This window comes from Thunnus albacares, chromosome 2, assembly GCF_914725855.1.
Source record: "Thunnus albacares chromosome 2, fThuAlb1.1, whole genome shotgun sequence".
NCBI classification, from domain to species: domain Eukaryota; kingdom Metazoa; phylum Chordata; class Actinopteri; order Scombriformes; family Scombridae; genus Thunnus; species Thunnus albacares.
The window spans coordinates 726,764-791,523 of NC_058107.1; the positions used below are offsets into that span (position 1 = coordinate 726,764).

Genomic DNA, 64,760 nt, shown 5'->3' on the forward strand with positions numbered 1-64,760 from the left:
CTAAGCCTCAAACCCACCACCTGGTGTATGTTTTCCAACATAAACACAGGAAAGTATCTGTGAACACACTTTGGACTGCTGAGAATCAGACTCCTGAAGGTCTAAATACGCTGGAACGGAACTAGACATGCTACGTTTGTCCGACCACATCTGAGGCTGCTTTCAGACTGAAAACAGCCCTGCATTAAAACATTGGTGGTACCCATGAGACAATGAAATACAATCAAGGAAATCCAGTTGGAGCTACGGTTTAATGCGTTTAAGGCTTATCAGGCACTAAAATACTGCACAGCAGTTTGTAATACTCAAAGACAGGATTTTAGATCTCTGGAAAGTTATCATGGTGGCAACAATTAGGGTAAAGGGTCAGTAACCCTAACCCTGGCTGAACGCTGCCTAAAGACAAAATGTTAATACCTGTTCTGAGAGGCCACACTTGAAGGTGGAGCACACTTTTGACACTCTGTCCTCAAATGTGTTCATAGTGTTTGATTTGGTTGTATAGTGAAAAAGTGATGGAATTAGTTATGTGAAGAGCTTGAGAGAGAAGTTGTGTGAAGTAGGCAGGATTGTTGGTTTGACAAGTACTTCATTTAAACCATACTGAAGCTGTAAGGCCCTCAACTGAGGCTCATTTTTAATTGTCCCTCTCTCAGAACAGAAACTCTTTAATTTGTTGTCGTCTGTCTGCAGCATTTCTGTACATGCTGGTAATACAGCTCTAAAACATCTCTCAACATTTCTTTGTGTTTTCTGTGAACATGGTAGATTCTCAATACAAAGGCTTGTCATTCATAGACGTTATGTATCTGCAGGACAGCGTCTGAGGGCGGTCGAGGGAAATAAAGCGAGGCAGGTAGAGAGAGAGATATAACTGAAACTGCAAATGCACAGCCTGAATATAATGTGAATGAACAGTCATGTAGGTCTGTAACATTCACATACATGCTGCAGTAAAGATTGGGTACATACAGCAATAGATCAGATTATGTTTGCTATTGATACAGTTTCATTTGTTAAAAATATTAAAATTTACCTTTACGACTAATGTATCATCTTTTATCAACGTTCTGCATCAAATTTTCCCTCTTGTCCTTTGATTTTATGATGATGGAAATGAGATGTTTTGAAGACCAAGCGATCGTCCAAATATGAGAGCGTCATTGATTTGAAATGAGACATTTTCTGGGAAATGTTGAAAATATTATCTGCCTCATTTACCCGTATCATTAGGAGCATTCCAGAGCACTTGTTTACTATCCCACAACGCAGTTTTCATTTAAATGGTAAAACCTTAAGAGACAGCACAGTTTGATCGTCAGCCACAGATGGCTTTTATATGTCTGCAGATCTTTTACCGTGGCAGGCGCCTCATGTTTTTTGCCTCAAGAGCACATCTCATCCCATAAATTGTTTCACTCTCTGCTACAGTAAATCCCTTCTTTTCCTCTTGTGTGCAGAATAAGACGGGAAGGTCATTTTCATGGTGTCATCCTAGGATGTGCTAGGCCATATCATACTGAAAACTACTTTGCTTAGGCTCTGGACAGGATCCAGTCTGCACTGTAGCGTAGACACTACCATCAGGCCGAGTAAGACATACCCCATTAATATTTTACCTATGAGGAATGTTGTGTTTGGCAGCATTATTGAGACCATAGATCCCTGTGGATGGATAAACCATTGCCCTCCTACTGAACAGACACATACAGGGATTAATCTTCTGGTTTGAAACTCCTGCTGAGCGCCTCGGCACATATACATGTCCTGATGAGGAATGTAAACCTGGAGCTTTTATAAGTAGCTGTTGAGAGAGAAGTGCGTTGGAGTTTCGCCATAGTCAAAAACAGGGTAAACCACCGCCAGCGAGCAGACGGAGCACACATACAGTCCATCCATCCTTCACAGTGTTTAAGCAGCTTCATCCTGCCAGTGCCTTCTCCTCTGCCTCCTCCAGGCTTAGATTGATACCTCAGTGTATCAGAACAACATCAGCCGTTTACTGATGTTTGCCTCCCTTGTGACGGAGTTTTCTCTTTTCTCACTTCAACATCTTCATGGGTGGCATATTGCAAATGCAATGAAACCTGTCTTTATAGCCACACTAGCTGTGAGCTCTAAGGATTGCAACGTTGCTCGGTCGGTCGGTCAAGACTGAAATATCCGTGGAATGCCCTGGAATATGTTACACACATTTATGTCCCCTTCATGATTAATTGAATGACTTTGGTGGAACCTTAAATCTTCTATAGCCTACCTGCAAAAATTCCCATCAGCCACAGCTGTACTTATATATATATTAGCATGCTATAATGCTAATAGCTAATTAGCTCAAAGTGCCTATTTACAGCCTCATGACATGGCTGTTGACTCGTGGTGTTTATTAGCATTATTAGCATTAATTTGGAGTTTCTGTCACTTGATAGATGTAAGTAAAATATTAACTTACATCTATTAGACTAGAAAACTCCATAGAGCTGATGGGAACTGCAGAGATGGGTGATCATTTTTTAAGTAAAAATAAAAAATATTGATTGGTGCACCATGGAGATATTTCTGCTCTAAGAATAAAAATGGACTAAATACTTCAATCTTAGAATTACAGACATTTTTTTTATCTTGAAAATGAAAAAACAAAAATATTGCTGCTCAGTATTGGCCCCCTGCAATACAAAAAAAATTCAGTCTCATCATGGATCTCTTACCTCCCTCCACAGTATGGCTGAGGGCCTGGCTGGCTTAAAGCAGGATTTTTTAGTTTGGCAGAGAGTCTCGTAGGTGCAGGGCTGCACAGTGTGATGGATCAGCCTGAAGTGGGATTACTCCAGACTGCACTGTATGAGAACCAGACTTGGCCCGCACCGCTCCTGACTGCTGAGCATTCATTCAGAGGCAGATGGCGCCAAGTCGGTGTCCTGGCATTTTGTCCAAAAAACATTCTGCTCCTGATAAGGTGTCGTTTGGCTCCACGTACAAACCCGCTGCCCGGCCACGGCACGCCAACAAACCTGTAAATTAGACTGCACTCATGAGAATATCTAGTGTCAGTGGGGAGAATGTATAATCCTTTCATTGTTTGAAATTAGTTTTTCCTCACCTGCCAAGAATATATTTTAATGGCAAAAACAATACACTTACTACCAGGTAGAGTACAAAATGATATACTGTGTAAACTGAATGACAGATGACAAAAGTTCCTGGTTAGCGTGCCAGTGAATGTTGATTGATGTGCTGTATCTGCCAAAGACAAACATTCCCTGTATTTGATGCGTGTTTCAACACAACACACATCAAATACAGTGTTTTTCAGGGTATTTGTGATTGAGATGGTGTAGTTTAAATAGTTGTTCTCTCCCTGTAGTGAGCCAGCAAACAATCCTCAATAACTATCACTGTCAGTTAATGGTCAATGCAAACACTAAGTACACCAAATAAAAAGGTTCCTAGAGATGAAGATGGAGATAAGGTAGTATATTACATTCATGTTATGGAGTGTCTACTCCTATTACTGCTTGTCCTTGTCTTGTCCTGCTCCTAGTTCCTGAATTTGGCAGCACATTCATACACATAAAGTTCTTTATTACAGCAAATGTTTCAACTTATAACTAGGAAAGACAAACACTTTCTGAAGAAAATATAGTTGTGCTTGCTTCCAAGGAAAAAGTGCACTGGAAATATTTGAAACTTAAAAAAAGTGTCAGTTCAGAAACCCTGTAAATCTTTGAAGTGTGAAGAGTTTTCTCCAAAAGAACGAGTTCATACGGAGCAATGAGCAATAATCAGTGCCTTCACATGCACTTAAGTAACCAGGTAACTTAGAGAAGCCAGGTTATGTGGGTAATCTAGAACACATTTACATGTTCTGCAGATCAGTTACCAGATTTCTCTCCTACCGCCAACCTTATCTTGAAAGTGTGGCTCACTGATTTTAACTGTATCTATGATAGAAGATGCTGCTTCCTGACTCTTCAGAGCTGGAAACTGCTTTCTCTAATCCCCTACCCCGATTACAGACACCAGGTTTCTTGTTTACATTACAGTTAAGACATCAGGTTTCTAGAGAAAGTGGACAGGTAACAGCGAGAATAGACCGGGCACAGATGCAGCGCAACACGTCCGTCGCAGCACGTCAGTTATAATCAACTGAAGCTGCTGCACTGACCACAGAAGCTGCACGGCTCATCTCTATGTTTGCGTTGCTCCACAGCCCTCCAACAAGTAAAAACTACATAGAACTGTGTAAAAAAACATGATTAAAATAAAAACCTTATTGTGCTAGAGGCAATGTGATGCAGCAGTCCAACCTTGTGGGTTGTTTTTTTTTACATTGTACATTAAAATAAATCAATCAAATCAATGTTTCTTCATGATGCTGTAGTTAAAACGATCTAGTTAATGAATTCAGTACCAGTTAATATAGCCTGCGCTTCCAGACTCTGCAGAACCAAGTGCATTACAACTGCAAAACTCAATATGCATGCAGAGACAGAGCTGGTGTAGCAGGTAGAAAACCCCGCTCCGCCCTGCCTGGTGTATTTCAGACAGTCTCTCCTGGAAGACAATCATAATGTCGCAGTTGGTCGTTCATATCAGAAGTGATAGAAAGAGCACACTTCCGTTTGCCTGGGCTGTTGATCTGACTGTCTGGATTGTCTGTTTTGGAAAGTTACAGAAATTGTTGGATGCGGTCCTGACAATTGTGGAGTTGAAAAGGTGTGGAGGGAGGGAGGGAGGGAGGAGGTGTCATACTGACACCTAAAGTACAGAAAGGGCTTTAAGTGTCAGTTGAAGTGCTTAACAGTTTGATGATTAATCAGCGCAACGAGCTGAAGCTTAAGCTAACTGTCAGCTGAATTGTCATCACTAAAACCAGTCAAATGACAGAATAAACAGCTGTCAACTGAACAGCAGTTGATGCTTCAGTTGACATGTAAGCACTGAAAACACCTGAACTGTCAGATCATGTGTAAGTCTGTTTGTTTAATTTTACAGTACAAACATCAGACTTTCTGACATGTCATAGAAGTTACCAGTAATCGTTATCCTCCGACAGTGATGAGTCAAAGGACTGTTTATCTCTGATGTAACTGATGTGTGTTTCTGTAGGAGCTGCTTTGCTGAGCGGAGCTTCAGGGTCTTCAGCAGCCCAGCACCAGTGCCCACCTCCCTGAGGACCACCCAGACCTGCACCCTTAATACTGCGTCTCTACAATCTATTGCTTCCCACTAGCGTACGCACGTCCCCTTCAGAGTAACTCTTACCACCGAGTTTCTTCCTCGACATTCAGATATGATTTTACTAGTGACACCCTTGTCCCTGCTCACCAGTTGGGGGGTTAAGTTTGTTTTAGTTTAGCGATGAATTTGAAGAGAGTAGAGAGCTGGAGTTGCAGTGCTCCTTCAGACAAGAAGAGAAAACTAACTCAGTCACACAAATTATTGACACTCACAAATCTCTTCAAGCCACCAGTAAGTTGTTCTTTGTTTGTCTTGGACTAGAAAAGCTTTTTGATTAATAGTATTTGTGGAATTAAGAACTTTTGTATATTTCTTTCTCTCTCTCTTGGGACACTCCTTTTTGAATAATGAAGTCAAGACACAGGGTATCTTATTTTTATGAATGATTATGGAGCTCACCCACCCAAGTGATTGTCTTGGATGAACTGAGAATATAATTTCATCCAGAAACAAGAGAACTCTGATTATCAGTCTGATTAAGTGCATGTGTTGAACCACAGTTTCTTCTTATTGATGTTTTTTTTGTTGTTTTTTTTTGCAAGGGTGCTCTGTAGTTTATCACTTCCCCCGCATGTTTCCTTTGTAGGGTTTGACCTTCTAATGAAATGACGACACTGAACTTTGTCAGACTCCAAACATTCCAGTCAAACCGTCACAGATTCTAATCTTAATCTACATATTTCCTTTGTATGCATTGATTTAAGATTATATTCCTTCTGAAAACCCAGATCTTGTGCTTGCTCTGTATTGTGCATGTAATATTGTTAATGCTATTCCTCAAGTCATGGTTACTTTTCTTTGTAAACTGTGCTATGCATAGTGTTTGGTGACTACTGTTGATTTTTTGACTCATGTCTAATAAGCATAATATACATATATTGTGAGAATGCCTTTGACCGAAGTATTAAAAGTGCTCTTGTTAGTTGACAGTGCCTGTAATGGCTTTGAATGTTGCCTTTCTGTGAGTCTAACAGTGAGATCACTCAGATCTTATTGCTAACAAGCTTCTAAAACCCAAGATTATGATCCTGGACTGACTGTAAGTGTAGCAGCAGAACCTCAGTTTATGTTAATGACCCTTAACGAAGGTTGAAGATACTGTAGTATGTGTGGCTGATAATGTTTAAAGCGTCTCAGACATCTTGTGAATGTGGTCTGACAGAAACTCATTTGAAGCATCTTTAATATGAATTAACACTAGAAATATGTACAAGTGTAATTTTTTGGAATGCCATAATAGCTAAAAGATCAACAACTGTCTTGATTTTTTTAAAAATTATGTAAATACATTTTCATGAATAATTTTGGATTGAACTCATCCTTTATTTATCAGGAGTTTGGTTAATTGAACTTTTGTATGTTCATTTTTTTTTCAGTTGAAATCCAAATGTTTTACCAATCAAACAGTTGTATGCTAATAAATAAAATGTGTACATATTTTACACCCTGCTGGCTTCTGGTGTTTTGTTAATGTACATTTCAGACTTTACAAACACGTCTGCACAGCTGAGAAGACGCAAAGTTCCTGCTGCTTCTTATGATTTACAGAGAAAAAGTGTAGAACCAAGAGCTGAAAGAGCTGCTGGGCTTCTTTTCAACTTGGTTTGCTTTCAAGGGCAGTATTTCGTGTTGTCTCAGAGAGTTTTATAATAGCAGGACATCTCGCCTGAGTCCACCGGAGCAGAACTATTTCCCACGGCGGAGGTGAACCCAGACCAGATGACGATGCAGTGAGAAGGTTGTTTGAACCTGAAACTGAGCTGCTGGATCTGCAGAAGACATTTCATCTCCACCGCTCCTCAGTGGCTTCTCCTTCTGACCTCTGACCTCTGCAGAGGGAAAGTCAGATACAAAATAATTTAAATAAAACATGGTTCAGTAAAGTTTCATGACATAATATAGTTTATACATTATGTCCATATAAGAGATGAACTTGTTTGAAAAAGTGAAAGCCTCATGAACAAGTGAGATGTCAAATAATAATAATAATAATCATTTAATAATAATGAAATGATTAAAGGGGACATTATGCACATTTCCAGGTCTATATTTTTAATCTGGTGCTCTACTAAAAATATATTTGCATGGTTTACAGTTCAAAAAACACTTGACCTCTACCTGTGATCTTTACCTGTACTTCACCTTTATGCAGCCCCTCAGCCTCTGTCTGAAACCCCCCCCTCTCCTGATGAGCCCACTCTGTTCTGATTGGTCAGCTCTTAGAAGCTGGCCTCAGGGAGACTTCCACCGGCTCCGGAGACAATATAAATAAATCATGAAACAAACTATAGTAGCAGGATTTCACTACTTTTCACTACTAGTTTTTTGTGCTTTCTCATCTCACAGAAAAACCTGACTCCCGGGCCGAACCTTCGCGGTCCTTCACAGTCCTGATGGCATCCTTCCCTGTCTGTTGATGCTTGTGCTTGTTGTTGTTTGTTGTTGTCATTGTTTTTCTTCTGTCCCCCCTCCCCCTTCCCCTCTCTCTTTCTCTCTCTCAACCCAACCGGTCAAAGCAGATGGCCGCCCACCAAGAGCCGGGGTCTGCTTGAGGTTTCTACCCGTTAAAGGGGAGTTTTTCCTTACCGCTGTCGCCAAGTGCTTGCTCATGGGGGAACTGTTGGGTCTCTGTAAATTAAAGAGTACGGTCTTGACCTGCTCTATGTGAAAAGTGCCTTGAGATGGCTTCTGTTGTGATATGGCGCTATATAAATAAAGATTGATTGATTGATTGATTGATTCTCAGATACACCCGATCTGAAATATGAGAGTGGACAACGAGAGCAACAAGTGAAAACACCTTAGCAACAACCTTAGCAACAAAGGCTACGGAGCAGATGGCCATTCATGGGCATGCTGACGTCAGCTTATTGGCAATGTAGAAAAAAACGTTGCAAACAAAGTGTTCAGAGCAGGTCGATGTCCTGGCTTTTGACTTGCAAAGATATCCATCATCATAGCAGTACATAAATAACAGAAAACCTCAAAAAGCAGAATATTTCACCCTTTAAGTGCCATAACTTTGACACTGATTATAGTTATGTGAAATTAAAACAAGATTCCTTTGTTTAATACTGTTATTATCTGTGACAGTTCTGTAGAACTACATTTTAATATCTGTTGCAAAATAGAGAAGAAAAAAAAAACAGGTTGGAGTATCATTCACCTTTCATTCCTCCCACAATGAGTCACTTTGCCTGAAACTGGTCGTTTATTATATCAACATCCTCTCTTCACTGAACTCTTGTGTTAAAGGTTACTGACGGCAGAAAAAAGGCTGAATTTCCAACCGAGAACAGAAAACCACAGCATTTTTTCTTGCTTCTTTCTGTGCACGGTGAAGAAATACAGACACTGAAAAAAACATTACTTTTCCATTTTTCAAACCCACAAAATCCTGAAAAATTAAATACTTTTGTATTCCAGATAGAATGAAATGATTGAATGAAACGTGCACCCTCCTCAAAATCCAGTCTTAATACCTGTAATAACATGACATGATGCATATCCTTTAAGAAACTGCAGTATAATTATTACAAACCAAGTGAAAAACAGCAAACCTGCTGTCGGTTAGTATTGCGGTTTAGTAATACCAGTTGTTGTGCAGGGTACATCCTCCTGCTTGCCCAATGCATGCTGGGATACGCTCCAGCCTTCACAGCCCTGTAGAGACCAGTAGATGCTACCAGTCTTTTTTTTACCAAGAACATGGGATTTATTTATCAAAATCTCACAGGCAGCTACTTCATAATTACTACATTCTTCTTGATCTTGGCATTAGTGCGTTCTCTTTCATGGGACTTTTTATTGTCATATATTGATTTGTGAGTGTGTTTCACATCATTACTGCCTTTGCTTTTTATTTGACTTACCAACTCATAAAATCTCCTTCCAACCTAAACCTGGAACTGAGGATCACACTGTTTCTCTGCAGAAGTTACATTAGGCGTTAATGTCCCGCTGAAGGATAAAAAAACAAGTATTCATGTATAAATGCAATAATAATACTCAATGCAACTAGTATAAAAATATATAGAAGAGAGAAAAAAGTGCCTCTTATTGATTTTCAGGAATGTCATGGAATTCTGGGAATATGATAAATGATTCCCATTATATGGTTATACTGTATCTCAAAGTTATTGCCTCACATTCACTGCAATAAATTGTGGTTTTCAGCTGTTTATCTCCACATAAAGCTGCAGCCTGAAATGAGTGGTCCTTTGTTACTTCTCTGAGATGAAAAATCGAACCAGGAAGCAACAGGACTTTTAGGATATGGAAAAGCACACTATACTATACTATAAAAAGTCATAAAAAGCCAGAGAAGGTTTACATCAGGGCTGCGGTGGGACCCCCTGCCCTCTGTTTTCTGCCAACCACACACACATATAAAACATGATCACAGCTCTCAGTGGCCTTACAGAACATATGACATTTCTCAAAACATGTCTGTCAACCCGACGTCTGTTATTGGAAGCAGCCGACAGGTCTGAAGAGGAACACTTTGTAGTCCTCTGGTTCACTTTATAATCTCACTGTTATTCCATCACACAGAAAAAAAAGACTGAAAACTAGAAGAGGCTCTATCAAAAAAAACTAGACCAAGTTGTTTTACTAATTATCTGTACATTTTATAATTATCATAAAAATCTATTTCATATTTTGCTCCAAACTGGTGACCAGTTCCTCCCATGACTCTCCTCACCAGACTACCAAAATGTTTTTCTATGTTTGTCTTTGTTGAAACCAACAGATCCTGAAAAACCAACAAGGAAAAAATAGATCAAATCTGTTCATGTGCAGAATTCCAAAAACATAAGAAAGCAAGATGGATATTTACAAATGGAAGCTTTTACTAAATGTAGGCAACACACAAACATCAGCTTCACTGGTATTTGTTGGGCGGGCGTCTTGCTCCATCTTACAGCAGCTGAGTGTGTCCAGAAGGTCTGCGTATAATTAACTTTATTTATATAACCCTTTTCTTAATAAAGTGCTTCACGGAAAAAGAAGAAAAAATAAAATAAAAAGAGCAAATAAAACAAACACAGAAATCATAAAACACCATGGACAAAATTAAAGTGAATTAAAAATATAAAATGGAAAGAATGGGATAATAAAAACCCAGAAATATATTATATATTCATAAACACTTTCCTACAAAATAATGTTTTAAGAAGAGATTTGAAGCTAAATGTGTCTGATCCTCCACAGTCTGGAGGCTCTAAAAGCAAAGGCCGGTTCCCCTGAGACCCGGGAATAACACGCAGAGCCCCGTCCACCGATCGAAGGGAACGCCCAGCCACACAGGGAATCAATAAGTCCTTGATATAACTTAGCGAGGCCGGCTAATGCTTTAAAAGCGATCAGTAGAATCTTAAACTCAACACAGATCTTAACAGGCAGCCTGTGTAAGTCGGCCAGTAAAGAAGTGATGTGTTCATTCTCTTGGTGCCAGGCGAAATCTGGGCAGCAGCGATGTGCACCAGCTGGAGTCAGTGAACAGAGCTCTGACTGATACCAGGCAGGAAATATACATGTATGACTTTATGTAAATCAGTAGGAGACGAGAACGACCTGCAGTGGAGCTCAGTGATGAACAGATACTTTACCTCCTGATTGATAGCAGACACAGTCATGATGTGATAATTCTGTAGCTGCTGAGCCATTAACCTTATAAACAGTGCTTGTATAGACCTAGTTTTGTACTGAATGTAACAGACTGATCTTACTACTAAACTGAAGACAGCTGTGTTATGAGCAGTTCTGAATGATGTGCAAATTTAAATGCATGTGAGTGGTAATGTGATTGATTAGCTTTGAAAGTAAACACAGTAATGATTATACACTTTTTAAAGCGAGTAAGTTAACTGCTGTTAAGTTGCTCTTGAAGACCGTGTGCGTACGTAACGTTCTCACATAGAAAGCGGTTTGGAAACTGCTGGACGGCACAAAATGAGACAATCAGCCTCATGAAAATGTCTCGCAGCAGATGACGTCATATCGTCTCTGCATATGTTGCTTTAAGGTTTTAAAACACTTGTCTTTACAGGTCTGCTCTTCTTGCCAATATGCTGTAGCCAACATGGACACAAGGGAAGGTCTCAGCAGATGAACATGTAAGGTTTTGTCTGATGCCACCAGGCTATGTAATTACTTACTACATAATTATCATTCAAGCAGCCCTCTAGGTTTGTGCTGCATGCATGATTGGGCCTAAATACTGCACGCATTTAGTTTCTCCATATTTAAGAGCCATGAAGAAATTATGTATGACACACTGTTAGTTAAACATCAGATCTTCCCCTCCTGAGTCAATTCTGATATAGAAGGAGACACTGTGCATTTGTCTAAACCTGACAGGCTCCACAGCTCCCCCCTACTGTGTGATTCATCTCAGTTTACACTGCAGCACAACAGATTGCCCAAACAGAGAATGCCTGGCTCCGCTCCAACATCCACAGCTAGTGTTCTCCTACAGAGAAAGCAGCCATAATTTAAAGACCACATAAAGATTTGGGGCAGCTTACTGCCTCAACTCTAAATGACTGTACTTATGACAACTGTAATTCATCAGCTTCATGGTTTATTGGATGTACTCTGGCATAAAGAGTATAATTGGACTTTACTGTAAACATCCCTCCCTTCTGCCGATGGGCTTTGAAATGAGATCTGTCTGTGGCAGATGGGGAAACAGAAGATTGTTTGGTATGCAGATGTACCACAGCTATTGTTTTGGTGAAGCAGCTTTGACTCACAATATTTTCTCTCTGTGTTTGAGTGGGTTTTACTCCTACAGTGCAGATACATGCAGGTTAGGTGAGTCAGAAACTCAGGAGGAGTGATTGTGAGTGTGGATTTTAGCCTTGATATTCTGGTGACCCGTACAAGGCCTTAACCACCTCTCAATCAATGCATGCACCCAACTACCCTGCACACAATGAGCACTCCAGAGAACGGATGGATTCCTGTTGAATCACTTCTGCAGCTTCTCTTACAGAGAGGAAAGTGTAATGTGCGTGTTAAGCCACAGGAGGTCAGTGTTGTACCAGTTTAGGCTCCTCATAGTGCTGCTGCCACTGTATATTTGTGCCTGAGCCCCTCCGTAGTCCGGCTGCCCTCCAGTCCCCTGTACACCGCCTGTATTTCTTGTTTTCCTTACTTTAACACGAAACAGAAAGGCATTTACAGCATGAGTTCACAGTTTTTACAGTTTGGTTCAGTTCATCAGTGCAGTAACTGATGAATCGTCTCCCTTTCTCAAAACAATTACATTCAACAGGCAGTTGACCAATCATCAGACAGCAATCAGCTTTAGTTCATCTCCTCCTGAAGCTGCCCCTCCATACTGAGCAGCTTTATATTACTATAAAAACATGCTAATTTAGAAGAATGGTTCTTTTAATTGATAAACAGTATCAATACACTTGAGTATTGCGATAATAATAATGTTTTGTGACACACTGTATTTTTAATTAACCCTTAGAGGGCAGGGGCATCTTAAATGGTTTTGAAAAGTGAAGATACTGGTATCATGTGAAACTAGACAACCTAAAGCATCCATTGGTATCAACCATGTGATGCTAGCTTGTCGGGAGGGTAAAATACCAGTCATTACCGGGGGGGGGGGGGGGGGGGGGGTAAATAACACTCCAAAGTTAGGCTAAATTTTGGCAAGGGAAAAACTGGAATGGCCATTTTTAAGGGGTCCCTTGACCTCTCACCTCAGGACATCTGAATGAAAACCCATGGTTCTCCCGTTTACAGACATGTCCACTTTATGCTAATCCCACGCAGTTTCTGGCAAAAAAAACATGCAATTTTTTGCATGCAGTATAAATGTGTTATTTTCACGTCTTCTAAAAACAGTGCATTTGAATATTTCTGCATACTGGGGTCCCTAAACAGTCTTGGAATTGCATAAATTGGGTCTGACTGAAAGCTGAGACTGTTGTGGATTCAATGAGCCCAATTGCATTCATGTGTGATGATGTTAGTCCCCATAGTAGGCATTTCATTGTACTGAGACCATTTTTTGAAACTTGTCCATACCTGTATAAAATGACCTATTGTGACCTGCAGGATAATCACAGCCTCATGAAAACAACTACGATATACACTCGCTTACAGTATCACAACACCCCTGTATCATGATACGTATCGTATCGCCAGACTGTTGCCAGTACACAGCCCTAAAACAGTCTGCAGTCTGTTAACAGTCACACCAGTGTTGTCCTTTAACTGATGACCAAGGATCTATGACATCATGGATAATGCCTCAGACCAAAATGCTTTGACAGCAGGACATATGATGAAATAGGTCTTAGATAATCTAACTGGTGTAAAATAAGTTGTATAAAGGGCAGAAAATGTTGTTTGCAACTGGAAAACTTTAAAGGGGATGTTTAAAGAGCAGGTTGTTAGGCAGGAGTATTTGCAAAAAAGGTGGCATTTATTAACAAAAATATGAATAAAACAGGAAAAAATGAACCTTCAACAAAACAAACTAAACTAATCAAATCTGCAGTCTCACAGCGAGCTGTAACCGACCCTTGAACTCCTCTTACTACTGACTGCTGACTGGTATTTTACCCTCAGACTCACCTAACTGTGATGCACCATCAGCTCACCACAGGTTAGAAAGATACAGAATAACAGAATCAACATAAATATAACATGTTTTACCCTTCCTCCCTCAACTTAACAGCACTTAGTCACTCAGTGCTCAGAGTGCCAAATTATGCACACCTGTTTTCACTATCACTGACTAAGCAGATGATCTGCGTTGACATCACAAAACAAACACACACACACACACACACACACACACACAAAACCCCACAAATAAACCCACATCACAACTGGGAGCTGAGAAAGCAAACATGCTTTTTGTAATAAGCTCCAGGCCTGACGCCCTTCAAAACATGTTTTGTGTAACATGACTGATACATTAACAGAGTAACTGAAGAATCACACTGAGATTTATGATTTAATCCCATATAAATGCTGTTAATGTTGGGGAACAGGGCCTTTTAAATCATGCTACAGCAAACATTGAATAATTACACATGGTCTGTTTTTAAAGTATCGTACCTCTATACGTGCACCTTCAGTTTGGAATCATTTAAAAGATAATGAATATTTAAAAAGCTTTCTTTTTCATACTGTATTTATTGCTCTACATGTCAGTGTTGTCATGTAATTGTGTGTGTTTTCATGCAACTTATGTTTGAACCACTCTGTGCTGCAGTTTTTTATGCTCTTGTGTCTCCAGAGACTAAACTCTTGTTAAGTTGGTGAAGTTGAGTTGGAGCTCTTCCATTCTCACTGTTTGGCAATGAAATCTAAAAAAGTGCATTTTGGGTAGAATGTTTATTTACAACCAGTATTTTATAGTAAATATATAAAACTTGGCTTCACAGATCAGATCAGACTTGGAGGATGTGCAGAGAATCTGATATCTCCAAGAAATCAGACACAGAAAGGGTTAAAAAAAAAAAAAAAAAAAAATTACATCTGCTGCAGTGTAAATGCTGCCAAAGATGACTGATTGTTCCTCCGACCCAGGGTAAACATATCTGAAAAAGAAGCAAAGACTCTTGGGAAATCCAGTGCGAGAAGAAAGAGAATCTTTCAGCAGCCAGACAGTGTGGTGAGCTGAGTCACTGTGAACCTGAATGATTTATTCTCTACTGAACTGAAGATGTGTGTGTTTATCAGTGTCCTACGATTGTCTACATGCAGTTTTTGAAGCTTTTCTATACATTTGTCATAGAATAAATCTATTGTAAATGAATTATAGTTCTTGTGTTCTTATCTTAATAATAATGAAGAAAAAATAAATATAAATCACACAGAACAGCAAAGATGTTAGTTGCTCTGTAACTCAGACCTTTATTATAGTTTAACACACAAAGCACATAGTTTTGTACGCTCAGTTCAAGTATACTGTTAGTATACATAATGTAGCTGTTCAACATGTACTGTACCCTCAGAAAACAGAGAGCCAGTTTGATAGCACCATTATAAAAAGTACAATAAAATACGATTCACACACATTATTGTACAAAAGTAATTTTTTTAAACATGGAATAAAACTGAACTTGACTAAACTGACTGGTAGTTTAGTGACTGATAAAACCTTACTTTCAGTGACAGGAAGTTACTAATGGTTGGGTTTTTTTTGTTGTTTTTTTTTACATTTTGAGAGTATAAAAGAACACATTTGTAATTGACTGTCTAAACAGGAAGAGATGGTGTTTGTGCTGTGCAGGATCTGTCTCCTTGTAAAGGCAACGTATGAGGCAGTGAGAGGAAACCAAGTGCAGGTTACTGCAGCGTCTGCAGCCCTGTGATGCTAACAATGAGCCCAGAGAGCACTGCTGGCTCTGGGACACTAAAACAAACACTTCAGGCACATTTAGATTGTCCTCGCTGATATTCTACTGCAGCTTTGCCGTTTGGTCACAGTCTGTTTCCTGCACAACACATTTCAACATTAGTGTAGTTACTCATGAGATTATCAGGCACATGTTTCTCTCCAAAGAAAGCAAAAAAAAAGCTGTGCTTATTACTTACAAATTTAATCTTTTACAGTTACATGGATATGAACGTGTAATATATGCTGTTGCTGTCACTCGGGTACGATGTACGACACCGTGCGCGACACCGTGCACGGCACCCGAAACCTTAAGAATATGTTGTCTCCCGACTTTCATTGCAGTCTGGCAGTCGGACGATAATAAATCTTTGGAAACTGAGTGTGAAAGTTCGTTTTTGTGTGAAAGTTCATTTTTGAACTTGGGAAAATCTTAACAAAAAAGGTCCACTTGCTAGTCTTTTCTGTGGCTTTCAACCACACCTGACTGCCTTCCATCTGTTGTTAACATGACTGAACCAACAGAGCTATCACCATAACAACTGAGCAAACTCACTGCAGAAAGCTCCTGATAAAAAGCTAGTAAGTGGACTTTTTTCGGTTTAAAATTCATTCCAAGTGTCTAACGGTCAGTGTGTACTGATGGGTGTGAAAGGTTTGTGGACATTTTGTAAAGGCACTGAACAAGGAGAAAAGACAGTTGAGGTCCTAATAGAAGCTTCAAAAGCAAAATGTTGCTGCTTATCATTAACAGGAAGAAGTTCTGATCACATGAAGACAACAAGGCGACACGTTGGAGCTGAAACTGATCCTCAGTTGTTCAGGCACCATGTGACCAAAGAAAAAAAGAGAGTAACCAAATTTAAGTCAGTATTTTCTGCTTTTCACTGACTGAATATACTAACCGACTGTTTATACACTCGCTGCATACTGACTTTGTGCAATGAGTGGAAGGCTTTCTGCATATTATGCATCATGTTAATTAAGGGTCAACCTGTCAACATTTTGCTCACATAATTTTATTTCTGGACAAACTGAGATTGCTCCCAACAACAACTTCCCATCATGTGATGTTCAGACTACAGTCTTGTCCACAGAATGCTCCGAATATACTAAAAAAATGATGTTGGGGCACTTTAGCTTGTAATGTTTTAGCTTTGCAGATTGGTCTGTTTGCACTTTTTTTAAACACTTAGTTGATTTGCATAAACTTGCGCCTTCAGCTTATGAAACGCTCAGTTAGCCTGTGTAGCATAACCTCAGTGTATGTGGACTTCAGTGTGTAAAAGGCACTTTATGAAACTCTCGAAGTAAATGCAAGCGGAAAGAATGAAGCATTTATTTCCAAACACAGACCGGAGCCGCTGTTATCGACGATTCCTCGCCATCCTCAGGTGACCCGGCACAGACATCCAAACTCTCCGGGGTGAGCTTTGAACAAAAAAGCACTGCAGCCGGGCTCTGTTAGAGTGCTGCACTTCAAAGAATGCACATCTTGGATGACATTCCCCGACGCTGCATCTGGTGTTAAATACCTGCCCCTTCCCAGCAGGTTGATTTCATCACTCATTCAAAAGTCACAGGGCAGGCGGAGAGCTCCACTGCCCTCAGGGAGGATGGAAGTGTTGGTAAGGCTGTAGCTGCCTCTGTTTGGACAGGAGGAGGGGATCAAATATTCTTTCAGCTGGGGAGAAAAAAAAAGGAGGATGGAGGGTCAAAGAAAGCTGCTGCCTTATGGATGAGGGGAACATAAAAAGGATGATTTGACCAGGGCAAGGCTGGCAGGGGGAATCCACCACAGATGTGTAGTGGTTGGTGGGCTTCAGACAGTCTCCCTGTAGGAGGGGGAACAGCCGGTCGACTCCTCTCCTCTGCTTCTTCTTTACCTGTGGGTCACCTGGTTGTTCAGGAGGCCTGGGAATGTCTGCTCTGTTTCAGTGCTTAATGAGCCACCTGGCAGAGACACAGAGACACAGTTACCACCTACAGGATGCACTTTGTCCTCGTTTGACGCCTTCTACCGACAGTCTGAATCATCTCTATTGTATGATAAATGTAGGGGATTTCTGCCCTGCTAAGTGCTCAGACTTGTCTTCAATTATCATAATAAGTACACTAGATGATAATGAGTCAACTTAACACTGTCTCTCTGTGCTGTTACCATTAACGTTGTAATAAATATAATATTAGAGTGTGAAAGTTCACTCTTGACCTTGCAGTAGTTCAGAAGTTCAGACAAAGCAACAAAGCAATCATTAACTCAAATGGATTTTTCCAGAGCTTTCGACTCTCAGACTCCAGAGACGGGATATGATCTCCTGTAAGCAACTTAGGTAACAACATTCACTGATGAAAGCAGTGAGATGCAGCTGAAAGTTCAAGCAGAAACCAGTAAGTGGCGATCGAACTGAAAAAAATGTTTTAATTATTAAATTATTTTTAATCAAACAAAAGTATTTCCACTGTATTAATTTGACTGGAAAACTACAAGACAGACCAGACTGACTGCTGAGAGGACTGTAATGCTAATCTCATGGGAGTGGTTAGCTTTTAACTTTCAGCTAGCGCTAACCAGAAGGATGGAGTCAAGGCAAGTCTGACATTTAGACAAATCTCTCAGTTGTTGCTGACAAAGAAAATGGAAATAAACTGGACTTTGTTGCAACAAATGTACAAAAGTATTGATTTTGCTCCTGAATAGATGTACATATTGAACTAGAATAACTGTAATTATTGCACTAGTACGAATGTAATTATGCACTAGAACATAATGTTATTACTGACAGGTATGCATCTCTTTTATCAAAACTACACAGTCAAATAACATGTTTTCCCTGACACGTATGTAGCACTGACACTGTGAAGTGACCTGAAGTGCAACAGTAGAATAAGTTTCACCACCATAACAAATACAGCAGATGTTAGAGATTGTTGAGGTCTCACCATTATGGCAGCTGTACATCCACACACGATGACCATCATATCGACATCTGCATTTCATGATGTTATTGCTGTAGTCTGACTCGGGCACTTCATAGTTTGGATTAATTATAATCTGTAAAAAGGACAAACATGGAGGATTCGTCAACAACATAAAGAGAGAAATGTGTGAAAGGAAATGGCTGCAGCGTATAAACACCGGGTGAATAAATGAGAGTTTGTCACCTGGAAAATATAATCTCCAGGTTTGACGTCAGTGATGTCCACCCACTGGCAGTCGATGTCGTGCCTGTAGGTATCCCAGCAGCCCACAGTGATGCCCTGATCTCCAAAATTAGCGCACTCATATACCTTCTCAATACCTGCAGTAAGAAAAATTAGATAGTAATCAAACCCTCTGAGAATGATTATTATATTTTAAAGCTACATTATTAATTTTTTTGCCAATTGGGGGCAGCAAATCAAGCTGTAGACACACAGAACAAAAATCAGCATTTATTTCCAGTCGGGTTTTGTGAACCCAGTTAATAGAAGACTACTGGTGCAGCTTTAAAAGCCCATTAAAAGTTGTTTTGCCACATTTTTGAAAAGTTGAAAAGTTTTTTTCATATCTTGAAATTGGTTCTCACCTTCATCACACTCTGAATCTTCCAGGCAAAAACTGGCTTTGTGTCCTTCTGCCACTTTGGTTCCGTTGAGGCTGAACAGGTCATAGACAGTAAACACCTCCATGCTGTGATAATGTCTACACACACAAACAGAAAAGCAGTTTTACAAACCTTGTCAGGCTGAAAGCGCAGCACAAAAATGCATCAGAAAGTTTGATGTGGGCCTTCATACGATGTGTCAAGTTCTTCCAGTCAAAGGTGCCAAAGGTTTGACGTGTGGGAAGCTGCAAATCATGTGAAGCTGCCAAGAGTGGAGTTCCTCCAGCCAACTAAGGAACCACAAGATGTGGGACTTTCTGTAGCGCTATGTGCAGCAGTTTTAAGCTCACGGCACACACGCCTTGCACTCTACGACACTGACCTATGACAGTCGTGCCACACCCAGGAGTGACGGCTGGCTTTGGGCCGGAAGTCGGACTGGCCGTTGTTGTGGATCTGGGAGGAGAAGCGCAGCAGGCGGCGGTAGGAGTTGGCCGGTGTGGCGCTGGAGGTGGAGGACAGACAGTTCTCCTCGTACGCACACTGCAGCATGAACATGGGTCGGTCCTCCATGTAGGTGGTCTGTTCCACCACCTGAGGGTTCAGCACCAGGTCAGGAGCCGCTGGTGGGCAGGAGGATGAAGAGAAACCACAGAGAAGCAGACACAGACAAAACATATTTAGAAATACTTAAAAAGCTCTCGCACATGTGATGTAAATGAGTCTCAGTTTGAAGCTGTAGAGCCTTCTTGTGATTCAGGAGGGATTTTGGAGTTTCAGTTATATAAACATTTCTCCAAGGCAGAAAAAAATGAGTTTGTTGAATTAAAAGTCAACGTGCAGAACAAAAGAGTGAAAGCTTTTCAGTGTGACTGTTACCTCACTGCCAAACGAAGGGCAAAGGATGTAGTCAAAGTTAAATTAAGTCAATTACTTAATTCTTTATTCATTCATTCAGTCATGACCATACATTTAGGATCTTAAACAGGCAACCCTAACCCCCTAACATTACACCATTTCTCTCAAAAGTATTCATCATCAATAACATATGAGTTTAGGCGTCTTACTCTCAGAGCAGGAGACGCCAGCGGCATTGCGTCCGCCTCCTTTCGAGCAGGTGAGGTGGGCTCCGTGGTGCAGGCAGTGGGACAGAGACATCTCAGTACCAGAGCAGCGAACGCCACTCATCACCACAGCATCTGCATTAACCTCCCCCGGCCAATACCACGTCTCCTGTTGAGAAAAAACAACCACAACAGGATTACATCCACATATCATCCACCGGAAGATGTATTTTTATCAGTTAATTATGAAGAGGATTGTGTTTTTCCTCCTCTGTCTCTCTGCCCCAGGCCGATCCCCGGCCAATCAGCTCCCTGTCTGTTCTCCTGTTTCATCACCTCACCCCCCTCACCTGAGCTTCTCCGCCCATCTCCCCACCTGCACCTCATCACCTCGTTAGTTCAGTTGTTGGATCCTTTGTTCGGTTCAGTTCTGTTCAGTTCTGCCTGCACTCAGTTTTTATTAAAGCTTTATTCTTCAGGTTCCTGTTGCCTGCAGACTCCTGCTCCACTCTTCATGACAGGCAGGATGCTACAAGGGCTCCTTTATGTAGTCTTTCAAGTTGACCATTATGGAATTGACCATTTCATTATTAATATGCTAAAAGAAGCACATAATTCAAATTCTGGAGCCAAATTGTGCATTTTTCAAGTACACATATTTAGATCTTTTACTCTAGTTAAAATAGCAACATCACTATCACAAGTAAAAGTCCTGATTTCATCATTTTACTCTATAAAGGTATTATCAGTAGAACGTGCTCAAGAAACAAAAGTAAATGTACTCATTATGTAAAATACACTAAATACACCTTTTGGTCTTTCTAATGATGTATTACTGGATTATCAATACTAATGCATGATCATGTTGTAGCTGGTCAAGATGAGGATAACATCAAACATATTATTGATGAAAACTTGAATCTGAAAAGTAACTACAGCTGGCAAATAAATGTAGTTACAACATTTGCCTTTAAAATATGGAAGTATTAAGTAGCATAAAATAGAAATACTCAAACAAAGAGCCTAAAAATTGTATTTAAGTAAAGTCCTTGAGGACATGTGCCTAACAAACGCTAAGTGAATATAGAGATGAATGATGGATGCTGTTCTAAAAAATATTGGGGAATAATAATAACATAACTAGCACATGAGTGCTTGACTTCAAGACACTGAACAGTTGCAGAATTATAAAATATCCATGCTGGTTGATGCCTAATTGCTTTGTAGTAATACTATATAACTATTTTACCAGTACTGATGATACTCAGCAACTATTTGGTACCTTTTTGAAGGAGATCAATATTAATTGTCCAATGAAAGGTTAGGCAGAGTAATGTTCCACACTGACCACTAGAGGGCACACACGATCCTTGTAACAGCATCATGGACGTGACACTTCATTGAATTGATGATGAGGTTTTTCTGTATTGTAACATTTATATCTTACATTAGCTGGTATATTTTTCTATTCACAACAACTAGGAAGTGAAACTTGTAAACTACCAACATAACAATCCAAAAAATATGAGCCAATACAACTATTCCCATGTCTAAAAAATACTGTATTGGAACCGAGCCTCCATATAAAGAAAGGAGAAATGCTACAACATAGTAATGGGAAAAAGTTCCTTCATTTCATAAGTCCTAATACAATGGACAGCACTTCTCATACCTGCCTCGAGGTAAACCTCATCCTATAATCATACAGAAACCATCATTTTCTAGTTTCCACTCATAAAACTGCTCTTCACTCCACGACTCTGCAAACACTTTGAAAGGCTGTTACTATGAATCCCCTCTCATTTCCTGTTACTGTTATCATGCTGTACTGTAATCTTCCTCCCCGTTAAACAAGAAGAGCTCTTTATCTTAACATCCTACAGGTGTCAGCAGTTAACAGAGGTATCAATTCTCCACACCAGAGAGCCATTTGTTGTTCTTAGCAACAACAGACACACAGAAACACAGCGATCCTCCGTAGGACTCTATGGAAGTATGTGGCTGCCGATATTAAAAATAAATCATTTCATCAAATTGAAATGTCATTTCTCCATTTGAGTGAATGTCAAATAAAAATAAAAGTTTAAAATGCAAAAAAAAGTTCCACTGACAAATCACTTTCAGCCTGCTCCCAAGCATTTAAGCACCATTATTAAGAATAAATTGAACATTAAAAGGACTTTTCAATTCAGCAGACAATGTGAAACCTAAACTTGAATACATCTGAAATTAATGGTGTCCTGACTGTAGCTTATTTCTGATGAAAATGAAAATCATCATAATGGCAGGATTCTACCAGTCCCCCTTTTGTGAAATGAGCGAGGCCATTTCCATTCCATTTTCATTATTAATATGCTAAAATAGGAGCATAATTCATATTCAAATGTCCACTGAGAAATATCATTCTTCTAGTTTAGGTTGCACATTATTAAGCCAGAGTTCTGTGGGAGCAAACTGAAAATGACACACACATTCATTTTATCAGTAATTTTATGAAAATGAAAACTGAATCTAAACATTTTGTCACCTGTGCACACAGACGGAAATTCAAATTTTACTTGATTAAATTATTTCATTTTGATTTTGGCAGCTGTATACTCCCATAGTCACAACTTGTCCTGTGTTATCTCGGTGCCACTGAGACTGATTCATGTACATTAATGTCCATCAAATGAACTGTAAGGATGTATAGATATAAAGAGACAAACTAATTCTGTAAGATTCCTCCTCAAAATAAACTGAAACTTTACATTCAGCCTCATAAATATTATATACAGAGCAAAATCAATGTTTCATTCATTACTTTTGCAGATAGAAACTAAAAAGCAGTCGGCTGCAGTTTTTTCACATTAAACACTATTTCAACCTTGAAGGAAATTTTTTAGGATCTCACATGGCTTCCTGACGAGAAAACCTGAACTGCACAGGAAATGATTGCAAGCACCTTACTGTGTTTGGTCATTTGGAAAAAATGAAAAAGGGACTCAGGAGTACGCCTGTGACTCAGGACAACAGTACGTGACACTGGTGGTGAGTCAATAAAACCAGACCATAATCTACAGCAATGATTCCAGCTCACTGGCTGCTGATTAAAGCAGTGCTACCAACTGATGAACTGATCTGAAGTGAAGGAAGGGATGATTTTTTACACCACTTTCATTTCTGTACCATATACAGTGTATTTGGAGACTTGGAGGAGTTCTGGTTTTTCTTGGCTTCCTGTGGGGCATTTCAGAGGGGCTGGCAGACAGCGGTGACCCTGCAGCAGAGTCAGGATATAGCTTTACTGGCTCCACACCGCCAGATCCAGTCCAGCCAGAACAGAAGGATACACTTGATTGTTTCTCTCTCTGTGCTTTTCATCTTTTTATCCCCAGCAGTCTTTGGTCATAAAAGTGTTATAAAGTCAACTTTGTTCTGACATCCAGAGTTTGGCTGCGTGTCATTTTCGGTAACACTGGGATTCAGATTTACTCCGTGCTGCTGTCAGGAAAATAAACTGCTTCATGGAGTGAAAACTACACTGATTAAACTGAATACTTTACATGGTCAGGTAGATTACTGCTGAGTCTGCGCAGCTCAGTAGATGCAACTAGGTGCTTGTTCACAGGATAACACCTTTTTTATGGTTTTATGGTATTTGTAACTGTAAATTCATTGGAAGGTTCCTGGAAAGGGCTCTGTAACACAGTCTATTAATTGCTATTATTTGCTAGTGTGACCTACAGTAGAGTCAGCTGAACATGCAAAATCTGTCAACAGCCAAGCAAACAATTCAACTGCTATAGAGAATAATGTTTCTGAGTGAATAATGAAAGAATATTTTCTTTGGTTTAAATCAACTCAACAAAACTAACTGAACTCAAATAATCTTCCCTCTGTAGTTAGAACCAAATTACACACTTCTTTCTAGGATATTTCCTTATTAAGAAATGATAAACCTGTAAATGTAACCGTCCAGACACATTGTAGTTGATTGGGACTTTGGAGACCTACTGTAGATCAGCAGTCAGGGCCAGAAAAGGGTTTTTGTGCTGGGAACTCTGGTTGCAGTTGACTGGGAGGATATCATGTACACATTATGTACCACTTGTTAGTTTTGTTTTACTTTAAAAGCTGTAACATTTGAAGTGAAAGAAATAAAATGTGTTTTTTTACAGAGCAAACCCCACCACATAGCTGCTGTGACTGTACCTGGAAAGCGTTGCTGGCGAAGCCCAGGCCCAGCTGTCTGCAGACCACCATGGCCTCCATGGTTCCCCAGCCTTCACTGCACACCGTCCCCCACACCAGAGAGCCGTTTCTCTCCACCAGCACTTCCACACGTCCCTCATAGGGGTTACGACCACCACTCAGACGCAGCTGTGTGCACAAAAAAGACAACATGATGTTCAGTTAATCGTTTTGTGACGAAGAAGAAATAAAAGCAGTTAAGAATTTAGTTTCTCTGCATATTTTTATGGATTTTCTTTAACTTTAACAATAAATTTAGAGAAAATGACTATACATGCAAAAGTCATTTAAAATGTACATAACCAATATAAACATATCATTATATAATATATCATATGACACGTATATGTTCACATTACCAGAAGCCTGCAGAAGCACATACTGCACATAAGCATAAATGTGTCATGGAGAGACAAAGCTAGTTTGTGGTTGTAGTTGGTACAAACTATTCAAATCTATGTAAAATGATCCAACTGTCTGGAGGAAGAAAACAATGTCAACATTATACAAGTACAAAAGAAACAACCTCCTTACATGCCGTCCTTCTGCAGTCTTGAGAAGCATGTTTCAAACTGCAAAACTGATTTTTGGCCACTTGGGGGCAGTAGAAACAACTTGTGAACACAACATTGACATATCATCTCTATTTAAGTTGATATGTTGACGTTGTTAGGAAACAGCTGCTTATTTCCCATCCAGCAGTTACAGAGCAACATTATCATTCATGTGGAGTCGTGTTTCTGTCCAATATTCACTCTCTTTTAGCTGTTTCTGCTCTCTACTGACTCTTTAGCTGCTAAATGCTCCACTATGTTCACCAGCTAGTCTACAGCTAACTGTGTCTGTTTGCTGTTTGGTGCTGAGCAGGTAGTGTACAGCAGCTTTTAAGAGCTTTCTCTCTGAAAACAGCTGTGTGCTGCGGCTGAAATGAGATTAGAGTGCTGAGAGTGAACCAAAACAGTAAAGGTGCAAGCAGACAGCTAAACAATGAAGCTCCATAAAGCCGAGGGGAGCTGCAGAGTTGCTGATAATTCTCTGTAGGTTCATCACTACAAGCGATGGCTCTGACACATTGTCATTCGATACATTATTATAAAAATATTGATAATAGCCACTTTAAGCAGGCCGAACTGGGGCCCGCTCCATCAAATTTGTACCATGCAAGCTGCAGTTTGCAGAATGAGATAATCCCTCTGGTGTTTTATCTTGCATGAACATGTGAAACTCTTGTAGAATTGTATCTGAAATTTGCAAGCAACAGTCATTTGTGTAAGTTGACGCTGATAGATAATCTATCTGTGCTGAGGCTCACCCTCTCCTGGAAGCCCATCGCAGGGACGTTACATCTGACGGCTGCGTCCTCCTCATGGCTGCAACCCAGAGCCTCCTTGTTGAAGAAGCACTCAGTGATGGACTTCTCAAACCCAGAGCACTCCACCTCGTTCATATGGACCGGGCCCATACCTGGAGAACACAGACAAAATAACAACTATCTGAAACGGAGGCTTTTTCTTTGTACAACTATCCACATTAAATAGTGCAGCTCACTAGCAGCTCACACTTGATGAATACACTCACCATGTTTTATTTATAGTAACATAACTTTACTTTTATATCATGTAGAGTCAAGCTGAGAAAACAGATTGAAGGTGCTGATGTGACATAAAACATTCAAACTGTAAATGATAAATATTTGCAGTTTCAATGAAAAAGGCACAAAAAACTGTTGAGATAAAATCACTTTACATGTAAATACATGTTCCTGTTGTATTTGTATGAATAGTGAAACAATATTTTTTATACTGTTGCTCTATAATATAATATTTGAAGTGATTATCACGTTCAAGATTTATACACATTTTATAGGTTCCTGTGTCATTTTTTAAAATAATTTGCATCCCTGGTAGCTTTATAGTTTGTTAAATTGGCAAAATTATAAGCTAGACTTATAACTGAGTTTAAAAAAAACAGGATAGTTTAAAATGTGCTAAACAAAGACAAACAGGAACCAGAATGAACCAGAATGAACCAGAATGAACCAGTATGAACCAGAATGAACCAGAATGAACCAGAATGAACCAGTATGAACCAGAATGAACCAGAATGAACCAGTATGAACCAGAATGAACCAGAATGAACCAGAATGAGCCAAAATGAACCAGTATGAACCAGAATGAACCAGAATGAACCAGAATGAACCTGGACACACTGAGGACACACTGAGACATACCAAAATGAGTCTTTCCCCAGTTCCTTCAAAATCTACAAAAGACAAAGTGTCAGTCTGTCTCTTGTGAAGTAACAGTGAATATTCCTCGTGCACTACAAGTCATGTTTAAGGTCCATCACCATGAAGAATCTTTAAAAGCAATGACAGAGTCTTCAGTCACTGGAGATGATTTCAAACAGCTCTAATTCATTTCTGTGAGCTTTGTCTCTGCTAATAAGACACGCCTTCATCTCCAATGATCCTCAGAACTTGTTTTCCCTCTCTCTTATGTTTTACTATTACCATCTACGTTTTTCATTATTTCCATCTGAGTTTTGTTTTTCTCCATGAGCTTTCAGAGAGCCACTGATGAGAAATCATGACGGAAAAATGACTTTCAAAAAGCAGTTTTCCATGCCTAATGTCAGTGGAATGTGGAGCAATGTACAGCACGTCCCTGTTTGTGAAAAAGGAAATATTTCCTGTTCAGAAATACCACACAGCTCAGGATTCTCTCTGCTGTTTTGTGGTATAGGACACAGTTTTCCACAGTTATCCTGATGACAGGTGAGCTCAGGCTTTAAAATATGGACTAACAGAGGAAAAGCAGGTCAGTAGCGCGTTATAGTTGGGTGGGGAACCAACTTCCAAACGTGCTTTACCTGCTGTAAAACTCCACGTGCAACCAGTGATATAACTGAGCTGCAGACTGGGAAGAAACTGCTCAGTGGAGACCATAAAGAGGCAGCGCTCACAGTGAAAGCCTCCATTACAAAATAACTAGACAATAAAAGCAGGCCCTCTATAACCTGCAGGCAACTTCTCCTCCAGCATAGAAGTTATATCACTTTTATTACAGTCTATTACAACTTACTTGTATAATTTTGGTCTGTCAGTTATGATAACACTGTGCTGTGAGATCCAGGTGCAGCAGGTCAAAGTAGGTAAAAATGTCTTCATTGTCTCCAACACATACGTTTAGCTAAACTCTGGATTTATTTACAACGTACTCGTGTGTCTCGCCCCATCGGACTTTTTTGTTTTTAACTAATGTCACCGATGATATGTTTTCAAGCAATTATTCTATTATTGAGAATAATGATTCAGCTGTTATAAACCTCAGTTATCCTTTAAAGTCCGAGACAGTCAGACACATAAACACACAGACAACAAAAATCACTTTCAACAAAAATAAACATTAGACGATGATTCTGCTGAAGAAACGAGACAAAAAAATGTACTAATAATCAATATGACATTTTGAAGTGAAAAACGTCAATGTTACTGAAATGATTATTAATTTTCGTGATCAGACCAACATGTGATAAAAAGCAGCTCTCTCATTCATTTGAATGGTGGCAGTTCATCAAGGCAACAGCAAGGCGCTGTGTCGGCCAATCACATACATACTAAAGAGACTAAAACTGAATCATGAACTTTAATAACTGCTGTCAGGAATCATTTTCAAACAAAACTAGACGATACAGGAAGAGTACAGATTGAGAAATGATTTGTATCATAAACACATACAGATCAATTCAATCCAAAATCTGAACTCTGGGAGGTGCTATAGTATTTTATTCTTTTATTTCAAGTGCAATAAGCATTTTCAACTCAAAATACTGAACCACAAACCTTGTTTCAGTGTTTTGTGCTTTGTTTTAGATGCTTAGATTTGTTTATTTGTGTACTGTTGTGTAATCCAGAGATATCCAAACATTATCCTCCCTCATTAAAACCTGGCACCTACATGGTTCACATATGTTCTACTAGTAGCAGCTTTAACTCTCTAACTCCACACCCCCAGATTTCTGTAGTCTTGTAGTCTTCAGTGACGCTGAGTCAAGTGACATCACTTGAGGCAATTTATCATATTTCTTGCAACTCCCACCGGAGCTACAAAAACCTTTTTGACATATGCAGCAGTGTTCACCAACACCTGGAAACAATCGTTTGTTTGTTTTTTAATCTCAGTGTTCTCTTTTTACCACGTTTGTTATGTATCTCATTTGATTGATTACATGTTCTATTCTATTCTGGCATCTGAGCTTCCAGAGCGTCTGCTAACATTTCTGCATGGAAAGTAACGTGTCAAAGATTTGTTTCAGTCCAAACACTATTCTCCACAGGCTCTGTCCACAGTCCAGCTGGTTTTTTCCTCCTCTTGTAGTGTAACTTCCAGACTGAATATACAGGAATCTATAAATCCTTGCAGAGCAATCTCTGAGTTCATACCAGCTGAGGAATGGATTCCCTTCCTCACTGACCTCCACAGTGTCACTAATCCTGTTCCACCGAGCTAAATCGCTTTCACCATCAGGTCTTTGAGTTCATGATACTCTGCTCAGTGGCACAGAGGGGTGAAGAGGAAAGCCTTAAGGATAGAATTACTGCTCCAAATGTTTGGAATATGTGGTTTTGCTACACAGTCATTACCCTCTATTCCATAAATGCACGCAATGTACATGTACAGTTCCAAAAATAAAGACTCTTTCAGGTCTACTGTGTAGTTAGTCCAGTTTTTTTCAGGTTTTTTTGTACATGATTATGATGTTCACATTTCATCTTTACGCTTTTCCTATTCATTCAAAAACCTTTGAAAATTCTTAAAATGTTCTTTTCCTCCCACATGTGAACGTACAGCGAGGAGCGGCTGGAGAAAGACTCAAAACTCTGAGAATATAAAAGCAGCATACCTTGTCCCAGGCGACCTCCAGACAGGGCCTCCTTAGCGGTACCGAAGCCCAGCTCTCGACACACCACGGTAGCAGACAGCAGGTTCCAGTTGTCGTCACATATGGTGCCCCACTCTCCGTTTTTCAACACCTCCACTCGGCCCTCGCCTACGATGGCCCCGCCGCGCAGACGGACCAGCGGTTGCTGTGGAGGCAGAAAACAGACACTGTGAAAGACATCACTGTCAAAGCTAAGAAATCCACATTTCAAACGAGAAAGCCACATATTTAGGTTACTCTGGTTCTTTCAGAAAGTAAAAGACTCAGCTGAAAGTTTGCAACCTCAACTTTCCCCTCTCCGTGAGATGAGAAAGCTGAGACAGCAGACTGGGTGGTTTCATGTTTATAGAACATGGCAGTATAACTGGTCTCCCATTAACTGTTTAGACAAACTGGAAGTGTTTCATTTTACAAGTAAACACATTAGTAGCACAGTTTAACCTGATTTACTGCTATTTGTATTCATAAAGTCTTAATGTGTGGGCTTCGTGTACACTTCCTCAAAACATATAAATTCATCATCCTGGAGAACAACACACTAAAAAAAGTGTATCCAGTACACAAGTTATCAAATAGAGCATGATTTAAGGCTAACTATACTACATAACATGTATAATAATTAATATAAGTAGTTCAGGAATATACTGTATACTGTAGTTATCAAAGAAATGCTTGATTATATTAAACTCATCATAGAAATGACTGAAATTCTTTAGACAAAAAAGGTTCATTCAATGATTTATATCTGTAACATTTTCCACAAAGACAGAATACAGGATGTCACCCTGGCCTCTGTTTTTTAAGAATAATTATATATATGGTTACATATATATGGTTTCCAGGGAAACATGTTAAGTGTGCTCTGCTGCTTTCCCATATAACCCTCCAGAATCCTTCCAGTTACTTTTAAGGCCTTACACAACTCGACTGCACCGCATCTGTCATGTATATCAGTGAGTTGCTGATCCCATTGAGGTCCACTGGGCCTCTTACGTCATCAGAATAAGAGCTGCTGGTTGTGTTGTGTGCTGTATGTGGTGACTGAGCAGTGTCACGTCTCACAAAGCGTAGATACATTTGCAAGTCCTGCAAGGTATTAATGCATTGATGTTTGCTTTGATTGGTGAAATAATCAAAGAAGCAACAGGTAGATTAACAGGTAATGAAAATAATAATTAGTTGCAGCCCTACATGAATAAACTTAATGGTAAAACTGGGCAGTGCATATGAAATATGAGGAATATTCAGCTACAGTATATGCAACAAGTGACACAGAAGATTATTCGCACAAGCTGATAAACCGATATCTATAAGATCTGATGGGTATACATGTGTAAGATGAAAGTCAAATATCAGTATTAGTTCTATATGTTTTTGTTCTAAATGGTAAATATGTGGTTTCAGGTTAAAACTCCTCGGAGACAGACTGGCTGAGAGTGTTGAGAGGATTTGGGTTGTCGGGCATGCCACTTCCAGCCCGCCGCTCAGCTGTGAAGCGTGACAGAGAGCAGGCGAGCCCGAATCTCATGTCATAACATGGATGGAGTCACACAGACATAAATTCATGTCAGCTTAGTGCTCCTGTCACTGAAAACAATGGCTGAGAGTTTGTCCTGGCTTGATTCTAAAGTTGGTGTGGTTGTTTACAGACTGACTGAGTTTCATGACCCCTGGAGTCTTAAGACCTATGAAACGCCTTTTTAATCTTCTGTGTCTGTCAGTGGGGAAAAAAAATTCACTTTTTTACCCACAGCGGAAGTCAAAAGTCAGAATCAGGAAGAGAATAACAACTGTGGACCTGATCGGGATTAAAGCAAGGACTTACTAAAGGTTTGTGCAAAGAAAAAGGCATTCCACTTCATTCCAGAGGTGTTGGACAGGGTTGAGGTCAGAGCACACCAAACTCAGAAAATCATTTCTTTATGGAGCTGGCTTTGTGCACGAGGGCATTGTCATGTTGAAACAGGAAGCTACCTTTCCTTTCTTTCCAACATCCCCAGACCAGAAGAACATCAAAATATGTCCATAGTATCCACATACGTAGTATATGTAGTAAGAGTTTACTGACACAACACAGAATCCTGAAATGACTGCAGCACATTTCAGATCATTTGAAATGTGATGTTAAGAATTGACATGAAGGGTTTGTTTGTATATTCAGCTGTCACTGCTGCACAACTGCACGATGCACTGTTGAAAGGCTTGTTTGCACCATATCCTACGTTTCCTGAGTTTGTTAGTGGAAAACAAAACAAAAAACAAACAGTGAGTGCACTTTCTCTCAAGCACGTGAAGTGTACGCTCGAGGACACACGAGAAGAGTAAAAGTGAGCTGACTTTCCTTCCACTGTCCCAAGAATTTTACTACTTTATTCATGTTAAAATCCCAAAATGACGATGATTCATTTTTTATGAGAAGCATCCAAAGCATCTACAGCTGCTGCTCTCAAAGTGACACTGAGTACCGAAAGTCAGATTTGGCTTCACCAAAACATTTCATCACATTCATATACTGGCTTTGCTCACCATCACCACAGATTCACTAACTAACACCAGTGTAAATGCCCTGTGAGATATTCATGTAAAGGTGTGCAGAGTGACTTTACCTCTTGCCTGAAGGCCTTCCTGAACCCAGACAAGGGGGTGGGGGAAAAGGCTCTGCCGGGAACGCAGCTCACCACCACAGGCAACCCTCCAGCACAGGTCTCGTTGGACTTCAGTGATGTCGCCTGACCCAGTTTACAGCTGGACAAATGGGCTTCGTTGCCGGTGCAGTTGACAGAGTAGTCCCAGTACGTTGGCTTTCTCCTGCGAGCAAACATCCTGGGCAGATGGTGGACAAGGAGAGGAGATGAATGAAGTCTTTGGGGGATGAACAGAACAGCATAGCATACCCACCACGCTATCACAAAGGCTACAAGTTAAAGCTGCACTAATACATATTTCTATATTAACAACGTGTCAAATGTCGATGTTAAAATGATCGCCGACTGTGCAGTTTACCTCACCTCTGCAGAGCACATTAGCTTCTTTAAGATCATTGTTTTGGGTTTAACGTTGGGTTCACTGTCATTTGTTTCATCCTCGTTTGCAACAGTGAGCAGCTGTTTTTGGCAGAAAAGCTCAGCTAAACCCGATTCACGCTGCCTGCTCAGCACCAAACAGCAGACAAACAAAGTTAGCGACTTGTCAGTTCTGATTTGTCAGTTCACCAGATTCCAAAGACTTCAAATGAAAGCTCTGTGTCTACTAGAGGTGTAAACAGGCGAGTGGTGATGCTTGTTATGGAGTTCTACATTTGAAACAAAGTACAAGCACATAATTACATCTAGACTCATTCCTCAATTCATTTTAATACAATTTTTCATTTCAGGTTTGTAGCCTGAAATTTGTTAGCGGTGGAGAAAGTCGGACTTCAGTGACTTCATCGAAGGACTAAACCTGCTATTAAATTCATCAAGACATGATTAAACTGATCAGAACGCTTTACCATGACACCATAAACCTAGACAAGGACAACAACGTTAGCATATTGCATAATTAATTCCAGGAGTGAAAGGTTGGTTAACAGCTGGAGAGTTCACTGTCTTCCAGATGAACTTAAACAAACCGGGGTTAATAACACTCTTTCGGGCATGCTGGGATGTTAATCTCCTCCTCTCCATTTATTAGTGAGCCCATGTTATGTATTTAATGAGCCTCATTTGCAGAACAGCATGTCCTATCCTTGTGTCTCCTATCTGAAGTGTACATGAAAAACTGGATTAAAATGGGACAGGCAGCATTTGTTTTTCATTTGGGGAGCTGACGGGCTGCAGACTGGAAACCATCCAGGGCTAATGTTCTCCGCCGCAGCCAGAAGACTGGCTCTAGTGTCTCCTCAGCCCGGGATGCGTATCAGACTGTTCACACGGAACAATGATTGAATTTCTGGTGGTCCTGAGGCTGTGAAAGTTTGACTTGTCACCAAAATGTCTTAACCTAGCTGAAATGATGATTACACACTTGCACTGAAGTTGCATTTTTTTAGCAGTTTCGTTAAAATTGAGTTTGTCTACAACACTTGAAATGAATGATAATGCAGGAGAACTCCACCAAATTCAAATGTCAGAGTCATTTTGAGTTGGCTACAAATTTTTAACAGAAAGCCTGTGATGCAAACGGAGGGTTTGGAGTTTGAAAGACAGGAATATTTATGAGACAGGAAGGTTTTAACAAAAGATGCTACTGAGTTACATCATAGGAAATGTAGGATCCAGCCTTTTTAGAGCCTGAACCCAGAGATTTATTTGTGTTGAAAGGGGGGAAAAGGAGTCCTGCAGTAGACACCTACATAGGAAGCTTTTGATTTGTAGTTCAGATTTTATCCATTGAAGGAACCCCTGCATGCAATCAGGACATATCAAGCTACTGTAATCACTGCTCTGACAGAGAAAAATGATCACAGTGAGCAGGTTTGCATGATATTTGGTTTCCAGTAGCAAGTAATACCTGGGCCAGAATCACTAATATGGATTCTGATACTTTTTTAAATTAAAAGTGGATAATATACTACTATGTTTAATGCATTAAATGTCATCATAAATCACAATCTTTTTACTGTTCTCTGTTAATCACATGAAGGATGGGTTCACATCTTTTCCAAGTCTACAACACTCACAGGTTCATACACATTGAAACAACTTTGGTCACTTCAGTTTCATCCCTCTGTCCATTCTGTCTGTAAAAACATCCCTTCTTAAGGCAATTTCAGTGTAAAGGATCCTGAGTCCTCTTCTAAAGTCCAGTTGAAGTTAAATGAAGCATCAGTAGTCTGAGTTCGTTAAACTTAGTCTTTTTAGTGCAAAATTCACTCTGTGTGCTTCAACGAACAGCGTTTGCTTGCTGAGCCGCAGCAGAGAGACAGTAGCACAGATGAGAGGAGGAACACATGAGGGAATTTTGTACAACAAAGACTAACTTTGGAAGATACCAACTTGATTAATCTAACTCAGTCTCATATTAGCTTTTGCAAACCTTTGGAAGAGCAAGGACTGTAGATTTTGCCCTTCATCACTTACATTGAAAATCCTTTTTGAGGGAATCTCTTGGCATGCATTCATTAGAGTGTTCTTGTGCCCCGAACGTGATTTAACTCGACACAGATCCTTTTTTTGTTCTGTATCGATCCTCCTGAAGCCAGTATCACTACTCAAGACGAGACTGAGTATCAGTATCGATTCTTTTGGTGTCATCAAAGTGCACTTTAGCTATGGCGTTGCTAGGGCTTAACTTCACTTTCATGAGAACATTTTAATTTAGATCTGGTGCTCCTGAAGTGATTGTGGACAAAGCTAAACTAGAGGTTGCACAGAAGCATCAGCACAGAGTCAAACTGAGGATTATGAAAGAGCAGGGGCCGCTCTTGGCTGTGTGTCATCGCCGTTTCAAACGACAGCCTGTAAAAACACACTGCATGTTTCAAGGGGCTATAGTGAGAGGAGGCTGACACGTAGATGGAAAGTCGAGGAGCCACCATGCTCTACTGTGGTTATCTAAAGCAGGATAAACTTGCAGCCCAGCAGACAGTAAATTCAAGGTTAACTTGAGTGCTGGAAGTTTTATGGCAAACCGTCATTAACCTGCGGCTGCTTGGCTGCAAGCTTCTTCCTGTAAGCAATATTTAGATCCCTCAGCATTCGCTCACACATTACGACAGCTTTGTGGAATGCACTGATGTTTGAGTTTCAATGTATAACAGCTTGTGATATCAAGCATGCAATCTACACATTGGAAGGTGCACAAGTCAGGGTTATTTCTGTGTATTTGAACCCTTTAACACCTCCAGTACTTTTGTAATAGTCTGTCTTAAAGTTTTCAAAGGGTTATTAAACTGTTGGGCTACTAGACTGCTCCAGAGCAGAATCTAAGACCTAAAATCATATTTTAGTTGTAAACTCTGCTACCTACTATAAACATATATTTATATATCTCCAAAATTGTTGTTTTTCAGATATACTTAATAATTAAATCTTCCTTTATGGCTTCAGCTAAATAAACCAATTATAAACCTCTGGAATATCAAAAAATACATCGTTACTGTCTCATGAAAACTCGACTTTTTGAAGATACATGGTGTTAACAGGACAGAGATGAAATATTCATGTAACTTTATACAGTACATACCATAATAATAAGCACATTTAGGTCAGGGCCCTGATGAGCTGACTATGAAGTTTCATATTTTCAATGTCAGCTTGAGGTTGGAACAGTAACCCACCACACAGTCGCACAACTACACTGACATCACTCAGTGCAGCTGACATATCAAGTGAGTCAGTTTCAGTCAATTGACACGAGGTCACGTAGAGAAAAGACAGCTACCAAGTCTGGATCACCGACCAAGCCAACCACGTAGGTGACTGCCCCACAGCCCCAGACGTTCAGAGCACCGAGGCTCCTACAAGCCTTTCTAGTCAATCTTTCTGTAAGAACAACAGATCAAATGATTGTGAGTGCTGTGAGAGGGCTCGCTCGCTGTGATCGTCTCACTCTGTAGTTCCCATCAGCTCTATACAGCTTTTCACTGTCAACAATTGAAAAATCAGTAGTAAACCCACCGTACACTGGCTGGCCAGCAGCTAACAGCAGACAGAGAGAGTTAGCGACTAGCGAGTGAACCAATGGACTTTTTTCTCAGAAGTTCATGAAAAGCAAAACAGAGCTAGAAGGAGAGGAAATATTGGAGTATTTTTTGTTTTATTCATTCAGAAATACAACTCCAAAAGAATGCTAATCTTGTTCAGTGTCAGCTGGTTGCAAATGTTTATTTAACTAGTGAGCCAATATATCCAACTTGACACTAATGAATACAAAAGTTCCTGAAAACCAAACAAACATGGATGCCTCATATCAGTCAAAAACTGACGTTTAATGTAATAAACTCAAACTTAATAATAATGGTGTTATACTGTTAATTCACAGTGTTACTCTGTAATCACATGTTAACGCTTGCAAGTCATTAACATGGGAATCTTTCCCATGTTTATCATCCATCTAATATGACATGAACGGCAGCCATGTTGCCGACCTGCACTGACTAAATAGCAGCACTGAAGCACAGATTTGAAGCCAACACATAATGTGTAAGTGGATGTGTTGGGGTTTGACCAACAACAGTTACATCAGTGTCTACCATACATTTTTAGACCGTTCACCTCACTTTGACTCATGTTGTTGTAGTAATGGATGGCCGGGAGCTCGTTAGCTCTTCAAGAAATGGAAACGTAACCAAATCCAGACAATCTGGGTCTTTCATGTGTTTGCATCCAAGTGAGGCACAGAGGGCGACTGGTTAATATGTAATTTGTGGGTTTGGTAAAGAAAAGGGAAAAAAACAGGTCAGAGTTGACCATCTGCCAACTCCCCAGAGGCAAGATTTGCCATTATCCAACAACAAACCCATTCACCCGAGTCACAGCATCCAGTTGGTGGCCTCACTGTTCCAAAATACCTTATGACACCATGAATTGTAGAAGAAGTGGCCACTAGTGAATCAAACCCTGAATCGTCTGCTCTTGGAACTGCACAGGACCACACATAATGCAGAGGAATACTCACTTGTAGACTCTGGCATTGTACTTCCTCTCCCCGGGGAAGCCAAACATGCCACAGATGACTCTGCTGTTAAACTGGTTCCAGTCTGCATTACAGATCTGCTTCCATTTACCGCCATCCTTGACCTCCACATAGCCCTCTGTCACCGGGATACGCTTACGGTACGATGACAGGATGGCTCGAATGCGCACGTCCTCCACTTGGATATCAAGGCTCTGTGGAGAAGAAACATAGATCAGGAACCGTAGAGTACACGGCAAAGATAAAATGTATGCCTGTTTATCTTACCGACATGTAATTTGTCATAGAAACTGTGTATATGTGTTTGTGAGTGATTCATTTTGGAACATATATTCAAATAATGTTTTGGTCCATTTCTGTATAATTAACATATGTTCATTTTAAGTCTTTTTCTTTCATTTTCTGGCCAGATGGAACTGTTGCAACTGAAACTGATGTAAACATGTTATACATCACGTCTGTCTGACTGCGTTTCCTGTGTTACATAATGTGTAATCAAACAACTTTACCCCCCCGCTGCCCCCCCCACCCCCGTCCAGCCTGTAAGCACTGCTGCTCAGCTCTGCGTGTAATGCTTGTAAATCTTCTCCAGATTGCTCAAACATTTTTACAGTCAATCACCTTATTAATGCTAAACACCATGACGGCCTGGCTTTACAGCCAGGTATATAAGGTATCAAAGGGTTTCCACGGTAACCTAGGAAAAATGCACAAGCACAGCATTGTGAGTATATGTGCAGTAAGAGGTAATTAAGACACCAACAGTTCTTTCCAGACTGCTCAAACTTCTGAGAGAGAACAGCAGAAGTTTAGTGACGTGTCCTTATAGTTTTCACTTTAATAACACCAGAAACATTCGTTATGTTCCTTCTAGATTGTAAGCTTGCGTTCCATGTGGAAACATTTGTACACACTATGTTAAATGACAAATGCTGAGCTCCTTAGAGCCACGACTGGTAGAATTTTTATGTGATAATATTCCATTGCTGTCGTCCACAGTGTCTTTGTGGACACTACCACTGGATGATGCCAAAAATATTCAAATTCTTCAAGTAAGAAGAACGGTCACTTAAGGTCGATTCATGCTTCCCGCATCTGCGTGGCTGCGAGGGTCCACGTGGATCCACGTCACAGAAATTTCATCATCTGCCCAAGTCCGTAAGGTGAGGACTGTGCAATCACGCCAACTGCACATGCGCTAGAAAAGCAGACAGGAACGCTTGTCTCATACCTGCCAATATTTTCATATTTACACTGGATCAAAATAATACTGTAATGTGAAAGGAGTTCCTCATAGTGATGAACCCATGGAGAGTTATCACCCAGTTATACTGCATCTGTTAGCTTCTTTAACTCATTTCAAACTTTACTGTTTTTGCTTCACTTTCATTACTGTCATCAACTACTTTCTTTTTGCTCTGTTAAACCCACCGGATGCTGCCTGTCCAGCACCAAAGAGCAGACAGACGAAGTTAGTGAACAAACACAGTGGAGCATTTAGCAGCTAAAGATCCAGGTATTTTAGACTTAGTGGAGCCCAAAACAGTGCTAAAAGGAGAGTGAATATCAGACAGTTAGAAACACAATTCAAAATGAATGCTAATGTTGCTGTGTGCTGCTAGTTGTGTGAACAGGCAACTCTTTTATAAGGTGATGATATTTCAGTGTTAATATTAATAATAATAATTATAAATAAAATCAATTGATGCTACTTCAATTGTATAAAAACTCCACCTTCGCTACTTGCGAACAGCGTAGGAAGTCACCCCTGCAAACTGTAAACCTACATTAGACAGAGTCCAGAGTCAGCTACATGTGTATTACCGTTTCAGCTGCTACAAATTCTTATTCAGGGAAACAGTAGTGGCTTACAGTAAATTACAAGCATGTGCTGAAGTATTAGCATGGAGCCTTCTTTCACTCAACATAGTCTGTACTCCAGTAGGTCCCTGTCCAGTTCTGAGCATCCTCAGGGCATCCTCCTAGAACCCAGCAGGGTGTCTTCTGTACATATGTATAAAATGTTAGCATCAGTATACTGGAGACACACGGATGATTTTGGTGTCTATTATCTGTTTAGGTAGGCTGACCAATCCAACAACTCTGATAAACCAGTCAGGAATGTATGTATGGTTTATCAATGTAAGCATAAAGGAAAGTAGTCTGAGCATCTAAGCAAACTGCAGTCAGGAGGCTGTTAAATGCAGTTAGTGTGAGGCCGTCAAAATCAACTCAGAGCCTTTCCACTCTGACTTTTTTCAGGGATTAAATAAATATTTTCCTCTCCCATAGACCAAACCCACATTCTTGTGCTACGTGACAGCACGCACTGAGGAGAGGGAGCCCTGGATGGGAGAGAATATGTCGGCTTGCCCAACAGATGGGCTGGTAAAGATTCCTCTCATATACAGCCAAGGAGACCTAGACATCAAATAATGAGAAAGGAGGGTTTCCTTAATTGGCATTTGCCTCCAGGGCAGGTCAGATGCCACCAGAGTGAAAACTATAAATCACCAGTCTTTCTATCCTCTGCTATTTTCTCCCAGAGATAACCACATTAATCAGTCTGGTCCGATGCAACGAGCTCTGGACTGCAGAGGATGTAAGACTGTATAAGGGCTGAAATCATGGAACATGATAATGACTGGAAATGTGGCGATGGTGACCTTGTCTGGATTTACTGAATATACAGTACGTGACTCGGTGGCAGGCATGCAAAAAACAAGTTAGAGAGTCGGCAGTGCAAGGAAATCCAGACTGGCTAAAGTGGACACTACAATGATCACTTGGCCCCAAATCTTGGTGAGTTAAACAGCATCCCTGCCAGACCTCACTTTTCTCTGCATATATGAGAGCTTATATAAGAATCTGAAAAAACTACAGCTATTTTTTTAGTTGGTTTTGAGGTCAGCACATGAGAGACTCAACTTGTTCTTGGCTCACGTGCCAGTTTCCCCTCATTCCTTTCCCATCCCATTTAATTTCTCTTAATTAATTTCCTGTTTAGAGTCCAGATCGTCCTCACGTGTCTGTTTGCAGACAAAAAAAAAAAGAGATTTCTAACATGTGTGTCTTGTTTCACCACACTCCGGGGAAGGGGGCCTTTCCTGAGTCTTCACTTGTCCAGAAAGAAAAGTGGCACAGATGGAAAAGCCATTAGTGGGATGAGTTGTACAGGAGAGGTGAAGGGGCCCCTGATATGTTGCAACTCAGCCCTTTTCACAGAGGTTAATCTGAGGTTGGTCTACACATATTCTACCTCAAAAGTTCCTTTATTGCTCCAAACTCCAGTTACTCTATTTCCTCTCGAGCTGCTACAGAATGTGTTCGACCTCCTTTACCAGCTAGTCACCAACTTTGCTGTTTGGTGCTGGGCAGGTAGAAACACAGTGTGTTATTAGAGCTTCTTCAATGAGAACACCTGCCTGTTGCTTTTAGAAACAACAATACATTTGCTGGCTGTAAAACTAAAACAATCAGCTGAAAGATGCTAAAATGCTCCATAGAGCCAAGAGGAACTGCAAACTCTGTAGGTTTGTCTCTATAAGTGACCCATTTCATATGAAAACATTGATTAGTGCACCATTGCAGAAAAGACTGACATCAGTGAATACTAAATAACTACACAGAAGATGCTAGTGCCTGGAAGATGGAAGTGCTCGGAAGCCATTTATTATGAGAACCAGATGAAGATACTTTGCATTGAATGTAATTCACTGGAATTACTCAGAAATGATCCTCAGCATCCAGACTTTGTTTAACCAAAACATGCTGCTATGATTTATGGCTGCAATAGGAAAGTACTGCCAGCTTGTTTAGGCACCATAGCACATAAATATACAGAAAACTTTCACTGGGGAACAAGCTATGAATCACATCACATTTTTTATGAAGAGTAAAAACAAATAAATGAATGACTCAAACAATGTTTTATTGACAAAGCTACACTATAATCAATCCCTTAGTCTGTTCAGGCAAATATAAACCATAATGCAAACCACCGTTTACAGTTTTTTAATCGAAGCAGATCAATATTTGTTCAATATTACCATGATGGATGATGGAGGTGAATGTAGAAGAACTGTCCCATGGGCAGCTGGTGATTACAGACACGTCTCTGAATGAACACTACATGTTACATTATGGTGTGATTGGCCCAATGGTAAACGATTTGTAATGTAAGAACAGTAAGTTATTGGTGCCAGGGCTGCAATCTAAAGATGAGATATTAGTAGAATAAGTGTGTTAAAGTGAGTCTTGTAACTTCTTCTGAAACAACAAACTCCACCGTCTCCTGATGAGGTGCTGTGAGTTCACTTCCTGCTTTATTTTTGTAATAAAATCAATATGGTTATATACTAAAGCACACTTGGAGAAGAGTCATACAGTCAGCAAACTGACAACTGATGAAGTAATATCTCTCAAGGGTTTGCTAACGTTGGCTAACAGTAGCCGTATTAAGCTACCAAGTAAAACTGTAGCAGCAAAGGTCCTACCTGTACTGAATTCATTGATAGTGTGTTTTATTACTTATGACTTCAACTTTCCAAAGGTTACATAGTCTCACTTTAAAAAAGATAACTCTAAATAATAGAATAATAATGTTTTAAAGGATAGGTTCAGATTTTTTAAGTCTGTCTTAATACAATACTTGAATACCCATATATACACTGAAAGACTTATTGGTCCCAGTAATCTTTTGTCTTGTTCATACTGGCAGTGAAGAATTACCTCAAGTCCACTATAAGAGATGGGGAACAAAATCCACAGTCCTCATTATGTGGAAAAATGCATTTTCCTATTGTATTCATAAATGTATTCTTAATTTCATACTAGCTAAAAGCCTCAAGTAACATGAGGCTTCCGGTTTTTGATTAAGACAAATTAAGTGGATATCTTTCAGAGTTACAGTCCTTTGAGTGTGAAATGAAGTAAAGAAATATCTTTTCCTGGTTTTTTGGAATGGAAAGATTCCTGTTGCCCTCGACTTCCTGTTAATCAGGAAAGTGGAACTGTTTAGTTGCAACAGTATCAAACAGAGCATTTAAGTTCTATTACTGCTTCCTCTCTAAGATGGAATGACAACATGCCATTACAAAGAGGCTAGTCTTAATATAGATTACTGCAGTCAATGAACTACCAAAGATAATCACGCTGTTCTCTGTTGGCGACACTGACCGAAAGGGTGATCTTTAAGAACTCTATGGCCTAATTTACACTTGTCATTTGAAGTGTTTCATATCCAGATAAAATACAGATGCTATTCAATACACTTTCATTCACACATTTTTTGTCTCTGTTGGCCAAATCACACATTTGAGCTGCATACATTTGAGAGTAAGCCCCCCCACCACTCCAGAAGGTGGTGGTAAAACACCAGCAGAAGAATAATGTGAACTTTAGGAGTTGAGTTGCAACAAAAACAGTTTAGCTAGCTAGCTAGTTGCTGACCTGCCATATTCAAACAGCCAGATCACTGAACGTATTGGTAGTTAATCAGGCATTGAGATCTCCTCAAACTGCTCGTCAAACGACAACCAGTCTGGCAGAAATTAAGCCAAATTCTAAAATAGTCACCAATCTGGGTAAAATTACATGGCTGACCTGTATGGACGGACTACGAGTGAGACAAATGTTTTATCATCTTCACAGGCTCTCATTCACACAGCTCTCTCATTACGTGGTTGCATTGATCAGGTGTCAGATAAACGGTACCATCTTCTAGATGGATTATGTGTTGTAATCGTTGGAGACGATTTCTCCCTGTCTCTTAAATGACTAATCTCTTGAAGAGAGATATTTACACCTTTTCAACATGTAACTATAATGCATTATGCATTGATTACAATTTGTCTCTAATGCTTCTTAGATGAATTCACTCTTGGCTTTTTTAAAAGCTATCTGATCTGCCCAGAATGCATAAAATGGCTGAGTGTAAAAGGGGTCTTGTACTGTAAGATCACCTGTTTGTATACTGCTTATTTCACTTTGGATACAGCTGTATACAATATAAAATATACAAACTCTCCTTAGTTATAAACTATTGTTTCTTGCCTGCAGTCATAATTGGCTACTAGAAAAAAGGCTGATCCACAATATGCTATACGATACAATACCATACGATAAGATAAGATATACTTCAATGTCCCTGTAATTTGTTCACAGAAGATAAAATACATACATACTGAATCATAAAAGAAAAACATGTCAACATCTTAACAGCACATGGCTTCCATACACATACACAGTTTGCACATACACATATACACCTACTGACAATGGCGACATACTGCACAACCATCATGGCCGACATCTACATTACATACTAGTGTTGACATAGTCAGAAATAATGATTTAACGGTTCAGCCTGCTCTTATGAACCCTGAATCTTCCACCAGAAGGTAAGAGCTGGAACTCTGGGTGGAGAATGTGACTTGGATCAGACACTATTTTCTGTGCCTGTCTGATAATAGACTACTCATAAACTGTTTGGAGGGACGACTGTTTTTTAATGCCCATAATTTTCATAGCAGTCTGTACCAGATGAGAGATCTGTGATTTCAACTGTTCCGTCAAGTTACCATACCAGGCTGTAATACCATATCTCCTAATACTCTCTAATACTGCAGGGTAAAATAGTAACATGAACTCCTGCTCAACTCCATAGAGCCTAAGTCTCCATAAAAAATACATCCGCTGCAAGTCTACAGCAGAAACTTTCAACACGCACCCTCCAGCTGAGTCTATTATCCACATGAACCCCAAGCAGACCCGAGTGATGGATGACCAGCGGCCGAAGGTCACCCACTGCCTTTGGGTCAAACACAATCTCCTCAGTCTTCTTCACATTCAGCACAAGATGGTTGTCACACCACTGCACAAATCTTTCTGTTTCAGAGTGGTAAGCTGATGAACTTCTGTCTCTGTGCATTAGGATGGTTGTATCATCTGAGAATTTAATGACACAGTTCTCAGGGTGGATTCTTGTACACTGTATAGTTTTTCAGTAACTATGGTACATAACTCTTCCACAGTCCACAGTGGAGTAAAGACTCTATTTGCCAGCAAAAACAAAGTGCACAGAGCTTAGGAACATATGGTTCCAATAGAGGTCTTCAACAGCTCTCTCTGCCAGCAGAAATCATCTCACATTCAGAAGAAAATACCAAGACACTGAATGCTTTTCAGGTGCAAGCTTTCACAATGTTTTCTGAGAGGTTTCATTTGCCTGTAGTCATGTCAAGGAACATCTTTGTTGTAAACTGTTTTACAAGTCTCTATCTGGACCTTGGAAGATTTAAAAACATGTCTAATTAATTCCCAGTTTCATGGGAGCTGGTTATTCCACCAGCTGTGACACAAATTGAGGATTTTGCGTTTTCAGATATGCATTTACAGAATGCAGAGAATGTTGTGTCGCAGTGTGCAGTTCCTCCTTTAAAATCCATTAAAAGAGTCTTTGTCAACAAACTGGAAACAGATGTTTCACAAAGCCATGACAAACCCTGAACTGGGGTGTAAATTACAAAGACAACGATTGAATGGAAATTAACTGCTTCCAAATGGCAGATGAAGCTGAAGTGACATTAAGACATGAAAAATAAAAACATACTTTGGAGTGATTTCAGGATGCGAGGACCTGGGTGGTGGTACTGCTTGTCTCATTCCAAAGTAAAACTCTTGAGCAATGTTGTCTGTTCATAACAGAGTAGCTGACGAGGTTTATATGACACAACAGTAAAATACAAAACAGACTGTTAAGGTTTGATGTACAAATGTTCTAAAATGAATCTTTGTGTTGCCGTTGTGTTTTTCACAGTTTCTTCTCTATACTGTATCTGCAGCTGTGTCAGGTTAGATTAGCCCAAACCTAATGGCGATCTATCATGCTCATTTCCAGCTCTATATTTTTATTCTGGGACTCCATTAGAGTAGCTTTGCATGATTCCCAGTTTAAAAAACTCTTTATTTATCTTAAACTGGCCCTTTATGCAGCCCCTCAGTTCAGCCTCTCTCTCTTAACAGGCAGTCTCTTTAAAGCCCTCCTCCTGATGAGCCTGCTCTCTTCTGATTGGCCAGTTTTCCGGAAGCCTGCCAAGGGGCAGCCATATCAGAGTCATGTTAAGTTACCGCCGATGCAAACGCAACATTTCCTGCTTTACTACTTCAAATTAAAAGCTCTTAAATGACTAAATAACAGGAGACTTTTATTGTGAAGAATTTACAGGAAATTATATGTGTTCCTCACCAAATTAGAAGAGCTTCATTAGCAGCACTAAAAACTGGGCAACACAACAACATCTGGGGATATCTGGAGCTGTTTGTTGAGCAGATCAGAAGACCAGCACACCTCTAACAGGTAACCTACTTATTTTACTTTGGCCTGCTGTGTAAAAAAAAAAAAAACACTCTCCAAAACAATGGAAAAATGCCATAATGTTAGCCTAGCTGAGCAGTGAAGCTGCACGCTGTGCATGGAGCAGACGACCATATGAAGAAATCCATCATGAGCCGATGTCGGCTCAGGCTAAAAGTAGAAAAAAATCTTGGAAACCGGACAGTGTGAACCACTGTTCACACTGTGCTGAACCAGAGCTTTTTGCTCAAAGGGATTACTTCTACAAACGTTTACCTCATTATTTGACACTTTGGACACATTTAATGTGAACATATAATTTGACTGAAAATAAGGAAAAGCATAATTGGTCCCCTTTAAAAGCTTTGTGTACACACAGGTACTAGACAACAGGGTACTATTTGCTAAAAAAACCCTCACTGTACAACATAAAGAGCAGCTGTTTGTGTCACTGAGGTTTTATTCATCCTTTCACAAGAATGTGAGTAACACGCCATGTTTAGATAAGTAGATCTGATCACTTTTTAGGCATATCTACTTATTTTACTTTTTGAGGTCTACTTATAATCTTTTTCGGGGGTCTCACAGCTTGATTCCACCGGGCACGCCAGAGCTGATCACGGCCACTCAAATCAGTTCTTGTGATCCCACCAGATGCACCGCAGCGCGTTTCAGAAGCATCCCAGAGGTGTCTCTCCACTTCCACTTCACTCCGCTAAACATACGCATCTAGTCTATATTTGACAGAAGCCACGTCAAGCTGCACAGGGCAGGAATAGCATAGAGCATCCAGTCAATTTTCAAAAACACCCTGTGCAAACTCCTAATCACACATCACTACATCAACATTATGTTATAACCGGTGGCACCAAGCCAGAAGTCAACTAGTCAGAGGATATTTGTCACCATTGACAACGAGAGGTTCATATATGACACCACTGCTACCATGACTGCCCCGGTCCCTGACTTCCTCTCCAGGTAGAGGAGTGGCTCTCTTCTCTCTGGCACTGCCAGAGCAAAATGCTTCGCTTCTGAAACCCTCCCGGTGTCGTATGATGCCGTGTGGAGGACAGAACAAAACCTTATTGCAGCCGAAACACGACGCAGCTGTGCCCAGTGGGATCGAGGCGTTGGGTCCCGATCATGCTCCATGCAAGTACACAAAAATGTGACACTGCCTGGCCCAGCTGGCACAAATGCAGGACCCGACTCAACATGCACTCTTACTCCTCAGTGGAGGTGATCAATCTCAGTCTTCAAGGAGACGATATAGGCTAGCAGTGGAGGAAGAAGTATTCAGATCTTTTAGTACCAATACAGCAAAGTAAAAGGACTCCATTACAAATAAAAGTCCTGCATGAAAAATCCTACTCATGTAGAAGTTTTAGCAGCAGAAAGTAAAAGTAGTGGTTTGGTCCCTCTGACTGATATATCATTATATATGACATCATTAGATTATTAATAGTGAAGCATCAGTGTTAGAGCAGCATGTTACTGTTGTAGCTGCTGGAGGTGGAGCTAGTTTACACTACTTTATATACAGTTAGCTAGTTTAGTCCAGTGGTTCCCAACCTAGGGGTCGGGCCCCTCCAAAGGGTCAGCAGATAAATCTGAGGGGTGGTGAGATGATTAATGGGAGAGGAAAGAAGAAAAAACAAAGTTCTGATACACAAATCTGTTTTCAGTTTTTGGACTTTTTCTCTAATCTTTGATTTTTTGCTGAAATATTGGATCATTTGAACATTTATTGAAATGAAAGCATGTGAGAAGTTTAGAGGGAAAAATCACTATTTGGTGGAGCTGTTAACAACTCATAGACATGTGAAATGTGACCCCGACTACACACTGCTTTTTGTAAGACGTCAAAAGACAAAAAGGTTGGAAACCACTGGTTTCATCTTTAACAATGTGTTGTATTTTAAAAGCTTGTTATATTATCCATTGTGTCAAATCTTCATCTGAAAAGTAACTAAAGCTGTCAAATAAATGTAGTGGAGTAGAAAGTACAATATTTCCCTCTGAGATGTAGTGTTTATAGTACAAGTACCTCAAAGTTGTACTTAAGTACAGTACTTGAGTAAATGTTATTAGTTACTTTGCACCACTACAGGCTACTTAAAGATAATCAGAGTGTTTCCATGAGGAACGTGTACCGCTATGCTAACTGCACAGAGGACAGAAAAAAGAAAACACAGAGGATGCGATGTGCAACCTTTGCTGCAACACTCAGACTACAGCTCACGCTTGCATTGCATTGATAATTTTTAGGTGACACATTCCAGAATGTAACAACACATGAAATCGATCTTGTGTTGCATTTGCATACTTGTGCAGAGCATGTTGAGAATAGCGTGTGCTCCAGTTTGCTCTAGTCTTCATAAAGACTGATACAGGTGAAAGCTCTGGGAAAAGCTAGTAAGTGAACCTTGAGTTGGAATTGTTCTGTCAAACCACTATTTACAAGGTCAAGAATGAACTTTGATGCTTAACTTTTGAGCTAATATAAATGAGAAATCCTAAGAGTTTGCTACTTAGCTGGCATATCAACATATCCGTCTCCATGACGACTGAGCAAACTCCATCCGTTGATGAAGACACAGTTGGGTGTGACACGGTTGACAGCTCTGGAAAAAGCTGGTGAATGGACCTAGAGTTGGGATTGTGTATGCTATTTCCGTGGCAAAGACTGAACTTTGATGCTTAGTTTTAAATATGATTTAAACTGAACATCTGAACATGTAACAAAGTCTGACCTCGGCTCACATAACAAGAATACTTTATGCAACAGATGTTACACATTGTGACAAAGAACAGAAAAACAGCTGGGGAGAAAACTAGCAGACAAATGAAGAGGTTGCATGCCTCTTCAACCACACAGTCTAATAATAAATGTGACAAATCTGTTCTGCACATGACCAAAAAAACCCAAACAAACATAAAACTAATCAAAGGCCTGACTTACACTCGCTGTGTTTCCGTCAGATTTGCAAAAGAATTTTAAGCGAAATGTCACAAAAAAAAAATTAGGTGCGTTTCCATCAATTGGTTTGAAGCGGATAAACTACGCTATGCAATGCATAGTATCATCAGAAGATGTTGGTACAGGCTTCAATAATCCTCCAGTGAACAGAGGAAGAAGCAGAGAAACAAAACAAATAGTTATATCAGCTTGACGAGAGTAAAATGGAGAGAGGTCTTCAGGAACTAGTTTCATCTGGGCAAGTTGTCATTGTTCTTTCATGTCAGCTAGTATTAGCTTCATGCTACCTGGAGATGCAAACATTCATTACGTCATTATTTATTAAACCAATGCATTTCAATTATCCTTTATATTATTCAACATTTCCAAAATCCACCTCAAGCAAGCGTAAAAACTTTTTTTTCAAAGTTTTTTCAAATGTTGGCATTTCCATTAAGCTTTTTTTAATGCAATACTTCAAAATAAAAACAGGTTCATGGACATTGATACAAGTTTGTCAGCCTTAAAGAGCAGTTTGGATTCTTTCTGTCTGAAATCCACTTTTCTTGCTGTAACATAAATTCATAGTTTCTGTGAAAGTAAACTCCCCGTATGAGACTCTTCACTCACACTGATGTTAGATGGAGCGCTTAATTTTAGAAAGTGAATCTCCAGAGGCTAAACATCCGCCTGCGTTGCACTGTGGGAATGTGATGCCTCGGGGCGAGAACTTAGCTGCAGAAACATCTACCAGCTCTGTGAAAAACAATTCAAGAGTTAAAAATCAATTTAAGATTGCAACACAAGCGGCTGCTGCCATGTATTAAACCAAGTTCATAGTGTAAACGTGCTGAAGGGCTGACAAGGCGATTTATGGTGCCCTAGCACGGCGGTGGTTGGTGGTTTACAGGGAGGAAAGTGGAAGATTTGACCGTAAGGCCTCAGAGGGAAAAAATGACTAAAGAGAGGAAAATGGGAGTTGTAAACTCTGCTTGGGGTGACTTCATGGCTGCTTGTAATCTACTTATGAGAGCGAGACAGAAAGTGGCAGAAAGAAGAGAAAAGCTGCAGTAAAAGAAGGAGAGAAATAAAGCTTAAAATGCAAATAGAAAAGACTATTAATCCCCACAGTCGGATTTCATCACTACCTGTTCTAGCATGATGCCCACAGAGGATTTGTCAGAACAAGAGAGCAGACGAACAGATGTTAACTGAGCAAACATCTGTTATCAGCAAGATCATCTTCCACGACCCAAAGTCTTCACCATGAGCTGTGATTACATGTTGTTCTGGGTTTCACTTTGATTTCACTTTACAACTAAGATTTATTTACCAATAAAATGACAAAATATGATAAAATTGGAGATGAAGATTACATATTTACATCTCTAACCATGAAATACACAAAATAAAGCAAAATACAAAATGCAAGACTAAAATATAGTTTTAGTGTAGTGTAATAAAGTTGCACACTGTCAACTGTAAATCTAAATATTTTGAAAATTAAATCTACATTAATGGATTTTTTGGCCAGTTGGAGGCAGTGCAATACAACATTTGCATGTTATAACCATATAAAGTTGATCAAGCTAACCTGTTAGCAAACAATCGTACTCTCTTTTTAGCTCTGTTTTTGTCTCCACCAGTTACGGAGGGAAATATCTGGTTCTTTAGCCTCTACATGCTCCACCATGTTCACCAGTCTGCCTGGTGTTTAGTGTTCAGTGGTTTTATGAGAGCTTTAAATCAAAACTATAAAGGTATGGACCAAAACTACAAGCTAAAAGGCATCAAAAAGCTCTCTAGAGGTGAGGTGAACTGCTGAGTTGGTGATAATTTTCTATGAGCGACAATTTTCAAATTAGAAAAATTGTTCATATAAAAATATTTATTGGTGCAGCTTTAATGTTTTTTATATTAAAACATAGAGAGGAGGGTGTGTCAGAGGGTGGACCGCTGCTCACTAACCTTAATATTAATTATAGTAGTATATAGTAACAGCTGAGGGTGACGTATATGAACATACAGTGCCAACATGTTTATCAACAACTCTAATAATTATTTTAATTATTGTGTAATTTGCTGATTATTTTCTTGATTCCAGGGTGATGTCATCAAATTGCCTGCTTTGTCCAATAAACACACCAGAACCTAAAGATATAAAGCAGACCACACTTGAGAGAACATTTTAAGAGTCCAACATTATGAGCCATTCTCCCATTTTCCCTCCCGTTTCAAAAGCTTTTGATTACTTATAATTGAAGACGCTTGCAGCAAAAAAGGCCACAATGATTACAATTCTCAGCCCTAATTACATCTCTGCAGACTTGCTACACCGCTGACAGACATCGCTATAATGCTGCTTTGTGTAGTCAGTCTCCACATAAGTTGACTTTTCCCCATAAAGAGAATAAAGAGGAGTACAACAAATTGAGTCAAATGATTAAGAATATTCCTGTTGTTTCTGACCCGTCCAAAGTGAGGACTTGAATAAATCAGGTTGAAATCTGACTGCATCACTGTTCACATCATTTGGATAAATGAAGCAGCCTGTTGGGGCAGCATGGAAATAAGCACTGCCAAACATCACATTTCATAAACCCTGGAATTTCTTAATGTTGAAATTGGTTTGAAATGGAATGTAATGCATGCACGTGATCGCAGGTCAGACCTCGGAGATTTTCTGCAGCCATTTCTGCATTAACTGAAACGTTGAGGCCAGGCAGCAGACTTCCTCAAAGCTGGACAGAAATATAAATATACACTGGAGAGATGACACAGTAAACAACCCAGAACACTTGGTGTCAGTTTGTGTTGTTTACTATCCTGCTGACTGAGATACAAAACTAAATATACAGCCGCTGGAATCCATTCAATGATCTCTGACGACTACAGAAGGACAAACTCTAGAGCTCTCATGGAACGCTCAAGATGCAACACCTCTTCTTTTATTTCAACAATGTGAGAAGACAAAAGTGCTCACAGAGAGGAACCTGAGCACAGATGTTAAAGGTCGGCGACACTTGCATGCAAGGGTTCATGTTACGCCTCCCTCTTAGCTCACTCTCAGGGTATTTCCTCTGTGGTTGACCTGCTGGCCGTCGTGCTGAGGTTACCTCTACATGCAGGTTCCTTAGCACTCCAGGAGCCTTCTAATCACCCCGTACCACAAAACCCCCAGCGACATGTCGTCATGGCTGCCATTACACACCAGAATATGCCTGGGTGAGTCACCAGATTACCACTTCCAGATGATAAGGCCAGGCCCATCTGTGTGGCAGCGGGGCCCGGCTGTGTTTTATATACTGGTGGCCCACGTGACCCCCTTTTAGTGAATGGAAAAGCTGAGTGGGATTTTCAGCTACTATCCCGGCTTGACTCCAGACGTCTAGACCTCTCTGGAGAATCATAATCTTTACCTTTTGTCTCCGTAAACCTCTGCACAGGAAGTCAACTGGAGGCATCTGTTCCCACAATGTGTAGATTCAAACTTTAACAAACTCTACAGTGAGAAGGAATTCATCCAGTGGATAGTTTTTCAATTCGAGCCAACCATAACAACCCCCTAAAACCCTGCCAGTTGCTTTTGGAAAAGAAAAAGCTCTGCTGGGCTGTCCGCACATGTGTTTTGGGGGCATTTTTTGGAAAAAAATACTATATAAGTTTTTAAACTCTCAGAGAAGCAGAGGAACGGGTTGCAGCGAGAGACAGAGGCAGAGAGTTAGCTCTGGTCTGCAGTTTGCTCATAACATTGGAATGTGGATTCATGAGGTCTGTGCAGCAAGCAGAAAGATAACATTCTGCTTTTGGTGGCAATTAGCTGCAAGCTTATTGGCCAGCCCAGAAAGCAATGCACAGCAGGGCCTTTAAACGTCCAGCCAGACGACTCTGACAGTTATAAGTGCAACACCTAACAATTACCAGTTTAACTTCACTTTCGCTGACACATTTGCACTGCAGGCTATTTAGAAAGGACTATTATTAAAAGAGAGAGTCGGGGTGGGTTATTGACTTTAAATGTCCAGAACTGTTTCCAGCCAGTAAAGATTTATCATTTAAAGGGAAACTCCACTGATTGTAAGTCTCAGTTTATTCATCAGGGGGGAGTTTTACTCAGCCTGTGAAAACAGTTGCGCAGCGTAATGTTTTCTGTGGCTCTGGTGGAGCTTTGTCCAGTATTAGAAAATAACCCTGATTAGTCATCAGGGTTATTACAGCTTGACCTTGAAGACGTCACATTCCCAACATTAACTCCTGTGTTACATACTAGAGGCATGGAATTTGTAAAAAGGGGACGGTCAAATGAAGAGATGCTATTAAACTGCATCAAGGGAAGTGGAAGATCTAAAGGCACTAAAAGTTATATCTTGTCCTCTGGTGCTTTGATTTTCTATCTATTCATGGAAGTGTAATGCTAAATTGAGTTTAAATCAACTATCAACTAATGACCTCACTACATTTTCTGATTAATGCATAACTTTTGCATGGGTCAAGATTTGAATAATGAATAATCATTAAATAATCATTTTAAAAAATGAATAACATGCTTATCTGTAACTGAGGAACTCAGTTGAATCAGACACTGTCATGTGATAGGAAACGTCTGCAGCAGCACAAGGTTCAATATGCACAGAGAGAGATCAAATGCACAACCACTGTTGTGTCATCTCTTATGCACAAAGAAGATAAAATCAGTTTAATAAACTATGAAACATTATGACGATGATTAAACAAACTGCATATTTAGTGGGTAGGCATGGTACACTGGTGCATCGTGCTCATGGTTTACCTCCACATGGTTGGGCAGGGTGTTGATAAATTTAAATCCCGGGATCCTTTTGTCGCTGCACACCACGCCTACATCTTCACTGTGTTTGCAGTCTGAAACACCGATCCCATTGGAGGGACACAGCGCCAAGGTCTTCTCTTTGCCAGTGCAGTGGAGATTGTCAAACCAGATGGGTCCTGATGAAACAAAAGAGGTTCATCAGTGCTTCCGTGGAGATAAATTTTTCCATTTAGTGGTGGAAACAACAGAGGAAAAATAGATTTCTCTTCAAGGCTTAGATAGTTTCTCCAAAAAATGTTGGGACATTTATCATGAAGCAGTTTCCGATTGGTAACGGTACAAATAAGTAATGAAAGATCCAGAACCAGGGTTAAATCAAGATACATTGTGTGCCAGACACAGTCTTATCATCTATTTCTATTATGTGGAATGTGATGATGTTTGTCAGAGTACATATTTATTACACAAATTTATGAATGGAATGTTTAATATTTTCGCCATGACGAGGAAAAACTTTGAGGAAACAGTGCTTTAGTTTACTCCAAAATCTGAGCAGCAGTCTCCATCTTCCCTCTCTAGTGGAGCCTCCATCATATCCACCTACCTTGTCCTTTCCCATACTTCGAGGACGGTGACCATGAGACGGCCTCCAGGTAGCCCAGCTCCCGGCACACCACCTTAGCAGCATGGATGGTGAAGTCGTCATCACAAACAGTCCCCCACTCGTTGTTGTAGAAGACCTCCACGCGGCCCTCGTTGTGTTTCCTCTTGTCTCCCGCCAATCGGAGCTGAATCCTGGGTGTGTCCGGTGACAGCTGCGGGGCGGTGTAGTGTTCCTGCTCCGGCTCCGGGTAGCCTGGAGGGTAGCCCAGGTGCTCATACTGGGCAAGGACCAGCTCAAACAGCACTAATAGACTGAGCGTCCAGCAGGGCAGGTACTGCGTGGCCAGCATTTTGGTCACAACTGAAGAGGAGACAAAGAGAAGAGCACTCATTAACATTCCTTGGCAACTGTCTCAGATGGTTTTTCACAATGATACTTGCTGTTTGTTCAGCAGAATCAGAGAAACAGCACAGCATTTCAAAGTTAAAGGAGCACTCCACCGATTTTACCAACATCCTCATAATTAAATGACAGTATAGGTCTAAAATTCAGCCGACCTATAGTTACGTTTACACCATCTAGCGGCAGTAGTAACGCACTCCAGAACAACCTATAGGACGGTAATATGATGCTTTGCAAAACCATTACAAATCAATGTTAAAAAATAATAATGTTTTATGGTGTGACAACGCTGTAGTTAAGGTCTTGTTAGGTTGAGGGACAAAATTAAAATAATCACTTGAAACGTGATTTATATTTACTTTAAGTTACAGAACTTTTGTCATCGTGGCAACAATAAACAATAAACACCACAACGTCACGGTTTTTGTAAAAATAGTTGATTGCTAAAACATTCCCACAACTTAACAACTTCTTTCACTGCCTCCAAGTGGCCAAAATCAATTAATGCAACTTTAAAGTAAGTTTTTCTTGATTTTTTTGTAATATATGTACTGTGTCTGTATATGTACTGTATATGTAGTACAATCAGTTTTTTTATACATTTTCAACACATTGCAGGTGGTATTTATTGGAGATGTATAAAGCATTAGCTCCTATGCAGCAGCCTCACAGGTCTTTAAAACAACAAATGGAAAAGATTTCATAACTGGCTATGGCTTTCATTATTGTTGCAATAGATGATTTGCACGTGTGTGAAGAGATGATCACAGAATACTTTTCACATAATGAGTCCATGAAATGCTGGACAGGAGAACACTGATATATGAGCAGGTCACTGCTCCTATCTACCTTTTAAAGAGAAAGAATAAATCACAACTCCAAGTCAAGCGCTGATATAACCAGTGAGAGTTCATGGCTAGACAAAACACATCTCAAAAATGTGCACAAGTGAAATCACACCCACTAAGTCATCAACAGCTGTTTCCACAAACCAATCAAATGTTAAAAAGATCTTCTGCTTTTGTGTCAAAAGATCTGGGAGAAGATGGATGATCTTCCATCTGCAGGGTTTCCACTTCTCCTCATTGTAACGTGGCAGTGGTTACACAAGCTAGAAACAACACGCGCATTACAGAATGAACAGATGGAATGAAGCCCACAGCCTCTGGGTCTGCTTATAATGTGTGATGTTGTCCTTAGAAATACATGGTCAGCATGTACATAAAAACACAGGTTCAGCTAAAGCATTTACATACACAACTGAACTTTGTTTTACATAAAAAATGAATTTCATCATTTCTTGAGCAAAACAGTTGATATTAAGAAAGACCGACCAGCCAGTAGGCAACATCTAATCAAACAGAGAAAAGTACCCAAGATGTTCTGGCTAAATGTCGAGAACTTCACTGAAGCAGAAACACTGAAATCCGAAACCTCTGATGCCGTTTGCCTCAGACACAATGACAGATGTTTCTGAACAAAAGAGACCACGCTCATTAGAAAATTTAAAAAATGAGAAGCACAACATGCAGCTCAACAGCTCTTTAAAAACTCCATTATCTTAATGTCAGCGCCGTCGTGCTGTAAGAAAGGTCCTTTCTATACAAGTCTGACACGTGAGTCCCACCTGCTGCTGGAGGGGATCTATGCAGTGGTTGAAAAGGGCAAAATGTCAGTTTATAGAATGTCAACTGCTCTTCTCGTGCCCCTTTTCTAAAGCTCTTGAAGGAGAGCTTCACTGCCAGTAAGTATTGAGAAAAAGGCTCAGATTCTAATGCAGCAAAAAAGGTTGATGCGTCTTTTTTGTTACATTTTTGAATCATTAAAACCACTGCGAGGATCTCTCTTGAACTCTCTCTAGAATTTGAACGATTTGGAGATTTTTTTCTTCCCCTGACTAATCCAATTTCATCAATAAAATGTCGGAAAATACTGAAAAAAGCCCACAAAGCCCAAGGTGACATATTCAGATTGAGCGTTTTGTCCAACTAACAGATCAAAATCAAAAAATATTCCATTTATATACTGGGCTTAAAAGGAGAAAAACAGCAAATCCTCTGCAGATGATGGGCATTTCTGCTTGATAAATGACTAAAACAATGAATTGAACATCAAAGTAGTTGACGATTAATCTTCTGAAAATCGGCTAAACCGTTCATTGAATAAGTGTTGGAACTATATATGTAATGCTCTAATGTAATGCACAATGTTATACAGAACAGACATGTTTAACCTTCATCCTACTTGTCTGGTGTACCTGCAGACCGCAGAGCTTTACACAGGTGCTTTATTCTATTATTCCAATTTTTCATAACTTTGTCAATAAAGTTGTTCCTGATGACTTCATATCATTGTTTTCTGTTTCTGTTTTAATTAGAGCTTTTTAAAAAACAAAAACAATGTATTGGGGTCCTGGGGGACCCCAGTCAACAGCATGCAAGTCCGCCTCTGCAGTTTTAACAGATGGAACATGGAGTTCATGTTTGAAAGTATCACTATCGGGGGGGTTAGGAGCGCTCTGTCAGTCATTTTGAAGGCTTTGTGGAAAGACTGTATTTATTTTCGTTTTACACAATATGCAAATTAACTGTAACTTTCCAAACTAATGACATTAATTACATTACTAATACTGTTGAAGAAATAACTTCTTACAGCAGTTTATTCTTGGGGTCCCCGGGGACCCCAGTCAATAGTCCTTGTATGTTGAATATGTTGGTAGGACAAAAGGGTTAAATGCTGTAAAAACTGAAATAAGAGGACACTGTCTCAATAATACTGACTCACATTTCATCAATGTGCATATGTAATCAATTACAAGTCCTAAAAACTTCCCAATCCTTGAAAGGATCATAGAGGGATCAAGGCAAAGACTTTAAACCAGCCCCTAAAGGTCAAAACTTAAGACAATGAAAACTTGAAGAACATGATTGCTGACCACATACAGTAAGTCTCAATGAGAAAAGCTTCAGTTTTAATGTGAAATTCTTGAGATGCCTCTCGCATATTTGTCAGACTCTGGATGAACTTACTTTTCTTCTCGCCGCTGAGGACCGTTGTTCTCCTGCAGAATGCAGCTCAGTGCTTCCAGACCAAAGCCCAAAGTCAGCTGCTGCTTCTCCTTCTCTCCTCAACTTTCACTCCCTCATGCAAATCGCTGGCTTTGGACCGGAGCAGCAGTGGCCCCGCCCACTGACGCCCACCTTTAAGATGACCTCACCGGACATGGCCCGGGACACGTTTTTTTTTTCCACACCCGCATCCTGCGAAGACCCACCCCCACTCTGCCTCTGATTGGCTCCGACCCTGATATTCTTACCCTATAACTCAAAGCCGTTTTCTTTATACGGCTCTGCTAGGACCGAACCATCCCACTCCTCACGTCTAAACTTTACCAACCCAACCAACTAAGGCAACGAGTACCAGCCAATCAGAGGCCGACTAGGGATGCCCGTAGGAATAGCGGCTCCGACCTGAACGGAGCGCTCATCGTTACGTGAAGCGGCGGTGCTGCTTTCAATGACTGTTCGAGAAACTGTAAAAACGGCATGTTAAGTGGGGTAAATGGTAAACAACATATTTACCGAAAAAATCCCTGGTGTTAGAATGTGACTTCACAATATAGTATAAATAATAATATAAACGAGTTTAGTGGTACTCAGATCTTTTACTTGAGCAAAAGTAGTAATACCACAATGAAAAATACTCATTTACTACAAATAAAAGTCCTGCATTCAAGTTTTTACTTAGGCCTAAATAAAAGTGCATAAGTATTGTCAGCAAAATGCACTTTTAAGTATCAAAAGTAAAAGTACTCATTATGCAAAATGGCCCAATTTATATTCACCACAGTGCACACAGTCAAACCTCTGGACACAGTTTCATTCAAGAAGACGTGTCCAAACCTTTGACTGGGATTCTATAGTATCTGAGGCTAAAACTGATTAATTGATGTGTACATGTAAGCAGATAATTGTAACACCTCATACTGTTGAATAGTCTAATCTATAACAATGACTGATCATAGGTTTTATGTATAAGATACTGATTATAGAAATAAATGTAGTGGAGTAAAAAGTTTAATGTTTCCCTCAGAATTATGGTGGAATAAAGTGACGTACAAGTACATTATGAGTAAACGTACTTAGTTACATTCCACCGGTTATCTGATTTTATATATGATTTTATATATGAATAAAAACTATATGAATATTATCTGACTGCAGTTTTGTTTGATTTCTCATTAACACTGAGTAAAGTACAAACTTTTTAAACAGCCAAATTAACTTCAAACAGCTATTAATATTTGTATATTACAATGGGCTGCCTGATGTGCACTTTTTAGCACCTTTCAGCACATTGTTTTGGTTTTCCAGTCAACAGCTTTACTGTTTTAGTTTAGTCTCACTTAGTTTGTTCTGACAAACCCGCTGTACTACCTGACCAGCAAAAAGAGGCAGACTGACAGTTAGCAAATAGCTAACTAGCTAACTCACTATCTTTACAACTGGTGAATACAGTGAAAGCAACTAAACAGCCAGATGAAGTCAGAGAACGAGTCAGAGCTAAAAGGAGAGTAAATATTGGACTTACATTTGCCAGGCGGCTATTCCGCCAACAGCTGTTAGCTACACAAACGTAATATGTCAATATTCTGGTTCCAGCTTGCGTCCACTGCCCCCTGGTGGCCAAAATCAACTACTGCATGTTTAAATATTTACTCAGCTAATTTAGCTAGTTTACTGAGGTTAACTACTTGCTAACTGTTTGTCTTTAATTAGAAAACATTGGCAATACCAGCAGATTTTGCTGAAATGTTAAGCGAACAAGCTAACAGCAGCTTCTGTGTTTGTTTCCAGTCCTCTCAAGGAAATATGATAATCTCTTAGTTTTTTAAAGATCGTATTTGTACTTTTATTCATTTTGACACGTAAATAAATAAAATATCAATAAAATCATATGGAAAAATATATGGGGGAAGATGACTGTGGGGCATTTTGCTGCAAACCACTAGGGGGCGTCAGATATAGCCTATTGGCCCAGATATGAATTTTTCACATTTTTTAAAACATCAGAAAAAAATCAAATTTACATTTTGTTCTAAGCAAGTAAATAATTCTGCACACTAATGTAATCTTTTTATATACCTTTGTCAAAACACAGAGATCCTTAAAAACATGAAAATGGTCCTTTTTAATCTTGAAAAAATAACATTTTTTTCATTATCATTCTGTAATGGTGGATCCATGAACAGAAAACAAAGTTAGAATATGAATTTCTTTTTGCTCTCAACATTCTGCTGTGCTCCTTCTAAACTCATTATAAAGAAGACATTTTGAAAACGCTTTGTTGGATTTTCAAGTGTTTTTGCCTGCAAGATGATAATTAAACTAATGCTTTCTTATTTTAGTTTCTGCTTCATTTCAGAAATAAGAGACACAGAGCTGCACTGTATTTTAAAATGAAGAGGAGAAAATGTCAAGTAGTTATAAATGATATTTAAATTATTTTAGTATGAGAATTTATTGTCACTGGGTAATTATTATATGTGTGGCAATACATTAACAGATAGTCACAATTAAAAAAAATAATCTCTACTATGAATTGTTGACAGTATCTCCTATTATGTCACATGTCTGCGGGTTATACAACACATTTTTTTACCATAATTACCAGACTTTCCAATCATCTATTTGCCCTCAACTACATTTCCGAATGTACATGTAAGGACCTTAGAACTGTCATGGATAGGAGGATTTTTGCCTGTCAACCCTTTATTCACTGGGCGCTCTTTGGTAGCAAATTTGTACATGAAGTAGTATTATTCAACACTGATTACAAGAGAGCCAGATAAGTAGCTATTAGTGTTTAAACCCTTCACTGGACTGGACTCTGCTGCCACCTTGTGTAAGACAGGACAGGACATGCTTTCTTCCAGTAATCTGGTACACTTTGTGGCACACTTTGGCCAGGTGTCACACATTCAGCTTATGTTCCACTTCATCTATAAAGACATGTTCAGATGTGTTAGGTCACCATCTCCTACAGGATTTTCTCCTCACAGAGTAAAATAGATTAGTGACTTTGCTGCAGCTCGTGTGTGAAGTGCCTTGAAGCCATATCAAAGGTTTCAGAGAGAGATGAAAGACATGCGGGCTTATTACTATTTGTAGCTTTTGTTGAGGTGTTTGTGGGCATTTGATGGCGTCCTACCTCTTTCACTCTCAGCCATTGCAGCATCAGTGGAGACTGTTACTACACGGCAGCCAGACCTTTCATTGCTGAGAAAAAGATGTCGAATCATGCAGTGACTGATCGTGATCAGTGTCGCGTGAACTCTCTTCATCCTTCCCTTTTTCATTTTATGTTCAGCTGAGTTGTCACAGAGCCTGGGTTATAGCCTTGGCGGTCATAATTTTGATCAGGGTGCATGTGTCACGAGTCTTCATCACACCTTTGTCTTTAATGTTCACTGACCATTACATGACGATTATATTCAGAAGCTGTATTTGATTCCTTTCATGGGTCCTTTCTGTGTGTAGTGTGCTTATTATCAGTGTATTCCTGCATCTAAATGCATGGAAACCGCCTGGGCTATAAACAGGACATCTACCGATTGTATCCTGTAATAGGCTCTTTGTCACCTTGAATAAGACATGAATGAGTAATTTGCCAGTTTGGGAAAACACTACTTTCTTGCAGAGACTTAAATGAGAAGATTGATACCCCATCTATTTATGTCTGTACATAAAATATGAAGTTATAGAGCCAGGAGACACTTAGCCTTTAAAGACTGGAAACAGGGGGAAACAGCTAGCCAAGATCTATCCAATGGTTTAAAAAAGTATATCAGCACCTAATTAACATGTTACATCTCATTTGTATAAAACAGATACAAAAACAAACGCCTAAAAAGAACAAGTTGTGGTTTTACGGAGGAGCCTCTGCTAGTTGTTCCACCAGATATCTCAATAACTCATAAATAAATATCTCAACAACTGTTGGATGGATAGATGCTAAAGACATTCATGTCTGCCTCAGGATAAATTGTAATTACTTGGGTAATCCCAAACTTTTCATCTAGCACCATCATCAGGTCAAAATTTTCATTTGTCCAATACTTTGGTTTCTGACCAAATACCTATTGACATTTCCATCAGCCTCAGCTGTACTTTCTGTTAGCATTAGCATGCTAACATTCCAAACTAAGATGGTCATAACGGAGAACATTACTTCAAGGGCAACATATTATGCTTATTGTGGTTTTCTGTTCCAGAACTTGAGGTTAGCGTATGTAGAAATGCTTCAGGGCTTCAGCCTGCCTTGAACACTTGGTTTGAAACATTTTTTCCTGCAACAGAGTGAGCTCATCAGGAAGGAGGCTTAAAGAGACAAGAGCTAAAACAGCCTGGTTCAGACAGAGGCTGAACTGAGGGGCTGTGTAAAAATATATGTGTATGTGTTATATAAGGAGCATTTTGAACTGTAAATCATGCAAAGATATTCCAGTGGAATCACAGATTAAAAATATAGAGCTGGAAATGTGCATTGTATGTTCCCTTTAACATCAGTATGTTAGCATGCAGACAGACTAAGAGCCTCACAGATTGTTTTACCTTTTGGTAGAACCCGGGCTTGCTGTTGTTTCCAGTTTTCCTCGTTTACAGTGTTTATGCTAAGCTAAACTAATTGGCTGCAAGCTGTAGCTTCCTATTTACTGTACAGATATGAGAGTGGTATCAGTCTTCTAAGCTAACTCTCAGTGCAAAATAAGTACACTTCTTAAGGTGTCAAACTATTCTGAAATTTGCATATTTGCCCCATTATGACTCATCCTCAACTCCTGCCAGGTTACAAGCAACAACTAGACCTCCTCCGAGGGTTTCCAGGATGCTTTCCAACAGAAGGCGAGTTTTTCATCCTCGCCCAGTGGTGTCCTACTGTAACCTCTCACTGTCCGAGTCTGCCATGTAGCCTACTTCTCCTGGAGGCATCTGATGTGTTTCAGTGGTTTAATTCACATTATTCTGTCGAGCCCTGTGGTGTACACATTCACTGCCTTCTTCCCACTGGGTTTTTCTCTACTTCTGTCTTCTGTGGCTTTGTCAAAGTACTTCAGCAATTATTTATTGTCAAGGCTGACAATAACAGTAAACTTTGGACAGTCTGTCTGTGGTGGACCAGGAAGTGTCATGGAAGACAATCAGCCTACTCCAAACTGTGGCTGCCTTTTGTGTTCATGTTCTGTCAAGTCATGTTTTGAGTAAACAGCCAGAATGCATCTCATAGCTGAAGGAAACATTTCAAGAAGTCTGAGGAGGATAATTCAGCTGTGTTGTTTTGAGTCTCAATCGAAATCTGCATGGCAGAGTTGACTTAAAGTTCAAAGTTGAGAATCCTTCCATAGTGTGACGACGTAAAAAGCCTTTTTCTGCTGAACTCACTCACAGCACTCTGTCAGAGAGACGGGAGCTGGCACAGAAACCCCGATTGTTTGCTTTCATTATAGTTTCCCTGAAAGTAATAAGGCTGGCTTCCAGCAGATTGCCCAAATCTGATGATTTATACAAAAAACTGCATTTATAACTTGATAGTTCTGGAAATCCACTGTCAAGAACATTTTCATAGCAAGAGCATATTGTTTTTGGCAGCTGGTTGATGTGTAGAATACAGATTCATGAGGGATAACACAATGAGGTTTCACATTATGGTGCATTTGCATACTCAAAAAGACAAATAAGTCATTTACTACATTTTAATAGTGATTCATGATGCCACAAAAATAATCTAAAGGAGTGATTCCTCCACACTGTCTGCATTCATTTAATTGAAAAAGCAATGTTTCAGTCATATATCTTAGCCAGGCATTAAGACAACATCTAGCTTGGAGATTTATTCTTTACCTTGGAAAGATTGAACTGTGGTAAAACATTCTACAACACAAGTTTCAAGTTTCAAGTACTGTATTTCAGTTGCCTTCTTCAGCAAATGGAACTTGTTCAGGTGTCACTATAAGACCTAAGCCAAAAACCTCACTAGCATGGGATAACATACAAGAGTCATCACATGACCAAAGAAGAAAGGCCATGGGACATGATTGAAAGCTCTGGACACATCTAAGTAAAAGAATCCACATTAAACGACACTTTTACCAGTCAAAAACTATTTGAACTTCACAAGTTGTATCATTCTGAAACTAATATTTAAATGAAGTGAAAGCAGAGTTTTGCCACATTAAAGTCTTATTCTCAGTTTTCAAAGAATAGAAATATTTTTCTGAGCAAACACTAAATGCAGTAGCAATGTCAAAATCTTTAATATTAAACCTTAATATTTGCCTCAGGTACAGTTTTAGTGCATTAAGTAAAAGCTCCAATGCATCATGGGAGAACTTCACGTACACTGCTTTGATTAAACACATTTCTATTCTTATTCAGCAAAAGACCAATCTTAAATATAATCTCAAATAAATATTTACATTCAAAACGCACACAGATAGCTGCTTTTACATTCAGGGTAGAACATTTCGATCTTTAAGCCACTGGTGATCTGTGATGGTTGAACTGGTTTTGTCATGGACGGGTTTGATGCAGTGAGCAGTTCTGAAATTTCCTTCATTCATTTTCTTCTTGAAACAAAGGCTGAGGAAGAGAGTAGATAAGGATTATTTTAGGGGGTCATTATGAAACACTTTAATTAAAATAAATCCTCTAATCTCTTTAATTACATATCAACTGCACTGATATTCTCACCGCGTAAGCCGTATCTTCAGGCCGAGAGTCCGGTCTCTGCCATTTATGGTTCGACAAAATCTTCAGGACAATCAAGCCAAAGGCTACAATCAAAACTCCTAATGAATTTGCTAACAAAGCCTCAGATGGAAGTTTAGCATACGGCTGAGTTCCACTGGCATTTCCTTTCCTATGGGAAAACAAATCAGGATTTTATAGGGGGATTAGGCATTTTTTTAATTAAAGAATTCATAAAAGTAACACAGATGGTACTCACAGAACAAAGAAGAGCTTCTCGTTGATGCCAGAGATGCAGGCAGCGATGCTGAGTAACAGTATGCTGCCTCCCATCCACACATGGATGGGTTTCAGGAGTTTACGCAGTGATATAGGCGACCAAGGGAGGAGGAAGCCAGCCATTCCTACCACCCACTGGTTGGACAGTGAACACAAAGGCCCCCAGAATAAATGCCATGAAGAAATGCATCGGACAAATAAAATGATTATGTTTCTGCATTTAAAGTCATACCTGTATGGCGAAGAGAGCTGTAGTGGCGAGTCCGATCCAGCTGTGTAAGGAGTAGAGGTTGGGAGTGTTTTTGGCATTGTGGAAGTCAAACACAGCGCAAAGTCCCAGCACTGACAGTATGAAGGCGAGGAGCATCAGAGCGGCGTGCAGCAGCTTCCAGGGAAGTTTATTCTGACCCCAGGTCAGCGGGACGCGGTACAACACAGCTCCTGCAGGGAGACACACACAATACAAATTAATAAATGATGTATTGATATGGTGTGTATTTACAGATCACACATGCTGTCTATATCACTGCTGATGCATTAAAGCGTGACAATGTCATCTTTGTA

At 39.9% G+C, this 64,760-nt stretch overlaps 3 protein-coding genes across 9 annotated transcripts in view; 1 reads left to right on the forward strand and 2 right to left on the reverse strand.

The window, feature by feature from the left end:
- LOC122989270 (golgin subfamily A member 7-like) overlaps positions 1 to 6,680 on the forward strand; it is a 19,731-nt gene extending 13,051 nt beyond the window's left edge. The window contains exon 6 of the mRNA XM_044362049.1: positions 5,107 to 6,680. The gene's annotated coding sequence lies outside the window, so the exon portion shown is untranslated. The remainder of the gene's footprint in view (positions 1 to 5,106) is intronic.
- A 10,251-nt stretch (positions 6,681 to 16,931) lies between these two features.
- On the reverse strand, positions 16,932 to 57,384 carry loxl2b (lysyl oxidase-like 2b). 2 transcript variants are annotated; one of them, XM_044362027.1, is made up of 15 exons: positions 57,201 to 57,384; positions 53,770 to 54,129; positions 53,166 to 53,341; positions 37,044 to 37,255; positions 32,051 to 32,267; positions 29,406 to 29,589; positions 25,813 to 25,964; positions 24,462 to 24,629; positions 20,271 to 20,436; positions 19,586 to 19,826; positions 19,186 to 19,301; positions 18,782 to 18,918; positions 18,560 to 18,671; positions 17,503 to 17,569; positions 16,932 to 17,300 (listed from the first exon to the last, which is right to left on the reverse strand). In XM_044362027.1, exons 2-15 carry the CDS (start codon positions 54,116 to 54,118, stop codon positions 17,297 to 17,299), a joined length of 2,301 nt encoding a protein of 766 aa, XP_044217962.1. In that variant the 5' UTR covers positions 54,119 to 54,129; positions 57,201 to 57,384; the 3' UTR covers positions 16,932 to 17,296. The 2 variants fall into 2 exon arrangements, with proteins under 2 accessions (XP_044217962.1, XP_044217972.1); XM_044362037.1 differs by lacking the exons at positions 24,462 to 24,629; positions 25,813 to 25,964; positions 29,406 to 29,589; ... (3 more) ...; positions 53,770 to 54,129; positions 57,201 to 57,384 and adding an exon at positions 20,618 to 20,650 and having other exon boundaries at positions 16,932 to 17,569.
- A 5,525-nt stretch (positions 57,385 to 62,909) lies between these two features.
- The window catches only part of LOC122989279 (lysosomal membrane ascorbate-dependent ferrireductase CYB561A3), a 4,399-nt gene continuing 2,548 nt past the window's right edge, over positions 62,910 to 64,760 (reverse strand). For all 6 annotated transcript variants that reach the window (XM_044362059.1, XM_044362091.1, XM_044362076.1 and 3 more), the window contains 4 exons: positions 64,429 to 64,637; positions 64,177 to 64,331; positions 63,921 to 64,089; positions 62,910 to 63,809 (listed from right to left, as the gene is read on the reverse strand). In XM_044362059.1, the coding sequence (XP_044217994.1) occupies positions 63,783 to 63,809; positions 63,921 to 64,089; positions 64,177 to 64,331; positions 64,429 to 64,637 (560 nt within the window). In that variant the 3' untranslated portion in view covers positions 62,910 to 63,782. The remainder of the gene's footprint in view (positions 63,810 to 63,920; positions 64,090 to 64,176; positions 64,332 to 64,428; positions 64,638 to 64,760) is intronic.

Coding starts and splice junctions, on each gene's coding strand:
- loxl2b (XM_044362027.1), bottom strand. CDS start 54,118: ATGCTGGCCACGCAGTACCTGCCCTGCTGGACGCTCAGTCTATTAGTG. Junction 19,827..20,270: donor TGGCGTCTCCTGCTCTGAGA/GTAAGACGCCTA, acceptor CCTGCCCACCAG/CGGCTCCTGACCTGGTGCTG. Junction 19,302..19,585: donor GTGTGGCACGACTGTCATAG/GTCAGTGTCGTA, acceptor TTGTGTGTGTAG/ACATTATCACAGCATGGAGG.